General features: G+C 43.8%; 2 protein-coding genes across 2 annotated transcripts; one reads left to right on the top strand and one right to left on the bottom strand.

The window, feature by feature from the left end:
- Positions 1-27,268: 27,268 nt before the first annotated feature.
- On the top strand, positions 27,269-43,148 carry LOC109749722 (uncharacterized). The gene is made up of 18 exons (XM_020308680.4): positions 27,269-27,501; positions 29,709-29,892; positions 30,321-30,456; positions 30,623-30,774; positions 31,055-31,138; positions 31,207-31,269; positions 31,906-32,043; positions 32,117-32,326; positions 32,602-32,715; positions 34,180-34,229; positions 35,393-35,555; positions 35,640-35,762; positions 39,488-39,616; positions 39,700-39,798; positions 41,141-41,230; positions 41,326-41,410; positions 42,016-42,146; positions 42,693-43,148. Exons 2-18 carry the CDS (start codon positions 29,755-29,757, stop codon positions 42,855-42,857), a joined length of 2,070 nt encoding a protein of 689 aa, XP_020164269.1. The 5' UTR covers positions 27,269-27,501; positions 29,709-29,754; the 3' UTR covers positions 42,858-43,148.
- A 1,079-nt stretch (positions 43,149-44,227) lies between these two features.
- LOC109749728 (methylthioribose-1-phosphate isomerase) lies at positions 44,228-48,270 on the bottom strand. Its single transcript, XM_020308683.3, has 9 exons — positions 47,982-48,270; positions 47,823-47,878; positions 46,821-46,976; positions 46,571-46,670; positions 45,648-45,790; positions 45,463-45,568; positions 44,965-45,103; positions 44,610-44,878; positions 44,228-44,497 (listed from the first exon to the last, which is right to left on the bottom strand). Exons 1-9 carry the CDS (start codon positions 48,045-48,047, stop codon positions 44,429-44,431), a joined length of 1,104 nt encoding a protein of 367 aa, XP_020164272.1. The 5' UTR covers positions 48,048-48,270; the 3' UTR covers positions 44,228-44,428.
- Between the last annotated feature and the right edge of the window lie 23,819 nt (positions 48,271-72,089).

Genomic DNA, 72,089 nt, shown 5'->3' with positions numbered 1-72,089 from the left:
CTATGTTGTTGTAGATCAATGGCCCGTGCTACCGTTCCCTTGAATTTTAATGCGTTCCTAGAGAAAGCTAAGTTGAAAGATGATGGTAGCAACTACATGGACTGGGTCCATAACTTGAGGATTATCCTCATTGCTGCATAGAAGAATTACGTCCTGGAAGCACCGCTAGGTGCAAGACCCGCTGCAGGAGCAACTCCGAACGTTATGAACGTCTGGCAGAGCAAAGCTGATGACTACTCGATAGTTCAGTGTGCCATGCTTTATGGCTTAGAATCGGGACTTCAAAGATGTTTTGAACGTCATGGAGCATATGAGATGTTCCAGGAGTTGAAGTTAATGTTTCAAGCAAATGCCCGAGTTGAGAGATATGAAGTCTCCAACATGTTCTATAGCTGCAAAATGGAGGGGAATAATTCTGTCAGTGAACATATACTCAAAATGTCTGGGTATCACAACCACTTGACTCAACTGGGAGTTAATCTTCCTAATGATAGTGTCATTGACAAAGTTCTTCAATCACCGCCACCAAGCTATAAAGGCTTCGTGATGAACTATAATATGCAAGGGATGGAAAAGACAATTCCCGAGCTCTTTGCAATGCTAAAGGCTGCGGAGGTAGAAATCAAGAAGGAGCATCAAGTGTTGATGGTTAACAAGATCACTAGTTTCAAGAAAAAGGGCAAAGGGAAGAAGGGGAACTTCAAGAAGAACGGCAAGCAAGTTGCTGCTCATGGGAAGAAGCCCAAGTCTGGACCTAAGCCTGAAACTGAGTGCTTCTACTACAAAGGGACTGGTCACTGGAAGCGGAACTGCCCCAAGTATTTGGCGGATAAGAAGGATGGCAAACTGAAAGGTATATTTGATATACATGTTATTGATGTGTACCTTACTAATGCTCGTAGTAGTGCCTGGGTATTTGATACTGGTTTTGTTGCTCATATTTGCAACTCGCAACAGGGGCTATGGATTAAATGAAGATTGGCTAAGGACGAGGTGACGATGCGTGTGGGAAATGGTTCCAAGGTTGATGTGATCGCCGTCGGCACGCTACCTCTACATCTACCATCAGGATTAGTTTTAGACCTGAATAATTGTTATTTGGTGTCAGCGTTGAGCATGAACATTATATCTGGATCTTGTTTGATGCGAGACGGTTATTCATTTAAATCAGAGAATAATGGTTGTTCTATTTATATGAGTAATATCTTTTATGGTCATGCACCCTTGATGAGTGGTCTATTTTTGTTGAATCTCGATTGTAGTGATACACATATTCAAAATATTGAAGCCAAAAGATGCAAAGTTAATAATGATAGTGCAACTTATTTGTGGCACTGCCGTTTAGGTCATATTGGTGTAAAGCGCATGAAGAAACTCCATGCTGATGGGCTTTTGGAATCACTTGATTATGAATCACTTGATGCTTGTGAACCATGCCTCATGGGCAAGATGACTAAGACTCTGTTCTCCGGAACAATGGAGCGAGCAACTGACTTCTTGGAAATAATACATACTGATGTATGCGGTCCGATGAGTGTTGAGGCTCGTGGCGGGTATCGTTATTTTCTGACCTTCATAGATGATTTGAGCAGATATGGGCATGTCTACTTAATAAAACATAAGTCTAAAACATTTGAAAAGTTCAAAGAATTTCAGAGTGAAGTGGAAAATCATCGTAACAAGAAAACAAAGTTTCTACGATGTGATTGTGGAGGTGAATATTTGAGTTATGAGTTTGGTCTTCATTTGAAACAATGTGGAATAGTTTAGCAACTCACGCCACCTGGAACACCACAGCGTAATGGTGTGTCCGAACATCGTAACCGTACTTTATTAGATATGGTGCGATCTATGATGTCTCTTACCGATTTACTGCTATCGTTTTGGGGTTATGCTTTAGAGACGGCTGCATTCACGTTAAATAGGGCATCATCTAAATCCGTTGAGACGACACCATATGAATTGTGGTTTAGCAAGAAACCTAAGCTGTCGTTTCTTAAAGTTTGGGGCTGTGATGCTTATGTGAAAAAGCTTCAACCTGATAAGCTCGAACCCAAATCGGAGAAATGTGTCTTCATAGGATACCCAAAGGAGACTGTTGGGTACACCTTCTATCACAGATCCAAAGGCAAGATATTCATTGCTAAGAATGGATCCTTTCTAGAGAAGGAGTTTCTCTCGAAAGAAGTGAGTGGGAGGAAAGTAGAACTTGATGAGGTAATTGTACCTACTCCTGAATTGGAAAGTAGTTCATCACTGAAATCAGTTCCAGTGATTCCTACACCAATTAGTGAGGAAGCTAATGATGATGATCATGAAACTTCAGATCAAGTTACTACCGAACCTCGTAGGTCAACCAGAGTACGATCCGCACCAGAGTGGCACGGTAATCCTGTTCTAGAGGTCATGTTACTTGACCATGATGAACCTACGAACTATGAGGAAGCGATGATGAGCCCAGATTCCGCGAAATGGCTTGAGGCCATGAAATCTGAGATGGGATCCATGTATGAGAACAAAGTGGGGAGTTTGGTTGACTTGCCCGATGATCGGCAAGCCATAGAGAATAATTGGATCTTCAAGAAGAAGACTGACGCTGACGGTAATGTTACTGTCTACAAAGCTCGACTTGTTGTGAAAGGTTTTTGACAAGTTCAAGGAGTTGACTACGATGAGACTTTCTCACCCGAAGCGATGCTTAAGTCTGTCCGAATCATGTTAGCAATCGCTGCATTTTATGATTATGAAATTTGGCAAATGGATGTCAAAACTGCATTCCTTAATCGATATCTTAAAGAAGAGTTGTATATGATGCAACTAGAAGGTTTTGTTGATCCTAAAGGTGCTAACAAAGTGTGCAAGCTCCAGCGATCCATTTATGGACTGGTGCAAGCCTCTCGGAATTGGAATATACGCTTTGATAGTGTGATCTGATACGTCTACAACGTATCTACTTTTCCTAATGCTTTCCCTCTTGTTTTGGACTCTAATTTGCATGATTTGAATGAAACTAACCCCGGATTGACGTTGTTTTCAGCAGAACTACCATGTTGTTGTTTTTGTGCAGAAATAAAAGTTCTCAGAATGGAACAAAACTTTGCGAGGATTTTTTATACAATAAAAGAGAATTTCTGGAGCCAAGACCTGCCAGAGAGGGGCACCTGGGTGGGCACAATCCACCAGGGCGCGCCCCCCTCCCCTGGCGCGCCCAGGTGGGTTGTCCCCACCTGGTGGTCCCGCTGACCCTGAAACCAACGCTATAAAATCCTATTTTCGAAGAAAAAAATCAAGGAGAAAGAATTATCATGATCCACGAGATGGAGCCGCCGCCAAGACCTGTTCTTCCTCGGGAGGGCAGATCTGGAGTCCGTTTGGGGCTCCGGAGAGGGGGATCTTCGTTATTCGTCGTCACCAACCCTTCTCCATCGCCAATTCCATGATGCTCCCCACCGGGAGTGAGTAATTCCTTCGTAGGCTCGCTGGTCGGTGAGGGGTTGGATGAGATTCATCATGTAATCGAGTTAGTTTTGTTAGGGCTTGATCCCTAGTATCCACTATGTTCTTAGATTGATGTTGCTATGACTTTGCTATGCTTAATGCTTGTCACTTTGGGCCCGGGTGCCATGAACTCAGATCTGAACCGTTTATGTTATCATCATTATATCCATGTTTTAGATCTGATCTTGCAAGTTATAGTCACCTACTACGTGTTATGATCCGACAACCCCGGAGTGACAACAACCGGGCCCACTCCCGGTGATGACCGTAGTTTGAGGAGTTCATGTATTCACTATGTGTTAATGCTTTGTTCCGGTTCTCTATTAAAAGGAGGCCTTAATATCCCTTAGTTTCCAATATGGACCCCGCTGCCACGGGAGGGTAGGACAAAAGATGTCATGCAAGTTCTTTTAATAAATCACGTATGACTATTTACGGAATACATGCTTACATTATATCGATGAACTGGAGCTAGTGCCGAATCGCCCTAGGTTATAACTGTCACATTATGAATATCATCGAACAAGTCACCGATCCAATGACTAAGAACTTTTCCATATTGTTTCTGCTAAGTTACTACTACTATCATCACTGTTACACTTGCTACAAAATTACTGCTATCACTGTTACTATTGCTGCTGTCACTACTATCGAAACTATCAAACTAGTTTGCTACTGATCACTTTGCTGCAGATAATTAATCTCTAGGTGTGGTTGAATTGACAAATCTGCTGCTAATACCTTCAAATATTCTTAGGCTCCCCTTGTGTTGAATCTATAAATTTGGGTTGAATACTCTACCCTCAAAAACTGTTGCGATCCCCTATACTTGTGGGTTATCAAGACCTTTATCTGGCGCTGTTGCCGTGGAGCATAGCTATATTTATTGAGTCACTTGCGATTATTATCAATTTATCACTATGAAGAATCTGAAGGATCCTAAGACTAAGATATTTCCCTCAAGTACGAGGGGAGGTAAGAAACTGCCATCCAGTTCTGCTTTAGATTCACCTTCTGTTATGAGTAAACTTGCAACAACACCACATGCTATTAATTCTGATATGTCGCAAGTTATTGATGATGCTACTTCTACTATGAATGATGCTTATGATGATGCTAGTACCTTGCTTGATAATGATGATGTGCCACTTGGTGAATTTCTTGATGAACAAATTGCTAGAGTAATACAACATGATGTTGTTGAATCTGATGATGAGCTTGAAACTGAAACACCTAATAGAACTAGCCCTTCTAGATATGAATTGCCTAAGGTACCGGAAGGTTATGTTATGAGTGAAGAAACAACTAGAGATATTCTTGCTTGTAATGATTGATATGATCTAGAGAAATTACTACACAAGTATAAAGAAAAATCTCTGAATGCTAGAATGAAATGCGATCCTAAGTTTGCTACTTCGCCTATTTTTATTGATGATAAGGATTATGAATTCTCTGTTGACCCGGAGTTAATTACTTTGGTTGAATCTGGCCCTTTCCATGGTTATGAAACTGAAACTGTCGTGGCACATCTCACTAAGTTGAATGATATAGCCACCCTTTTTACTCATGATGAGAAAACTTGCTACTACTTTATTCTCAAATTATTTACTTTCTCATTAAAGGGTGATGCTAAAGCTTGGTACAATACTCTTGCTCCTGGTTGTGGGCGTAGTCCCCAGGATATGATTTATTACTTCTCTAAAAAAATCCTGCTCATAAGAAACAAGCTGCCTTACAGGAAATATTTAACTTTGTTCAAACTAAATAAGAGAGCCTCCCACAAGCTTGGGTGAGGCTTTGCCAGTTCTTAATGCTTTGTCTGATCATCATCTTAAGAAAAATGAAATACTTGATATCTTCTATAATGGACTAACCGATGCTTCTAGGGACTTCCTAGACAGTTGTGCTGGTTGTGTTTTCAAGGAACGAACTGTTGGACAAGCTGAAGAATTATTGAATAATATATTGAAAAACTATGATGATTGGACTCTTCCTGAACCACCGCCTAAACCCACTCCGAAGAAGAGGGGTATATTATATCTCAGTCCTGAAGATATGCAAGACGCAAAGAAATCTATGAAGGAAAAAGGTATTAAAGCTGAGGATGTTAAAAATTTACCTCCTATTGAAGAAATACATGGGCTTAATACACCACCGCTGCCTAAGGTGGTAGAGGTAAATTCTCTTATGAAGTTCAATGATAATGATAATCCTCACAATATGCATCCTAGTCAATGCCTTTATGAGTTTGAAACCTACATTAGAAAACAAGATCACTTCAATGCAAATGGTATGAAATAGTTGAAATATATTTCTGATATGATTGCTCGCTTGAGTGACTTGTTATTTAGAATATCAAATGATGTTAACGGTGTTGGAAAGCATGATTCTATGGTTCAAACTTAGTTAGAACAAGTTGCTAAATCTCAAAGAGAATTACTTGATGAAATGAATCATAATATGCATGACTTTGCTGTTAGAGTTGCAACTAGAGGAGGTAAAATGACTCAGGAACCACTTTACCCTGAGGGACACCCAAAAAGAATTGAACAAGACTCACAAAGAAATAACACTACTGCACCTAGTCCTTCTAAAAAGAAAAATAAGAAGAAAAATGATAGGACTTTGCATACTTCTAGTGAACCTGAAATAGAAAAACCTCCTGATAATGATAATGAAACTTCTATCTCTGATGCTGAAACTCAATCTGGCAATGAACACTCACCTACTGATAATGAAAAAGATAATGATGAGATTCACGAGGACTCTCAACCCAATGAAAAGGAACCAGATAATGATGTTGAGATAGAACCTCCTGTTGATCTTGATAACCCACAAGCTAAGAATAAAAGATATGACAAAAGAGACTTTGTTGCTAGAAAACACGGTAAAGAAAGAGAACCGTGAAGGAAATATGCCCTAGAAGCAATAATAAAGTCATTATTTATTTCCTTATTTCATGATAAATGTTTATTATTCATGCTAGAATTGTATTAACCGGAAACATAATACATGTGTGAATACATAGACAAACATAGTGTCACTAGTATGCCTCTACTTGACTAGCTCGTTGATCAAAGATGGTTGAGTTTCCCAACCATAGACATGAGTTGTCATTTGATTAACGGGATCACATCATTAGTAGAATGATGTGATTGACTTGACCCATTTCGTTAGCTTAGCACTTGATCGTTTAGTTTACTGCTATTGCTTTCTCCATGACTTATACATGTTCCTATGACTATGAGATTGTGCAACTCCCGAATACCGGAGGAACACTTTGTGTGCTACCAAACGTCACAACGTAACTGGGTGATTATAAAGGTGCTCTACAAGTGTCTCCGATGATGTTCGTTGAGTTGGCATAGATCGAGAATAGGATTTGTCACTCCGATTGTCGGAGAGGTATCTCTGTGCCCTCTCGATAATGCACATCACTATAAGCCTTGCAAGCAATGTGACTAATGAGTTAGTTGCGGGATGATGCATTACGGAACGAGTAAAGAGACTTGCCGGTAACGAGATTGAGCTAGGTATTTGTAACGCCCACGATGCGGCTATATCTCCCACGTGTCGAGGCATGACTTAGAGGCATAACCGCATAGTGGTTTTGTCGCAAGAAGGGCCATCTTCACACAATCCCATGTAATGAACAAGAATGGGATAAAGAGTTGGCTTACAATCGCCACTTCACACAATACATAAATATAATTCATACATCATCCAGAATACACACATATAGACCGACTACGGTCAAAAACCAGATGAAAATAAGACAACCCCAAATGCTAGATCCCCGATTGTCCCAACTGGGCTCCACTACTGATCATCAGGAAAAGACACATAGTAACGACCACGTTCCTCATCGAACTCCCACTTGAGATCGATCCCATCATCTGCACTGGCATCGTCGGCACCTGCAACTGTTTTGGTAGAATCTGTGAGTCACGAGGACTCAGCAATCTCACACCCACGAGATCAAGACTATTTAAGCTTATAGGAAAGAATGGTGTAATGAGGTGGAGCTGCAGCGGCAATAAGCATATATGGTGGCTAACATACGCAAAAGAGAGCGAGAAGAGAAGCAACGGAACGGTCGACAACTAGCAATGACCAAGAAGTGATCCTAAACTCCTACTTACGTCATTCATAAACTCAAACCGTGTTCACTTCCCGGACTCCGCCGAGAACAGACCATCACGGCTACACACACAGTTGATGTATTTTAACTGGGTCAAGTGACAAGTTCTCTACAACCGGACATTAACAAATTCCCATCTGCCTCATAACCGCGGGCACGGCTTTCGAAAGATAATACCCTGCAAGGGTGTCCCAACTTAGCCCATCATAAGCTCTCACGGTCAACGAAGGATAAACCTTCTCCCGGAAAGACCCGGTCAGTCTCGGAATCCCGGTTTACAAGACATTTCGACAATGGTAAAACAAGACCAGCAAAGCCGCCCGATGCGCCGACAAATCCCGATAGGAGCTGCACATATCTCGTTCTCAGGGCACACCGGATAAGTCAAGCTACGAGTAAAACCAGTCCTCGAGTTTCCCCGTGGTGGCCCCGCAGGCTGCTCGGTTTGGACCAACACTCGGAGCACTGGCCCGGGGGAGTTAAAATAAAGATGACCCTCGGGCTCGCGAAAACCCGGGGGAAAAGGCTTAGGTGGCAAATGGTAAAACCAAGGTTGGGCCTTGCTGGAGGAGTTTTATTCAAGGCGAACTGTCAAGGGGGTCCCATAAATCACCCAACCGCGTTAGGAACGCAAACTCAAGGAACATAATCCCGGTATAACAGAAACTAGGGCGGCAAGAGTGGAACAAAACACCAGGCATAAGGCCGAGCCTTCCACCCTTTACCAAAATATATAGATGCATAAATATAATAAGAGATATTGTGATATCCCAACAAATCCATGTTCCGACATGGAACAAACTTCCACTTCACCTGCAACTAGCAACACTATAAGAAGGGTTGAGCAAAAGCGGTAACTTAGCCAAACAACGGTTTGCTAGGAAAGGATGGTTAGAGGCTGACATGGCAAATATGGGAGGCATGATATAGCAAGTGATAGGTAGCGCAGCATGGCAATAGAGCGAACAACTAGCAAAGCAAAGATAGAAGTGATTTCGAGGGGTGGTCATCTTGCCTGCAAGGTTCTCAGAGTTGTCGAGAGCTTGATCCTCGTAAGCGTACTCAACAGGTTCCTCGTTCATGAAATCGTCTCCCGGCTCTACCCAAGACAAGAACACAAGAAACGGAACCACAATCAATCACGAGAAATGCACAAGCAACATGATGCAAAACATGTATGATATGCAAGATATGATATGCGATGCATATGCGTGCTCCGGAAGGAAAATGATGAAAAAGGCAGTAACTTGGAAAACCAAGCATGCCACTGGAAAGATGAGATGATTTCGGTCGAAATCGATATAAAGATCACCGGAAACGGATGCACGGTTTGCAAATGGCAAGCAAAACAAGAATGACACGAATCTGTGATTAACAGCATGATAGCACTTAAAATACAATAAGCGATAATGCTACAGCACTCCAACATAGCAACAAAGCATATGGCAGTAAACTACAGGAGATGCTTGACAAAATATGAACACTGAGCTACGGCTAGATCACAACATAACAAGCTCAAACAAGCATGGCAAAAGTGCAAAAGAGAACAGGTTCACAGACTTAGTGAAATTACTGGACATGGCAGAAAACAGCATCAGGTAGCAATGTTCAGAGTACGAAACCAACATGCTACAGGAACTTAACATGGCAAAACAAAGCATGGCGTTATTATACTAGATGCATATGACAAAATTCCCTTACTGACCATAAGCCAAAAAAGACCAAAAGATATGATGGCAACCATGTAAACATAGCAAGTTTCGTTATCAGGTTTCAGACTTAGCAGAAAACAGAGCATGGCAGAAACAATAATATGAAGGCATCTTGGTGAGCTTGATGCACTCACTACAAAGCAATGCATTAAAAAACAAGCATACCTACAGCAAGATGGCATGTTTATGAAGCTATCCATGGCAAGAGAAAATCCATAGCATGTATGGATCAACTACAATAAGCTTGGCAAAATTGAATAACACGTAAACAATCTGCCAGAAATATTTTATAGCAAAAGTAGAGAACGATTGAGTCATGCTATGGCACTCCATAATTGCAAACAAGGGCATTAATGTATCAATTAAAACTATAGCTACAAAACATCCTTAATGAACATCTCCAAAATATGCATGGATATCTCTGTAGCATCAAGTTTACATGGCAACAAAATAACAGCAGACAAGGACTTAGAGAAATCACTGTCCCTGGAATCAGAAACATTACGGGGCCTAGTTTGCATGCTTGTGCTAGTCACCACAGAGATCACAAAAATACATGGCATACACCACTGGAAAGATGGCATGGCATACAACAAAACACATGTAGAGTTCATGCCCATAAGATGCACAGATTAAATGATACAAAAATGACAATTCTCCAAGTTCTGATAAGAACCAGCAGATAACAGCAGGTAGCACTCTTGCACCAGAGATTTGGGCATCAAGATGGCCTCTAATGAACATGGTGCAATTGAACAAAATGTAGAGCATCATGAGACGAACAATTCTACATATTACACGCGTGAAACGGAGCTATGTGCAGAGAGTTATGCAATGTTGAACAGGGGTACTTGCTGAGAAAAATAATGACTTGGAAGATTTTCAGGGTCTCGGGGAAAGTCAACCTTCGAGCGTTGACCCATATCGGATCGAAGCCGGGCTAGGGTTCCCGAGCGGCGGCGCGGGCGGCCTTCACCGGAGAGAGGAGGGAGAGGCCGGAGGTTGGGCGCCGGAGGAAGGAGAGGTGGCCGGCGGGCGCGGCGTCAGGCGCGGCGGCGGACGCAGTGGCGCGGCGGCGGCGGCGTTGCGCCGGCGGGCGATGGCGAGGCGGCGGGCCGGCCGGCGCGCGGTGGAGGTGCGGGAGCGGCGGAGGGAGGCGCGCAGGCGGCGGCGGCTCGCGGGCGAGGGCGGAGACGGGCGTCGGCGGCTCGGGCTTGCGGGCCCGCGGCGGGCCTGGCGGGCCGCGGGGGTGGGAGATCCGGCGGGCGACGTGGCGGCGTCTGATTCGTCAGGGCGGCAGCGCGATTTCGTCCGGCGGCAGTACGGACACGTCCGCCCGCGGAGAGGGAAGGGGACTAGGGTTGGACTGCGAATGTAAATTCGGGAGAGATGCAATTATATAGGTAGAGGGAGCTAGGAGAGTCCAAATAAGGTGCGGTTTTCGCCCACACGATCGTGATCGAACGACCTAGAGCATGGAAGAGAGTTTGGTGGGTTTTGGGCTGGTTTTTGAGGGGGTTTTGCTGCAACACACAAATGGACTTTGCGGATGCCCAGTTAACCGTTGGAGTACCAAACGACCTCCAAATGGAACGAAACTTGACCGGTGGTCTCCGGGTGGTATACCAAGGCCACTTGACAAGCCTTGGTCCATTCCGAGAACGTTAGACACCCGCTCACGAAAGGAAACAAAAGGGGTGCACCGGAGGAGATGGGAGCGCCGGATTGCAAAACGGACAACGGGGAAAATGCTCGGATGCATGAGACGAACACGTATGCAAATGCAATGCACATGATGACATGATATGAAATGCATGACATGAAGAAAATGCAAAACGAAAGACAAAACCCGACAACGGAGGGAATATCATAACACATAGCCGAAAATGGCAAGAGTCGGAGTTACAAATATGGAAAGTTACATCCGGGGTGTTACAACACTCCACCACTACGAGAGGATCTCGTCCCGAGATCTAGGACTGAAAGAACTCCGGATATTCAGAACGGAGATGGTCCTCGCGTTCCCAGGTGGCTTCCCGGTCGGAATGGTGCGACCACTTCACTTTCAGGAATTTGATTGACTTGTTGCGTGTCTTGTGCTCAGTTTCTTCAAGAATGGCAACGGGGTGCTCATGGTAAGACATATCTTCTTGGAGGTCAATCTCTTTGAAGTTGATAGTGCGCTCGAGCGTCTTGAAGCACTTGCGGAGCTGTGACACGTGGAACACATGGTGCACGTTCGCGAAGTTGGAAGGAAGCTCAAGTTGATAGGCGAGGTCGCCTCTTTTGCCAATGATCTTGAAAGGACCCACGTATCTAGGGGCAAGCTTCCCTTTGATACCGAAGCGACGAGTGCCTTTCATTGGAGAGACGCGGAGGTAGACATGGTCTCCAATCTCGAAAGCCAAATCACGATGCTTACTATCATAGTAACTCTTCTGGCGCGATTGCGCGGCTTTGAGATTATCACGGATGACTTTACACATTTCTTCGGCTTCAGTGATTAAGTCATTGCCAAGAAGTTGGCGTTCACCAGTCTCTAACCAATTGAGAGGAGTACGGCACTTTCTGCCATAGAGAATCTCGAATGGGGCCTTGCCCGAACTTGCTTGGAAGCTGTTGTTGTAGGAGAATTCGGCATATGGAAGACAATCTTCCCATTTCATGCCAAAGGAAATGACACAAGACCTGAGCATATCTTCAAGAATTTGATTGACTCGCTCGACTTGGCCACTAGTTTGAGGATGGAAAGCTGTGCTGAAGCGAATATTTGTGCCCATGGCCTTCTGGAAGGAGTCCCAGAACTTAGAGGTGAAGATGCTTCCACGATCTGAAGAAATCAATTGTGGAATGCCGTGCAAGGAGACAATTCTGGAGGTGTAAAGCTCTGCCAACTGAACTGCTGAGATAGACTCTTTGATAGGAAGGAAATGAGCCACTTTAGAAAGCTTGTCGATGACAACGAAGATAGCATCATTTCCGCGCTTGGACTTGGGAAAACCAGTCACGAAGTCCATTTCGATATGATCAAACTTCCACTCTGGGATAGCAAGAGGTTGAAGGAGACCAGCTGGTCGTTGGTGTTCTGCTTTCACTCTTCGACAGACATCACATTCATTCACGAACTGAGCAATTTCTCGCTTCATTCGAGTCCACCAATACGACTGCTTGAGGTCATGGTACATCTTCGTACTTCCAGGATGAATGGAAAGGAGAGAATTGTGCGCTTCGTTCATTATGACTTTCCTTAGATCACCTTTAGGAACCACAATCCGGTCCTCGAAGAATAAAGTGTCTCTGTCATCAATGCGGTAGCACTTGTATTTGGAAAGACCCTTGTCGATACCACGTTTCACCTTCTTCACCATGGCATCAAGAAGTTGCGCCTCACGAATTTGATCTTCCAAAGTAGGAGAGACTATGAGGTTGGCAAGAAAGCCTTGAGGAACAACTTGGAGATTCAGCTTGTGGAAAGCTTCACAAAGATCCGGTTGGAATGGCTTCAGAATTAAGCTATTGCAATAAGCCTTCCTGCTTAAAGCATCTGCAATGACATTGGCCTTGCCTGGAGTATATTCAATACTCGGATTGTACTCTTGAATCATTTTGACCCATCGAGTCTGCCTGAGATTGAGGTTGGGCTGAGTGAAGATGTACTTGAGACTCTTGTGATTGGTGAATATGTCCACTTGTCTTCCCAACAAGAGATGTCTCCACGTTATTAATGCATGGACAACTGCCGCCAACTCGAGATCGTGAGTGGGGTAGTTCTTTTCGTTGGGCTTCAACTGACGAGAGGTATAGGCCACAACTTTCTTCTCTTGCATTCACACAGCACCGAGACCTTGAAGAGAAGCATCACAGAAAACTTCAAATGGCTTGGATTCGTCAGGAGGAGTCAAGACAGGAGCGGTGACTAGTTTCTCTTTGAGAGTGTTGAAAGCAACGTCACACTCAGGAGACCAGACATACTTCACATGCTTCTGGAGGAGGTTGGAAAGAGGCTTTGCAATCTTAGAGAAATTCTCAACGAATCTTCGGCAATAGCTTGCAAGACCAAGAAAACTGCGAAGCTGCTTGACATTCCGAGGAGGTTCCCAATTCACAATTGCGGACACCTTCTCGGGGTTAACAGCGATGCCCTTGGCAGAGATGATGTGACCAAGGAAAAGAACTTCATCGAGCCAAAACTCACATTTTGAGAACTTCGCATAGAATTGATACTCTCTGAGCTTGTCGAGCACCAATCGCAAATGTTTGGCATGATCCTTCTTATTCTTGGAGAAGACCAAGATATCATCGAGATACACCAGAACGAATTCATTGGTATAGGGGTTGAAGATGAAATTCATCATCCGAGAGAATTCTGGAGGAGCATTGACAAGGCCGAAAGACATGACAGTATATTCATAAGAACCAAAGCTTGTTCTGAATGCTGTCTTGGGAATATCTTCTTCACGAATGCGAATCTGATGATAACCCATACGAAGGTCAAGCTTGGAGAATACTTTAGCACCTTTGAGTTGCTCGAATAGCTCATTGATGTTGGGAAGTGGATACTTGTTCTTGATTGTCTTCTTGTTTAATGGACGGTAGTCGACACAAAGTCGGTCCGTGCCATCCTTCTTCTTGACAAAAAGAACACCACAACCCCATGGAGAAGAACTCGGTCTGATCAAACCCAGACGCTCTTGTTCATCGAGTTGTTTCTTCAATTCCTTCAGCTCGTTGGGTCCAAGCTTGTATGGACGCTTGCAAACAGGTTTAGTGCCTGGCTCAAGTTCGATAACGAACTCAACTGGCCGGTGAGGAGGCATACCCGGAAGCTCTTCTGGAAAGACATCTTGGTACTCACAAACGACTGGAATTTGAGAGATGGCATTCAATTCGCCCTTCTCATTGAGAGAAAATAACCGAATGGTTTCATCGCGAGCGGCATAAATAATCACATCCTCAGAAGAGTGTGTCAATTGAATTTCCCTGGCAGCACAATCAAGTTGAGCCTTGTGCTTAGAAAGCCAGTCCATCCCGAGAATAAGATCAATATCCGAGTCACCAAGAAAAACTGGAGAAGACAGAAATTTATAGTTTCCCATCTTGATGGAAACATCCGGAACCATCATACTAGAACTCAAACGTTTACCCGGAGAAACGACATCCATGGGTTTACCCAGATGTGAACAAGTGAATTCATGCTTGGCAAAAATGGTCTTGACATGAAACAGAGCGAAGCACCAGTATCAAATAAGACTTTTGCAGGAATATCGTTAACAGGAAGATTACCCATTATCACATTAGTAGATTCCTCCGCTTGAGCCGCATTCATCATGTTCACCTTTGCAGACTTTGGATTATGCTTGACCACTGCATTGCTGGAAGATCTGACAGGAGGAGGAAGCGGAAGGCGCCTTTGGTTGAAGCACTTGTTAGCATAGTGACCTTTCTGCTGACACTTGTTGCAAGTCACCTCTGAGAGTGGACGATGATAAGGAGCATTGGACTTTGGAGCTTGATTCTGAGACTTGTTCTGATAGCTAGAGTTGGAAGAGTTGGAAGAACCATGGCCACCTTTGTTCTTCTGCTGGTAAGGCTGGCGAAACGGAGGAGGAGGAGGCAACCAGAACTTCTGTTGCTTAGCTGTCACAAGTGAGGAAGAAGAAGACTGAACTGCGTCTCTGACTCTCTTCTTAGAAGCCTCACACTTGAGCTGAGCAGCCTCTTGCTTCAGTGCCATATTATAGAATTGATCAAACTGAGTAGGCTCAACAAGAACGAGAGCTAACTGCAGATCCTCTCTAAGGCCACCTTTGAAGTGATAGATCATGCTCTTTTCATCAGGAACGTCTTGTTTAGCGAAGCGAGCAAGTTTCTGAAACTGGATGTTGAATTGATACACAGACATGTTGCCTTGCTTGAGATTGCGGAATTCCTCACGCTTGCTCTCAACAACACTTTGTGGAATGTGGTGCGCTTTGAAGTCCCGACAGAAGTCAGTCCAAGTGATCACACGACCTTCTCTGGAATCTTTGTATTGCTGAAACCAATCAGCAGCTTGGTCCTTGAGCTGAAAAGAAGCGAACTTGACATAGTCCTCAGGCCTGACATTGCTACATTCAAAATGCTTGTTGATGTCCACGAGCCAATCATCGGCATCCGTGGCCTCGGCACAGTAGCTGAAAGACTTGGGCTGATTTGCGAGAAACTGGTTGAGAGTAGCAAAGTGAGGCTGATTGTTGCCTTGACCTTGATTGCCTTGCCCTTGGGTGCGTTCTTGCAAGAGTTGCAGAATCATTTGAGCATTGGCGTTGGTGGCTGCCATGATAGCTTGCCATGCCTCCGGAGGCGGAGGTGGTGGCGGAGGGTTCGCTTGACTCCCTTCATTGCGATCCAGATTCTGACGCGTTGGCGGAGCCATCCTGAAGAGGGTGACATCTGTTAGCATCTTGATAGACAAGTAGATAAGTAGAATCAACGGAAAGAAATTGCAACATATAGTCTTCACAATAAACATTCGCACGAGGATGAACGAATGAATTCCATAGTAAATCATCACACTTCCATTAGGTTGAGAAGCCACTTAGAAAAAGATATGGAATCAACATTTGCTTTCGAAGCAAGTCGAATACCACGATTCAAAACAAAACAAAGTATTGGCTTGCAGAATAATCCGGAACAAACATATGATAGAGATTTCGTCCGAAGTTTTCGTGGTGGGGCCCACACGGGCTCAATCGTACAGCACCATCATGTACAAGGCTGTGCACATGACATACGAAGCGTCCCCGAGTCGGCATAGCCAAGGACTCTTTAAGACACTACGAGACCACTGTAAAACCAACCGTGTACAGGCGGACCACTAGACGTCGAACCCCAATCTCATATCATGCATCTGTCGGAAAGATATCCTAAAGCTACTTGAATTCCCACTTATAAACTCCCGAAACTTTCTGGTTATGCAATCTGGTGTTGGGGATACAGGGGACACAAAATTTATCACCCAAACTAACAATCCCTAGATCCAGCTGTATCCATCCGTCAACACATAACCAAGAAACCTTCGGAAATCGTTTACCTCAACCTTCGAAAAACATCCGTTATACGAGTTATGGCAATACTCCCGAACTCCCGCCCCAGTACTGGGTGGCGTCGAGGTGATCTCACCAACAACTGCATAAAAGAGATTTCGATGTCGGCGAAACTCAGGTATTCCAGAACTGCAACGATAAAATTGTGACGACAACTCGGAGCTCAACTCCCCGGGGCACTGCCACAACCCCTAAATGTCAGGAGGCACCAAGGACAATGTTCTCGTCACAAAACCATCGGAACGATTCCAAGATACTCGCGTGATCCTAAAAAAAAATTAGTGAAATTTGAGGAGAGAATAGTCAAAACTTCTACGTCCGGAGACCTCACCAGAGCGACGAAGGGACTGAGGAGTAAAAAGAATCCTACTCTCCGATATATATAATCCTAAGACTCAAAACATTTTTGTTCTACACTCAACAACGCCAGCGATTCGATCAAGCAGGGGGCTCCTAAGTCGGGGATGGCTCTGATTACCAACTTGTAACGCCCACGATGCGGCTATATCTCCCACGTGCCTCGACACGTGGGAGATATAGCCGCATCGTGGGCGTTACAGTATTGAGATACCGACGATCGAATCTCGGGCAAGTAACATACCGATGACAAAGGGAACAACGTATGTTGTTATGCAGTTTGACCGATAAAGATCTTCGTAGAATATGTAGGAACCAATATGAGCATCCAGGTTCTCCTATTGGTTATTGACCGGAGACGTGTCTCGGTCATGTCTACATAGTTCTCGAACCCGTAGGGTCCGCACGCTTAAAGTTCTATGACGATCGGTATTATGAGTTTTGTGTTTTGATGTACCGAAGGTAGTTCGGAGTCCCGGATGTGATCACGGACATAACGAGGAGTCTCGAAATGGTCGAGACATGAAGATTGATATATTGGACGACTATATTCGGATACCGGAAGTGTTCCGGGTGATTTCGGAGAAAACCGGAGTGCCGGAGAGTTAGCGGAACCCCCCCGGGAGAAGTAATGGGCCACATGGGCCTTAGTGGAGAGAGAGAGGGCAGGGCGCGCGCCCCCTCCCCCTCTGGTCCGAATTGGACTAGGGAAGTGGGGGCGGCGCCCCCCTTTCCTCTCCCTCTCCTCCTTCCTTTCCCCCTCCTAGTAGGAGTAGGAAAGGGGAGTCCTACTCCTACTAGGAGGAGGACTCCTCCTGGCGCACCCTGCAAGGGCCGGCCGGCCTCCCCCTTGCTCCTTTATATACAGGGGCAGGGGGCACCCTAGAACACACAAGTTGATCATTGATCTCTCTTAGCCGTGTGCGGTGCCCCCCTCCACCATAATCCACCTCGGTCATATCGTAGCGGTGCTTAGGCGAAGCCCTGCGTCGGTAGCTTCATCAACACCGTCACCACGCCGTCGTGCTGACGAAGCTCTTCCCCGAAGCTCTACTGGACCGTGAGTTCGCGGGACGTCACCGAGTTGAACGTGTGCTGAACGCGGAGGTGCCGTACGTTCGGTACTGAGGATCGGTCGATCGTGAAGACGTACGACTACATCAACCGTGTTGTCATAACGCTTCTGCTTACGGTCTACGAGGGTATGTAGATGACACTCTCCCCTCTCGCTGCTATGCATCACCATGATCTTGCGTGTGTGTAGGAATTTTTTTGAAATTACTACGTTCCCCAACAAATCATGGGTTCAAAAACCTATGCCTTTTCCACCCAAGTCAACTGAAAAGAAAGATGATGAAGAATTTGAACGCTTTGCTGAAATGTTGAGGCTAGTCTTTTTGCGTACTCGCTTGGCTGGTATCTTGAAGATGCCTCCTTATGCAAAGTATATGAAAGATATCATCACAAATAAGAAAAAAAATACCAAAAGCTGAAATCTCCACTATGCTTGCTAATTACACTTTTAAAGATGGAGTACCTAAAAAATTTGGAGATCCGGGAATACCAACTATACCTTGCTCTATCAAAAAGAATTATGTGAAAACTGCTTTGTGTGACTTAGGAGCTGGTGTTAGTGTTATGCCTTTCTCTTTATATAAAAGACTTGACTTGAATAAACTCACACCTACTGAAATATCTTTGCAAATGGATGACAAATCAACTGGCATACCTATCGGTATCTGTGAGGATGTGTCCGTTGTTGTTGCTAATGTTACTATTTTGACTGACTTTGTTATACTTGAGATGCCCGAGGACGACAACATGTCGATTGTCCTTGGTAGACCCTTCTTGAATAATGCAGGGGCTGTTATTGATTGCAATAAAAGCAAGGTCACTTTTCATATTAATGGCGATGAGCATATGGTGCACTTTCCGAAGAAACAATTCCAAGTGAATGGTATTAATGTTATTGAAAAATCTCCGACAATCACTATTGGAAGTTTACAAATACCTCTACCTACTGTCAAAAAGAAATATGAAATACTTATTGTTGGGAAATGAATATCCCCATTAAGGTAGTGATTTACGAAAGTTCTTCAATTTCATGCTAATCGAAAGTGGTTGTTAATATGACCTGATCAACCTTATTAATGGATCATTTTTGAACGGTATGAAGTTGATGAATTTAGTAAGCACTACCTTCTGTCCTTACCTTTTGTTTTCTGTTTTTATTAGTTAAATAAAATAAAATGCCATGTTTTGTCTGTTTTCTGAATTTCCCGTGCAATATAAAATGGCCCAAAAATAAAAGTTCTCAGAATGCCCTGAAAATTTTATATCATTTTTTCCTGAATATTTCTGAATTTCTGGTGTAAATAATACCAAAGGGAGATGCACCAGGTGGGCACAACCCACCTGGGCACGCCAGGACCCCCAGGCGCACCCAGGTGGGTTGTGGTCCCCACGTGGGCCCCCTCACTTACCTCTTCATCCCACATCATCACTTACCTCCAAAAAAATCTCCATTGCTCTCTCTCCCGTGTTCTTGAGCTCAAACCCGCGGATTTTGATCTCTTTGCTCGAAGCTCCGTTTCTGAAACTAATTCGGGGGATTGCTGCTTGGTATGTGACTCCACCGTTTATCCAATTAGTTTTTGTTTTAGTGGTTTATATTTTGAATAATTAGTTACTCTTGGTGCTGTTGTAGATGTGCTTGCATGTTGAATTCTTAGAGTTCTAAGTAGTTTGAATGCTTGTTATGGCCTCTATGCATCCCTATGAGTAGTTGGTATCAATTTTGTGAAGTTTTGTTGAGAAATTTTTGTGGGCTAATAAATTTCAGAATTTTGTTCATAGGAAAACCATGAATATCTTTAGGAAGTTTGGCTCCAAGATGAACTCCAAAGGTGTTATTGGGGAGTCATCTGATAGTGATCTCCACCCTCGGAGGTTGGCGGAAGTACGGCCATGCGAATGGCCGCACACCCCATTCCTAGAAGAGGCTGGAATCCTTCAGGAGTTCATGCAATATGTTGCAAATGCCGGCCTCACCGACTTCATTGCAGCTGAGTGTGACCAGCACCAAATCCTCACAAATATATTTGTTCAAAGTTTTACTTTCCTGCCTAGAAATAATCCTCCTGAAGTGAGCTTCGACTTATATGCTGAAAACCATCAGATACCACTTACTGAATTTTGTGATATATGCTTCATCCCTTCTGATGGGAGCTTAGCCGAGCCTAGGCCGGCTGGGTTTGAGGACTTTTATCGCACTTTGACAGTGGGAGATGAGAGAGGGGTGTCAGCCACCACGGCTGCTAGCATACACTTTCCTGCCATACATTATTTTTCCTTATTTGTTGCTAAGTGCTTGCTTGCTAGAAAGAAAGTAGGTGCGCTCAGCGCACCAGACTTTGTTGTTTTACGCCGAGCACTAGAGGGCGACAACACTCATAGCTTGGGAGCTATTGTAGCTCGTCGCCTCCATCTTAATAAATCCCAGGGTGAAATACACGGTGGGATTTTTTCTACTCGTTTGGCGGCTCACTTCGAGGTTGAGATACGCCCTCATGATTACCCTCTGACCAAGGTTTACCTAGACCAGGCAGAAATGGAACACCATCATTTTCTTGCACGAGATTATCCTAACATCCCCATTCCTTATAACCTGGTCTTTAGCGTTAAAACTCGTGATATTATTCCCTTGCCTACACCTGCTTTGTTTGATTCTGCTGCCAGGGCAGATATAGGATTATGCCTGAGGATATCATCGCCTACCGGAACGCTCAGGCTGCTGCGGAAAGCGGGACAGGAGGAGCCTCAGCAGTGGGACGAGTGGATGCCTGCTCCTCAGCACCCCTACTACCCTCCAGGCTACTGATCGACTACCAAGTTAGGCCAAAAGCCTAAGCTTGGGGCAGTACGTGTTTCCACCGACTTTACATTCATGTTCACTTATTCCATTTGTCGGTGTCCACACTTTTTCATTGTATCATCCATGCTTAGATTTATTTTCTTGCTTTCTTCTTGTGTGTTTGGAAAACTTTAGAAAAACAAAAGAAATTAGTTGTAGTCAACTTACTTTCTATGCATGCTTATTAGTAATATTAAAAAGAAAACCCAAAAAGATTTCCTTGTTCTTCTTTTGCTTGTTGGGAGCTTTCCCGTATAAATAGTTTTTCTCGTTTTTGCTTTCTCCTTTTATTTGCTTGTTCAAGAAAACCAAAAACTCCAAAAATATTTCAGTGTGTTTCTCTGAATTTCTTTTCTTTTTATTCGAGTTGTACCAAGGAGAAGACCACGATGAAAATGTTGAGTGGCTCTCATATGAATAATTGTTGAACTAATATAGAGCACATTTTACCTTGTCTTCTCCTGTTGAATAAACTGTTTGCAGATTCCAGCTTAGTCCACGACACTCTTGCACTATTATTATTTTCTTATCATTCGGTCGTGCAAGTGAAAGGCAATAATGACGAAATTCGGTGAACTGGCCGTGGCAGAGAGAAACTGGTATGAACTCGACTTGTTCTGTCTGTGTAAATATGTTTAACCTAGTATCCATGATTCAACCCATTATGATTAAACATGTTTGCAATGACAATTAGATATTATAGTTTCTCATGCCATGCATAAGTAGGTGGGAGTTGATAATGATTTACCTTGTATATCAACATTGCGTTAAAATGATTGTGATGTAGTATGATGATATGGTATCCTCCTCTGAATGTTCGAGTGGCTTGAATTGGCACATGTTCATGCATGTAGTTGAATCAAAACCAACATAGCCTCTATGATATTTATGTTCATGGTGTTCATATCCTACTCATGCTAGTGTCCAATGTTACTTATGCATAATGCATGGTTATGATCGTTGTTGCTCTCTAGCTGGCCGCTTCTCAATCTAATTGCTAGCCTTCGCCTGTACTAAGTGAGAATTCTGCTTGTACATCAAAAACCTTGAACCCAAAAGTTATTCCAGATGAGTCCACCATACCTACCTATATGCGGTATTACCATGTCGTCCTAAGTAAATTTGCGTGTGCCACCTCTAAAAACTTCTAAAAATATCCGTTTTGTGTGCCTGGATCGTTCATGGAACGACAGGAGGTAGTCGGTATCTTCCATGCTAAGCGGGTTATTCTCAGGTCGAGTGTTTATTCACTCGCCATCGCACGAGAAAAGGGCGGTAATAGGGATGCCCAGTCCCAAACTGCAAAATACAAAAAGAGTTAATCGCTCGAATAATCAAACGTAAACTCCCAATGGAGTCAAAACCTTTACTTTTTATCGCTTGGGAACCGCCACTAGCTTGTTTAGCATGGGAGATATTGATAACTGATGGTCGTGAAGTAAATGAGAAGGGTGCATGTCTCAAAATATCATTTACCTCTGTTTTAAAAATTGAGCTTTGGCACCTCTGCAAATCACTACTTCCCTCTGCGAAGGGACTATCTATTTGCTTTTATGTTGTGTCACCACCTTCTAAAACAAGCGCCAGAAACTGAGGTAGCACAACTGTCAAGATTTATGCATTGTGTAGCTAATGTTGGGTGCATCATGACTTGATCTTTTCTACCATGAATTACAATGTTTAGTTGCTGCTTGAACTTTGGAGGTGCTCTGCATTTATGTTTTGCGGTCTCAGAAAGGGCTAGCGAAATACCACTATTGTCATATTATATCATGGTTGTTTTGACAACGTGTTGCCATTTGAGATATCTTATTATTGCTCGCTAGCTGATTATGTCATTGATATGAGCCATTATAATCTTTAAGAGTTATTGACGACATGGTTAGTTATAATGTTGGCTGAAAACCTGGGTGATGTTTAAGCTTATTTATGCAAACAAGAGCAAAAGAGTTCGTAATTTTTTTTTCGCTTTCAGTTTACCAACTGAATTGCTTGAGGACAAGCAAAGGTTTAAGCTTGGGGAGTTGATACGCCTCCAACGTATCTACTTTTCATAACGCTTTTCCTCTTGTTTCAGACTCTAATTTGCATGATTTGAATGAAACTAACCCCGGACTGACGCTGTTTTCAGCAGAACTACCATGGTGTTGTTTTGTGCAGAAATAAAAGTTCTCGGAATGGAACAAAACTTTGCAAGGAATTTTTATACAATAAAAGAGAATTTCTGGAGCCAAGACCTGACAGAGACGGGCACCTGGGGTGGGCACAACCCACCAGGGCGCGCCCCCTCTCCTGGCGCGCCCAGGTGGGTTGTCCCCACCTGATGGCCCCGCTGACCCTGAAACCAACGCTATAAAATCCTATTTTCGGAGAAAAAAATCAGGGAGGAAGAATTATCATGATCCACGAGACGGAGCCGCCGCCAAGCCCTGTTCTTCCTCGGGAGGGCAGATCTGGAGTCCGTTTGGGGCTCCGGAGAGGGGGATCTTCGTTCTTCGTCATCACCAACCCCTCTCCATCACCAATTCCATGATGCTCCCCACCGGGAGTGAGTAATTCCTTCGTAGGCTCGCTGGTCGGTGAGGAGTTGGATGAGATTCGTCATGTAATCGAGTTAGTTTTGTTAGGGCTTGATCCCTAGTATCCACTATGTTCTTAGATTGATGTTGCTATGGCTTTGATATGCTTAATGCTTGTCACTTGGGGCCCGGGTGCCATGAACTCAGATCTGAACCGTTTATGTTATCATCATTATATCCATGTTTAGATACGATCTTGCAAGTTATAGTCACCTAGTACGTGTTATGATCCGGCAACCCAGGAGTGACAACAACCGGGCCCACTCCCGGTGATGACCGTAGTTTGAGGAGTTCATGTATTCACTATGTGTTAATGCTTTGTTCCGGTTATCTATTAAAAGGAGGCCTTAATATCCCTTAGTTTCCAATATGGACCCCGCTGCCACAGGAGGGTAGGACAAAAGATGTCATGCAAGATCTTTTAATAAAGCACATATGACTATTTACGGAATACATGCCTACATTATATCGATGAACTGGAGCTAGTGCCGAATCGCCATAGGTTATAACTGTCACATGATGAATATCATCCAACAAGTCACCGGTCCAATGCCTACAAACTTTTCCATATTGTTTCTGCTAAGTTACTACTACCATCATCACTGTTACACTTGCTACAAAATTACTGCTATCACTGTTACTGTTACTATTGCTACTGTCACTACTATCAAAACTACCAAACTACTTTGCTACTGATCACTTTGCTGCAGATAATTAATCTCCAGGTGTGGTTGAATTGACAACTCAGCTGCTAATGCCTTCAATTATTCTTTGGCTCCCCTTGTGTCGAATCTATAAATTTGGGTTGAATACTCTACCCTCGAAAACTGTTGTGATCCCCTATACTTGTGGGTTATCATGATCAAAGCATATGGTTTTATACATACTTTTGGAGAAGCCTGTATTTACAAGAAAGTGAGTGGGAGCTCTGTAGAATTTCTAATATTATATGTGGATGACATATTGTTGATTGGAAATAATATAGAATTTCTGGATAGCATAAAAGGATACTTGAATAAGAATTTTTCAATGAAAGACCTCGGTGAAGCTGCTTATATATTGGGTATCAAGATCTATAGAGATTGATCAAGACGCTTAATTGGACTTTCACAAAGCACATACCTTGATAAAGTTATGGGCCTTAATGGGCCATAAGGGAGTAGGAGAGGGCAGCCCGCAGGGTGGCACCCCCCCAAGGGAGTCCGAATTGGACTAGGGGGAGGGGGCGCGGCCCCCTCTTTCCTCTCCTTCCCTCTTTCCCCCTCTTGGAATAGGAAAGGGATTCCAACTAGGATTGGGAATCCTAGTTGGACTCCCCCTTGGCGCGCCCCCTCTAGGCCGCCGGCCTCCTCCTCCCCTCCCTTATACACGGTGGCGGGGGGCACCCCAAAGACACATCAGATATTCTCTTAGCCGTGTGTGGTGCCCCCCTCCACAGTTTACTCCTCCGGTCATAGCGTCGTAGTGCTTAGGCGAAGCCCTGCGCGGATCACATCACCAATACCGTCGCCACGCCGTCGTGCTGACGGAACTCTCCCTCGACCCTCTACTGGATCAAGAGCTCGAGGGACGTCATCGAGCTGAACATGTGCTGAACACGGAGGTGCCGTACGTTCGGTACTTGGATCGGTTGGATCGTGAAAACGTTCGACTGCATCAACCGCGTTAACATAACGCTTCCTCTTTCGGTCTACGAGGGTACGTGGACACACTCTCCCGTCTAGTTGCTATGCTTCTCCTAGATAGATCTTGCGTGATCGTAGGAATTTTTTTGGATTACTACGTTCCCCAACAGTTGTGCCCCCCCCCTCGGTGACCTCCCGCACCGCCTCTTCGCCCTATAAATCCCAAATATTCCAAAAATCCTAGGGGAGTCGACGAAACACAATTCCAGCCGCCGCAAGTTCCAGAACCACGAGATCCAATCTAGACACCATCGTGGAGTGGTTCATCATCCTCATTGGCGCCTCTCCGATGACGCGTGAGTAGTTCATCATAGACCTACGGGTCCGTAGGCAGTAGCTAGATGGCTTCCTCTCTCTCTTTTGATTCTCAATACAATGGTCTCTTGAAGATCTATTTGATGTAACTCTTTTTTTTGCGGTGTGTTTGTTGGGATCCGATGAACTTTGAGTTTATGATCAGATCTATATCTATGAATATTATTTGAGTCTTCTTTTGATCTCTTATATGCATGATTATTTATAGCGTCGTATTTCTTTTTCGAATCTTTGGTTTAGTTAGGCCAACTAGATCGATTTTTCTTGTCATGGGAAGAGGTGCTTTGTGATGAGTTCGATCGTGCAGTGTTCTTTCCCAGTGACAGAAGGGTCAGCAAGACACGCATGTATCGTTGCTATTAAGGATAACAAGATGGGGGCTATTCCTACATGAATATATCTGGTCTACATCATGCCATCGTTCTTATTGCATCACTCCGTTTCTCCATGAACTTAATACACTAGATGCATGTCGGATAGCGGTCGATGTGTGGAGTAATAGTAGCAGATGCTGGCAGGAGTCGGTCTACTAATCTTGGACGTGATGCCTATATATTGATCATTGCCTTGGATATCGTCATAATTATTCGATCTTCTATCAACTGCCAACAGTAATTTGTTTACCCGCAGGTCAGTTACATCAAGGGATAAAAATGCCGATGATTCAAAAGTGTCCTGGAGTATGCGCCAAGTCTTCAAAGGATTTCATCTTGAGTATGTCGTGGAGATGACAAACACGACTCACTTGTAGGTTGTCTAGGGGTCCTCGGCCCAACCCATGATTGGGGCCCGACGTGGTTAGGACCCCTATCCAGAACACCATCACCCGGGTGCGTCCACGAGCAGCATCCAAGCAGCCCTCAAATTTGCCTATCTACATCTAACACCTCGTACTTTAATCATTTAAACCATACAAAGAATGCAAAAGAAACATCTACGTACTACATAGATCAACTGGTACATGGGCAGCAGCGGCAACTCCGGCTCCTCCAGCTCCTCCGTGTCGGCACCCGCCTCCTCCTCAACCTCCAGTTCGGCAAAAGGCGCGTTGGTCACCGCCCATTCTTGCCGGATGAACCATCGATTCGCCTCGACATAGGCCTCATTCAGGTTGGACTCCAAGATGGCGGTCTGCTATACATTTCCGTCGCCTGGGCGACCTCGTACTTCGCCATGACGAAGCCAGCAACCGACATCGGCTCCTCCTCCTCCATGGGCTCCGGCTGCTGCTCCGGTTTCGGCTCCTCCTCCTCCTGCTGCTCCTCCATCTCTGACGAATCTGGAGACAGGCCCGCTGCCAGCGGGGCGGTGCGCCTAGCCCGGATCTCCCCGAGCAGTTGGACACACCGCTCGGGCGTAAGCATAGCGTAGGCCGTCATCTTCTGCTGGGCCATAATGGAGATGGGCGGCGAGAGGGAGAGCGGAAGTGAATGTGGAGGGCGGGGAGAAGTTGATGGATGAGATCGGGCTGGCGGCGTGGAGAGGGAGTGAGCAGATGTGGCTAGGGCTCAGACATGTCGTCCGGATTAAATAGCCGGACCCTGGCCCTCTGGCGGCGAGCCGAAGCGGCGCCGCGACTTTCACACCCCCACCGGACCATTGGGTTACCGAGCGCTTACGTGTTGGACCGGACTGTCAGCACGACGCGACCGATCACGCTCGGCCGCCTCATATCCGCCCTACATTTATAATAGATATGAGGGGTGCCGATACGTCAGTTTGAGGCGTACGGATGGATCAGATTTTTAACAGGTGACCGTCCGTGCTTGTTTGAGACCCGATTTTATAAGGCCGCCGGGGTAGATGATGTGAGTGCTTGAATTCAGCGGCTTGGCTGTACACCGCTCGTGAGCCCGCCGTGCGCCACACGGCTCTACCAGTGCAAAGCGCCCGGGTGGCAGCGCCCGGATGGCCGCGTGCACGTGAGCACGTGGTACGCCGAGCTCACGCTCATAAAGGTCACCCCCACGCCCCACCTCGGCCGCAACTCACTTCCGCGTTCCCCTTCCTCTCGACTCGGTTCGAACCGGTTTGGGGCCCTCTTCGCATGGTGGCTCCCAAACCCTAACCCGCAGATCCTTTGCCCCCTAAACCCTTCCCCCAATCCCCCTTCTCCTCCGCCCCCGCGGTGCTCGCCGGTGCGGGCACCGCCCTCCGCTGCTCTGCCCGGCGGGACGCTCGGCGTCTCGTCCCCCGCCTCAGCCGTCGCGCGTGAGGTACGCTTAGCCCATTTCTCTCCTCTCCTGGGTCAGCGTTCGCTCGACGCGGCGCGCCTCCATGGTTAGCTTGTGGTGCGGTTGTTAGCTGGCGGTGTGGCGCTGGTGCGGTTCCGTGTTCGGGGCGTGGGCAATTTGCTGATTCGGCCAGGCCTCCCGAGTCGCGAACCCTACAGGCTGGCCGTGCACTCGCTGCCGCCTCGCACGGGGAGGGCGTGGGGCCTGGATGGTGGGTTCGGAACGGTGTGGTTTTGTTCTTGTGTTTTTCCATGCGTGTTCGCCACCTGTAGCCATGAGCCCCAGTTAGCTTCCCAATTCGAGAACATAATATTGCCTCGAAGAAGCAATGGCGTCGAAAAACACTCGATTGTTGGGTGTTTGATTTGATGGTTGTTTCAATTTGATGGATTGCGTGGTAGAAGATGTGAGAGGGGTCGGAGTAATTCGCTGATATGCACTCTTGCCGTTATACTGCTGCGAGTATCAGCATGCTCTGATTTGACTTGGATCGTCTTCTTTTCTTGTCTATGCATATTGCTTGTTCGTGCATGCATTACAAGTCCCTTCTATACATATCCTGATGGATATTTTCTTAGTAATGTGGGGTTTCACATCCGAAAACATGGTATTGGATTCATTCTGCTTCTTAAATGTGTGATGCAATGCTAACCTGATAGTTATTTCGTTTTTTTTCTGGCAGAAATGATTAATTCATCTTCACTCCTAACGACTAGTAGCCTTTAATAGTTTGTTTCCTCTATTTTCTGCGGAGACTCTGAGCTAATAAGTAGTCAATGGCATTCATTCAATGGTACTCCTGTCTCTTTTTATTAGCCGTTATCCCCTTCTGCACAGTAATTAACGCCATATAAAAACCTACCAACCCCTCGCTCGCTGAACCATTGTGCCATCACTAATTTCCTTAATAATTGGGTGATCACATCCTCTGCCAATAACTGAATTGCTAGCCTCACTGCACGCCTCTTGCATGCGGTTTGTGGCCCTCTGGGATCTGGCTCTTCAGCATGCAGGCTCCTCTAGCGCTCCTATGATTAGTGATTGGAAATTAGAACATTAGCGATAAGTCACTTGGTACGTCAGGGGTAAAAAGGAAAGAAAACACCCACACTGAGTACCAGAGGCAAATCCTGTCAAACAATATGGGAAAGATTAGAAAAAATTTCATGCCTTACAAAATGAGATGGTGGAGTTCTGGTTAGGATTTTTGACTGACTTTAAGATTGTCAGCATTTCTGAGCTCCGTAAATCAGAATTCTCTTATGAGAGAGGTTAGACTTAAGGGAGACATTTGGCCCATCAGCCAATGGGAAGAGGATAAGGGGAGGAGGGAGAGAAGTACGAGAGATGGGCTTTGGCCCAGGCTGTCTAAGGGTAGGTGAGAGTGATGAATGGGCCATGAAATATTTGTCACCATTCAAATTTTAAGAAAAAATAAATGATATTCAAATTTGGAAAACATTAAGCATTCAAATAAGCAAGGGAAAATACCAAATGAACTAATAATCCAGAAAGAAGATCAACGTTTCATATTGTAATAATTGAATCCTATATTTATGTTACAACTAGGTTAATTGTTGTTGTGGCAGGAAAAATGTTTAATGCTCGAACGAGAACTATCTCCTCATCTTTTTTTCCTAAAAGAAGAATTTATGAACTATGTTTGTGGCTTTATGCATGTTCTAAGTGGTTTGCGTTGCGACAAATATTTTATTATGTTCCATATCCTGCACTATCTATAGTCGTATTCCTGTATCTGGGGTTCCCGTTTTTGTTTATGCATCATGTTAATTATAAACAGAAACATCACCTGTCTTACGTGGGAGATATAGTAGCTTAAAATTTACTGGGACCAGGCAGTCGTTATGGTAATAGCCATGTGATGCGTATTCGTATCTGTGTTTTTTATAAGAAATTAAGAATGGAACCCTTCCGTAGGATTCATTGTGTTTCTAAGAATGCATTATCTGTGAATGAAGCTCTAGTAAACTGTTTCTTCTCCCTTAGTCTTTCAGCTTGCACGTAGTTCCGAACTACCCGTTTTATTTTCTTGTTTTCTTATTTTAGCTTGCTGTGGCTGTCATATCTCAAAGTTGATTATCTTTCCACTAGTGATTTGAATGCCTTTTACTGTATCTATTCCTAATTAACTAATGACTTCCGAAAATCTGTAATGTGTTTGTTATTAGGTGCATGTCTCAACTCGATCTGAAGGATATATGTAGTGGATGTTGAATGACATTCTCTATGGATTTGAACGCATCACCATTGCCTGAAGAAGAGGATGAGCAGCCTTATGAAGAACCACCTGGTGAGGCTGATTATGCGCATGAGGAGGAACATGTTGAGTCTGCTGTTGCAACATTGCGAAGGGTATGTAGTACTCATTCTGGTTATAGTTTTCCATTTGCTGTGGATTGCTCATTGTGTAAGTTATAATTGAAAAATAAACTATGTCTTATTAGACATGTGTGCTAGGTTAGCATTGTTAGCTGAAGAAAATTACTGACAGAGAGATGGTTATCATTGATAATTTGATATGTATGTGTACATTGCGGCTTTCAAGATAAAAATTGTAGATGTACTCTGCATCAGGATCATAATGAAATATCCATTTTTGTGGGGATCGTGTTTTTACAGCAAAGTTGGTTCATATGTGTAACTTCATTTTCCACTTAAATTTGCACCATACAAAAACAATAACCACCCCATTTTGTTTTCTTACCAGAAAGCATGCAAACTGGTTTTATTTGGTGTTGCTAGCTCTATCATTTTTATGCAAATTCTGCTGTTGTTACTAGGAGCGTGAAGAGAGGCGGGAGAAATTGAAGAGAGAGCACCAGGATGAAGGCTCAGTGCAACACCCTCAGGAGATAAGGAATGATTATGCACCTCCAATCAAAGTTGGTAGAGGCCGGATTAAAGAGGCACCTGAGGGTATGAATAAGTCAAATTGTTTTCTAACGAGCTCTTCTAATTGTTGATAATATAAAATATATATTTTATACCTTATATTCTCTCTTTCACTTCGGCAATTTCTATTTATGGTATTTTTTTAAAATAAATGGATTTTTAGTATTTGTATTTTCATGGTTTGATTCAGGTTGGTTGGATTGTCCTGCATTTGGTGAGCCAATAGATAAAATCATACCCTCCAAAGTTCCTCTTGATGAAACATTCAATGAATCAGTTCCTCCTGGCAAAAGATATTCTTCCAAACAAGTAGTAAACAAGCAAAGAAAAGCTGGCCGTGAAGTAAGTATTGTTTGGTTGATAATTTCTAGTGTTTACCATATGTGTTATGTCTGGGCATGTTGTACCTATTTATATCCAAAATGGGTTATTCACACAGAAAAAATGCCAATTTGAAGTGCTCTTACAACATGTTTAGTTTACTTAACTAGCTCTTATTCGTATCAAGGGTGTATACTTTGATACCATTGGCACCCCTTCCTTCCGTATGAATGTATTCCTAGTTAGCCACTTGTTACCGATAGATAATTTTACTTCTGTATTAATTTTCTTCTTTTTTCAGATAGGGCTGGTGATTGATCTGACTAATACTTCTCGATATTACTCACCAGCAGAGTGGACAAAGCAAGGTACTAAGCATATCAAGGTGAGAGAGCTTAGCTTAAACACATCTTTTATTTTGAAGTACTCCTTCCTAAACATTTCCATTTTTAGATTCCTTGCAAGGGAAGAGATGCTGTACCAGATAATGAATCTGTTAACACATTTGTCTATGAGGTAACAACAACAATATTTTTGATACAGATATTTACATTATCAGTATATATTATTCTGGATGGTGTGTATTTATTCAGTCTGATGCTTAATTCTTGATATCTTATTTGGCATCTCCTTTTCACCCCAATTGTTTCCCACTTTGTATCTTTCACATGATGCTTTAAACCACGATGTAGTTATCAATGGCACCTTAGCTTGAGTGACAAGCCACTTATTTGTGGATTGGTCGATAATTATCATGGTGTGTGCTATGTGAACACATAGCAGTTTTTTCGTGTGCTAATTTACACCACGTTGCTCATTCGAGTATCTAGCCCTTTTCCATTTATCATATTTATTGATTTGTTTTTTCAGTTCATTGGTATGGTGCATAGTACCTGCAAACTCACCTCTTTTTTTTTGTAAAACAATACGCCGGGGCACGAGTTTGATGATATAAACATGCATATGGACCTTCACCTTTTTTTGTGGCTGTGGTGACTTTCTTGTTTTCTTGTTAGGCACTCTTCATTCCATGTGGTTAGTTTTTTCTACTGTAGAGTTAATTGATGTGCTTGCAGGTCATTAATTAACGACCATATATCTATATAAAAAGCTCATCAGAAGCTATTTATGCAATTATTTTGCTATTTTCAGGTGATGATGTATCTTGAACGACAAAAGCATACCAAGACTCCCAAGTATATTCTAGTTCACTGTACCCATGGTCATAATCGTACAGGTTTCATGATTATTCATTACCTCATGCGTACACGCATCTCTTGTGTTGCTGAGGTAGGGCAACTAGGCACTGAGTGTTTTTTCAATGTAGTTCTACTATTTGTCTTGACATCAATTTTCCCCCTAGGCAATACGTATTTTTGCTCAAAGGCGACCTCCTGGTATATATAAGAGGGACTACATTGAAGCATTGTATTCATTTTATCACGAGGTTCCTGAGAATATAATTGTAACATGCCCTTCAACACCAGAATGGAAGAGGCCTTCTGATCTTGATCTAAATGGTGAAGCTAAGCCAGATGACGATGATGACAACGGTGATGTTTCACCAGTACATGTATGTATTTTCCCCTTTTATTTAGGTAAAATTATTCCAAGTAATTGTAGGCTGCTTCCTTGTACCTGTTGATCCTTTTTCAATTGTTGGAATACAAACTGCTATGTAACTTCTATTTCTTGGCGCCTTCTACTTGAGTATTTGAATTTTACTTTTGAACATTACAGATGGAGTCAACCATATCATGGATCATGTTTGTTCATTTTCAAGCAACATTATTTGTCTGATAACTGATTTATTGTTTTGTTCTTGAAACATCCTCTTGTATCTTGCAGAATGATGTAGAGGAGAAAGTCATCACTAATGATGATGTGCTGGGAGACGCTGTACCTTTTGATCAGCAAGAGGCTCTGCGGATCGTATGCTATCGTTTGCTTGAACTTCCCCCTGTAAGTACACATTTTTTTATTTGTGCTCAACTAGCATTTTTGTGTGGATAACATCAAACACCTGTATTGCTATTTGTAGAATACTCTCCCCATCCCAGAATAGAAGGTGCACATGTTATGCAAATTTAACTTTAACCAACGATTATTCCAACCACACGTGGATTAATACATGATATAAAGTTGACATCTAATTGCTGGGAAAATGCTCGCACCTTATATTTCGGGATGGAGGGGGAATAGCTCAAATGTTACGAATTTTCAAGTGAGCAGAGAGTACATGCATGCAGTGTTGCTGTATGTCAAGTACTGCAGAGCTTATGAATGAAATCTAACGGGAAGTATTTATGCAAGTATTTGCTCATTTCACATGATGTGATGGTTCAACATGGTGTGCACCTACATATTAACTACTTTACTAAGCTGTGTGAAATAATATGCTTTTCTGTCGTCAAACTGGACTCCTGAAATGGGTTATCGCGTTTTCAATATGAACATTCAAAGTGTGTGAATAGCATCTATCTATCTATATATATATCAATGTTTTAAATAGCCGGCTATAGCTCCGCTATAGCCCGCTATATAGCCTTTTCACTAGGGTGCCGCTAAATGGTCCCATGTACAAATAGCCCGCTATAGCTGATTTTGAGGCCCGTGCGCTCTGGTCTAATTAGGTGGGCAGGTCACACCGGGAGTAGGCTTCTCCACCGCTAAAATATTTGAGGGTAAAACTGTTTCTAAGAAAAAGTAATGGATTTAATTTGGTTACCATGCATCGTCTACGACGTCCCGATCCGAAGGTCATTAGTTTTTGGCAGTAATATAGATAGAAGAGATGGTAATGGACGAGAATTCTTTACCAAGCAATGAGATGGTTCGATCCCTCGGCCTCGTAAACCTAGTAAATTCATTCTAATATGTAGTAACCAATTACTACATGCTCACTAATTGTTAGCAGTAAAAAGGATGGAGTGGATGGTAATGAAACAAATTATTTTACCAACGAAGGAATTAGAGATGCTTCCATCATGACGCATGGTAACCGTATTACTGCTGTGTAGTAATGCGTGGATCAGTATGTAGTAATTGTTTTTTCACGAAGGAAGGGGACTAGCGAAGCGCGTGGACCAGTATTGGTCGTAAATCGTTACGATGGAATTTTCCCGACGCGCGCCCCCTCCGGCTAGTTAACGCGTACTGGCTGGTTGGGTCGAACTGGACAGAGCGTACGCTAAGAAATAATGCGCGCAGGCTCAGTTTAGCATGTCTATATATATGGCATGGGTGGAACATGCTATTATAGTGTGTTTTCTGTGTCTTTTGCCTGTTCATAACTAATTATTTTATGTGATACTTCCATTCGACACTTCCATGTTGCAATCTTTGTAAATTATTTTGTTTCTGCAATTTTTATGTATGTGTAGCTTCAAAAGAAGTTTCTTTCTTATATCCTTTCTTTGGTTATAGGCGAGAGGGCATGCACAATTTCCAGGATCACACCCAGTCTCTCTTGACAGGTAACCAACGGTAAACCCTACTGCATATATTGTTTATAATATTAAATAAATTATTCTACCATCTTATGTTTTTCTCTCTTAAATTTCTCTTGTAAGGCATTATCATAAATTGCAAATCAGCACCTGTTGAGTAAATACACGCGTTCGTTTTGTGAAACTATGCACCCTACCTTTTTAAGAATCTCTGATACACGCATGCTGTTCTCATTCTGAAATTGGAGTACTTTCTTCGATGTATCAATTCATATAGCTTGTCCCCCTTTTCATATATTAAAGAGTGATGATTCGTTCGCAGTTAAGTCAAATCTAGCTATACTTATACAGGAGTACTCCCTCTGTTCACTTTTATAAGACGTTAGGCAATTCAGACAGAGCACAAAACAGTTCAATGTCAGCTGTCCAAAACGTCTTATAAAAAAGAACGGAGGGAGTACTAGTTAGTGTCGATGCATACCATCTTAGCGACCCAATCTAATCTGATGTCTCAAAAAAAGTTGATATATCTGAAAATTATGTCATAATTGTACAGTTAATCCCTTAATTACACCATACTAATTAAACTTTGCAACCTCTCTTTTGAAATTATGATGAATCTCACCGCAATCCATTCCTTATTCCTTAGTCATGACGCTATGACTACTGACCTTGTTTGCTGCTCCACATGAAATATTTGTCATAAAGTGTAATGGTTGCCATACCGTTTTATATCATTAAAACTGCACCAAGTTTCAAGAAATTAAAAAAAGGAGTTCTAAATCAGGAGGAGTTATATTTTTATGACTTGTATAGTTGACAAAAAGTGCATTTTTTTGCGTAAGACAAAAAGTGCATTGGGTGTGTATCTTTGCGAGTAATACTAAGATTAGTGATTGGTTTTAACAGCTAACCTTAAGGTGTTCATGAAGCAAGGCACTGTAAATGTTCGTGAAGCTTGTCCTAGTGTTAACATTAAAAGATGTTGGTTTGTTCTGATCCTACAAGCTAATACTTAGTGGGTGGTGGCAACAGCTAGCTTTAAGAAAACAATAGTTACTTAGATGGTAGGTGAACAGGCAAGGTTCTGCAAAATTCCATTGTTCTGAATGGACCATTATCGATTTTGGTTTATCTCCTTCTCCCTTATGTGGCCTTTTCTCTAATGCATTCTCTTTTGCTGATTGCAGTGATAATCTGCAGCTACTTAGACAGCGATACTATTATGCTACTTGGAAAGCTGATGGAACCCGATATATGATGCTTATAATGAGGGATGGTTGTTTCTTGATTGATCGGAATTTTTGCTTTAGAAGAGTTCAGATGCGCTTTCCCCATAGGAACCTGAATGAAGTAATGTTCTCCTCCTGATGCAGGAGAATCCATCGTAGTACATTTCTGTTTACATATCTAACCTTATTTCTTTGCCAATTGAAGGGTCCACATGATATGACATTGATTGACGGGGAAATGATTATAGATACAGTACCTGATTCAGGATTGAAGAGGAGGTACTTGGCGTATGATCTGATGGCACTTGATTCAGTGTCCAAGACAAAGGTATCTATTATAGTTTCCTTCCATTGAAGGAATATTGAGCACCCTTTGATTTATTACCTCGAAGTCAGCCTCTTTGTCTATTATTACTGCTTTACTTGGATAACTGCTGTGGTCCATCCTCTGTCATTTTGAGCAACAACAACAACAACAACAAAGCCTTTAGTCCCAAACAAGTTGGGGTAGGCTAGAGGTGAAACCCATAAGATCTCGCAACCAACTCATGGCTCTGGCACATGGATAGCAAGCTTCCACGCACCCCTGTCCATAGCTAGCTCTTTGGTGATACTCCAATCCTTCAGGTCTCTCTTAACGGACTCCTCCCATGTCAAATTCGGTCTACCCCGCCCTCTCTTGACATTCTCCGCACGCTTTAGCCGTCCGCTATGCACTAGAGCTTCTGGAGGCCTGCGCTGAATATGCCCAAACCATCTCAGACGATGTTGGACAAGCTTCTCCTCAATTGGTGCTACCCCAACTCTATCTCGTATATCATCATTCCGGACTCGATCCTTCCTCGTGTGGCCGCACATCCATCTCAACATACGCATCTCCGCCACACCTAACTGTTGAACATGTCGCCTTTTAGTCGGCCAACACTCCGCGCCATACAACATTGCGGGTCGAACCGCCGTCCTGTAGAACTTGCCTTTTAGCTTTTGTGACACTCTCTTGTCACAGAGAATGCCAGAAGCTTGGCGCCACTTCATCCATCCGGCTTTGATTCGATGGTTCACATCTTCATCAATACCCCCATCCTCCTGCAACATTGACCCCAAATACCGAAAGGTGTCCTTCCGAGGTACCACCCGGCCATCAAGGCTAACCTCCTCCTCCTCACACCTAGTAGTACTGAAACCGCACATCATGTACTCGGTTTTAGTTCTACTAAGCCTAAACCCTTTTGATTTCAAGGTTTGTCTCCATAACTCTAACTTCCTATTTACCCCCGTCCGACTATCGTCAACTAGCACCACATCATCTGCAAAGAGCATACACCATGGGATATCTCCTTGTATATCCCTTGTGACCTCATCCATCACCAATGCAAAAAGATAAGGGCTCAAAGCTGACCCCTGATGTAGTCGTATCTTAATCGGGAAGTCATCGGTGTCGACATCACTTGTTCGAACACTTGTCACAACATTATCGTACATGTCCTTGATGAGGGTAATGTACTTTGCTGGGACTTTGTGTTTCTCCAAGGCCCACCACATGACATTCCGCGGTATCTTATCATAGGCCTTCTCCAAGTCAATGAACACCATATGCAAGTCCTTCTTTTGCTCCCTATATCTCTCCGTAAGTTGTCGTACCAAGAAAATGGCTTCCATGGTCGACCTCCCAGGCATGAAACCAAACTGATTTTTGGTCACGCTTGTCATTCTTCTTAAGCGGTGCTCAATGACTCTCTCCCATAGCTTCATTGTATGGCTCATCAGCTTAATTCCACGGTAATTAGTACAACTCTGAACATCCCCCTTGTTCTTGAAGATTGGTACTAATATACTTCGTCTCCATTCTTCTGGCATCTTGTTTGCCCGAAAAATGAGGTTGAAAAGCTTGGTTAGCCATACTATCGCTATGTCCCCGAGACCTTTCCACACCTCAATGAGGATACAATCAGGGCCCATCGCCTTGCCTCCTTTCATCCTTTTTAAAGCCTCCTTCACCTCAGACTCCTGGATTCACCGCACAAAACGCATGCTGGTCTCATCGAAGGAGTCGTCCAGTTCAATGGTAGAACTCTCATTCTCCCCATTGAACAGCTTGTCGAAGTACTCCCGCCATCTATGCTTAATCTCCTCGTCCTTCACCAAGAGTTGGCCTGCTCCGTCCTTGATGCATTTGACTTGGCCAATATCCCTCGTCTTCCTCTCTCGGATCTTGGCCATCTTATAGATGTCCCTTTCACCTTCTTTCGTGCCTAACCGTTGGTAGAGGTCCTCATATGCCCGACCCCTTGCTTCACCAACAGCTCGCTTTGCGGCCTTCTTCGCCATCTTGTACTTCTCTATGTTGTCTGCACTCCTATCCTGGTATAGGCGTCTGAAGCAATCTTTCTTCTCTTTAATCGCCTTCTGGACATCATCATTCCACCACCAGGTATCCTTATCTTCGCTTCTCCTTCCCCTGGACACTCCAAACTCCTCCGAGGCCACCTTACGAATGCAAGTCGCCATCTTCATCCACACATTGTCCGCATCCCCTCCTTCCTCCCAAGGGCCCTCCTTAATGACCCTCTCCTTGAACACCTGAGCTACCTCCCCCTTGAGCTTCCACCACTTCGTTCTAGCAACTTTGGCATGCTTATCCCGCTGGACACGAATCCGAAAGCGGAAGTCAGCAACCACTAGCTTATGCTGGGGTACAACACTCTCTCCAGGTATCACCTTACAGTCTAGGCACGCACGCCTATCTTCTCTTCTCGAGAGGATGAAATCAATCTGGCTAGAGTGTTGGCCACTACTAAAAGTCACCAGATGTGATTCTCTCTTTCTAAAGAGGGTGTTAGCTACAATCATGTTGTAGGCTAGAGCAAAGATTAAGACATCTTCTCCTTGATTCCTGATGCCCATGCCAAAGCCCCCATGCGCCCCTTCAAAACCTGTGTTAGATGTACCCACGTGGCCATTGAGGTCTCCTCCTATGAAGAGCTTCTCACCAATCGGTACACTCCTAACCACGTCTTCCAGGCCTTCCCAGAACTCCCTCTTGGTGTTCTCATTGTGGCCTACTTGCGGGGCATACGCGCTGATAACATTGAGAACCAAGTCCTCAACTACCAGCTTGACCAGGATAATCCGGTCCCCACGTCTCTTGACGTCTACCACTCCATACTTGAGGCTCTTGTTGATCAAGATGCCTACGCCATTTCTGTTTGCAGCCGTCCCCGTGTACCACAGCTTGAAGCCGTTATCGTCCACCTCCTTCGCCTTCTGTCCTCTCCATTTGGTTTCTTGGACGCAAAGGATATCAACCCCTCTCCTCACCGCTGCATCAACTAGCTCCCGAAGCTTCCCTGTCAGAGACCCTACGTTCCAGCTACCTAAGCGAATCCTCCTAGGCTCGGCTAGCTTCCTTACTCTTCGCACTCGTCGAGTCAAATGCGAAGACCCTTGCTCATTTTCCACTACATCCGGGCGCCGATGTAGCGCGCCACTAAGGATGCGACGACCCGATCCTCGCTCACTTGCCACCGTATCCGGATCAAGATACGGCGCGCCACTTGGGGGGTGACGGCCCGGCCCTTGCCCATTTTCCACCACACCCGGGTTCCGATGTGGCGCGTCGCTGAGAGGGTTACGCCCCAACGAAAATCTTTTGGGTTTCATCTCCATAAGAGTGGCTGAGTTTTTACGTTGGCTCGCCAAGCCTATCACAACCCTCCTCCTTTACCCGGGCTTGGGACCGGCTATGTTGAGACAACATAGGCGGAGTTCATCCTCTGTCATTTTGAGCGACTACAAAATTTCTTGTTGCTGCACATGTGTATGGAAGTTATCTAAGTAAATCACAGTATTCCTTTGTGTTACAACTTGCCATCATATTTTATTGATCTATACTTTGTCAAAGTAAATATCAAAGTTTGTATTTACTATGTCTATCATATCATCTTACCAATATGAGTTTACTTTTGTGGTAGGTTTTGTTACAGTTAGACCTTATCGGTGCAATTAGTTCTTGGCCTTAGTATAGTTTTAATTTCATAGTATTTTTGTATGCAGTTGCCTTTCTCTGAGAGGTGGAGATTAATTGAAGATGAAATAATCCGGCCACGCCATAACGAGAGAAAACTGTTTGAGAGTGGTTCTAAGAGCAATCCAATGTACAAATATGATATGGAGCTATTTTCGGTAATTGGATTCGGACCTGCTACATTTTAATGTTCCATTTTGATGAGTTGAAGTACATTTCTTATGTTTGGGTGCTCTACCAGGCCCGGAGAAAGGATTTCTGGCTTCTGCATACAGCAAAAAGGGTACTGAAGGAGTTTATCCCATCACTTTGCCATGATGCTGATGGCCTGATATTTCAGGTATGTTTGTCTTCTTTCGGTGACTACTGGAAACTTGAAAGCTGAAATTCCAGTGCAAGTTGATGCAATGCATAGATGCTTAAGGAAGAAAACAAACTATAATGGTGAACTACACGATTATATTTGTTTTGATAAAACCTCATGAAACTACATTTGTAACATAATCTTGGATTTTCTACTACAAGCAGAAGAGAAAAATGTTAACATTTTAGTCTCCCTGATTTTTGGAAACTACCGGGACTTCTAAGTATTTGAACTGTAGTCTATTGCTTCAATTTTAATCTCCCATTTTATTTTCTGCATTGCAACTCATTATTTGGTTGTGGCACTGCCTTAATTTACATGTCAGTTTGAGTTGCAAGCATGTAGTGGATCCTGGTTGTATACATAGAAGTCATGTGGCCTTCTTGAGAACAATATAGACTCGTAGCATTATGATGCAAACCTGTCTATTGAGCTGTTTATTTCAGTTTGCAGCTGACTATATTAATCATCAGGAACACAAATAGTCTTGTGAGATACTTGAAGGCAGAAAATGTGCTAATCAATCTACAGAGTAAAAGCTTTGTGGTAGCAATATGAATTAATTTTAGCAGTTGAGCTGTTGTGTGCAAATTTCTTTTGTTTGTTTCCATTGGCCATTTAGTTCACCTTGCACCAGGAGTTCATGTTTTTGGTGTTACTCTTGTTACGCTTCTGCCCAAGATATGCTATTCTTCCAAAAAGTTCCCTAGAGATGTTTCCTGTTTTGTGCGTAGTCTGCCATGATGTGTGCTAGCACCACTGGGTAACCACCGTGTTTAGTGTCTCTTTGTGCTTGAGAGCAGTATGAGATCACGCATTGACTTACAAGAAGATCTTAAGTGAGGGAGTGGAGGAAGAGGGACAGATGGAGAGGCAGGGGAAGATAGCTTCAGGAAGACCTTAGATGAGACAGAGAGATGGAGAGGGAGGGGAAGAGGAAGAGGGCCAGAGCTTTCTTCCTTGGAGCCCATTGTCGGTTTCTCCTGTGGGTCCGTTGCTGTAGTACACACGCTCTTCACATGCTCGAGTAGTCCATTTTAGCAATAATTTATCCACATGATGAACAAACAACACCGGCCTTTTTAGGGGAATGCATGTTGACTATCTGTATTTATTGATACAGTTATAGACTTGAATATTTGTAATGACGCTCCTACTTATGTGTGTTCTTGAGCTTCCTCTGACCGTACATGAATAATGTGTCTACACTTCTATCATTGGCGATTCTTATCATGGTTAGGAGTAGTTTATTTCAGGCTTCAAGAAGTGCAATCTGTTTGTCTTGGCTAACACACCTTTATTTGTGCTTGTTCATTAGGGCTGGGATGATCCTTATGTAACTCGCACCCATGAAGGTCTTCTTAAGTGGAAATACCCTGAAATGAATTCAGTTGACTTTTTGTTTGAGGTTTGTGTGGCAATTGTTTCCAGTATTTTTGCTTTAAATGGTTTAGTTGTTTTTTTTATATGGTGGGGTTTATTTTGTCATACCTAATTGTGCAGGTTGGCAATGATAATCGCCAGCTCGTTTTTCTTTACGAGAGAGGCAAAAAGAAACTCATGGATGGTTCTCGGATGGTATTTCCAAGTAAGTAGTGCTGCAATTTTTATGGTCATTTTATTTTTGCACACTTGACAGCGTGTTTCTCATAAACAAGTTTGTATATTTTCTCATGCAATTGTGAATATGAACTTATTTATCTTATTAGGACATCATTGTAGTCTTATTCACTTTTTGTAAGTTCCAAACACAAAATATATATCCAAGACTTACATCTGCTTTTTTGGAATGACTGACTAGCTTAAACATGACCAGGTTTATGCATCTATACTATACCTTTGTCTACCAGAACACTTTATTTGCACATTGATGGGTTTGGAGCCAATTTGTAGGGAGCCTCCAATCTCTAATATTTTTTCCCACGAATTTAAAAATTGCCGAGGATATTATTCTTCCCAATCTCTAATATTTTTTTCCCACGAATTTAAAAATTGCCGAGGATATTATTCTTCAGCTATGTATAGCACTACATCTATAGTTGAATGACCTGCAGACTTAAATCATTGTATTCTAGGAGCATATTTGCTCTTCTTGCTTACTGTTATGCTGGAATTTTAGTTTCCCCTATTCTTGGTCTAGCTGATGAGGTGTATTGGTTGCATATTTATGCTTGTTTTCTGAAACTTATGCAGATGGAGAAGATCCATCATCTATCTCTGGGAGGATTGTTGAGTGCTCTTGGAATAAGGAACAGCAGTGTTGGGTCTGCATGCGCGTTAGATTCGATAAATCGACTCCTAATGATATCAACACATATCGCAAGGTTGATTCTCTAGCCCTTATCTGTGTTGGAATTTACTCCCTCCTTTCCTAAATATAAGACATTTTAGAGATTCCAATACGGACTACAAACGGAGCAAAATGAGTGAATCTACACTCTAAAATATTTTTATATACATCTGTATGTAGTCCGTATTGAAATCTCCAAAATGGCTTATATTTAGAAACGGAGGGAGTACATACTGTGCATCTGGATATAATCATGGTTCTTTTAATACGAAAAGATATATCTTCTTCATTCGAAATCATTGATGTGTGCTAAAATTACAATATTTATTTATACATAGAGGCTAAATAGAATCTGGCCCCTGAAATAATTTGTTATTTTTGTGCCTGCAATAGATGCACTTTCAGATTTATCTCCTCAGCTTTGTTAGCTTTATTGTGATTTAATTTTTTTAATTAGGCAAATTTTCATTTCCTCTTTTGTTTGCTATAACTGTTTCCTTTTTCCATGAAAAAGAAATCATCACCTTGCTAGATTTTGAATTACTATAATCCTCTGACAGCATCATTGTGTTATCTGCAGGTAATGAGGAGCATCACAGACAATATAACCGAAGACAAGCTTCTAGAAGAGATCACTGAGATAATCTCCCTCCCGATGTATGCTGATAGGAAGAAGGCTGATGAAAGGATGGCCCATGCAAAGATGGCACAACATCGGCGGAGAGGGCAGATGCCGCCACAGTAGTGTTAGCCTTGTTGGAATAGTGCTAGAGCGCCGCTGCCCTGTCTGTCTCTGGGCTGGGCATCGGCTGGTTCCATTAGCTTGTGTAATTAGTAGAGGTTTAGGGCCGTATGTTGATGGCCGGCCAGCCAGCTAATTCTTTGCACTTGTTGTGTGCCTACCGCCTGTATATAGTTGTCGCAGCAGAGTAGTCCTGTAAATCTTGTATCATGTTTCTGTATTCTCTCCTATGGTTTAGTTTCATGGGTGTAGAATAGTTAGTCTTTTAACAAGAGAGGGAGCGTGTTCAAGTCTTGTCTTGTAGTATTGCCGAAAGTGTCCTAATCCGGAGGGTGCATTGAGCTCGGGAGTGCCTCTTGTTATCCTAGAATAAGTGTTGCATGTGGCATCTCTCCATCCATTTATTCCATTCCCATTACATATCTAGGTGGATGCCGGTCTTATTTGCAGGTGCTTGTTTTATGTGGCTGTCTCGTATTGTATCCAAACCGTCCTCTAAATCTGTTAATTTAATCATGCAGGGGCCCTAGGGCGTGGGCATAGTGTCGTTTGGCTGGTGGTTTCTAAAATTTGTCGTTGGGATAGTTGTTCTTGGTTAGCCTTTTGTTTTCAGTGTTGGTCGTCTTGTTTGCTTCGAGCTACCTGGTTTTAAACCAAGTTCACAACAAAAGGCACCCCCACCAGGCATCAGATGGAGGGTAAAGACTCACCTCGCGGCCACATTCCGTGGCCCAGGCACACGTTTATCTACGCCAGGCGGAATGGAGGTGGCCCAGGCACAGTTGGAATAGGCTGAACTGAAATGAAATCGGTAAAGAATATAGCCAAAAAGTGTAGTCCAGAAGATTGAAGATGTTCCAAATGAAGAAATGGAAAACTTGAAAATGATCCTTCTGATTCTTGAAGATTGAGGATCCGAGAAAGATTTCTGACGCAAGGGTGGCGAACTAGTGCGGAAATGTTGCATGCTTTAGACACCGGGTAAGATGCATTTGGAGAAATGCTGTAAATGCACATGTCAAGAACACCTTTATCTCAATGTACTTTTCACACGCTGGAATTCCATATGTTATTGGCCGATGCTTTTGATTCAAAGTTCAAACTTACAAACTTTCATAGACTGCATAACGAGGAACAGAGGAGGAAGTGTTTATGCTCCAGTAGTTGTGCATTAAATAATCACAATGCTGAGTGAAACATGTGGATTCTTCCATATAAACAGCATATGAAAATTGGAGCAACCTCAACTAGCAGAAGGTAAAGACCACTGCTGCACGTAAATTTCAGTATTCCCACCTCTGTTCTTCAGATAGCGACTGCTCGTCTTCCATCTCAAACTGAGTTTTGGTTCATTGCTAGAAAAACACATTAAATTTAGCAAAAGATGCATCTTTTTATAAATATACTTTTTGGATAACAAACACTCATCCTCACAATACATCTCGTACGCGACTTTATTTTTCTCTCACTTCGAAAGATCTTATTGCTGGGAGTACAACATGGGCATCCTATCATCAATTGTGTGAGAAGGATGTTCCACCGCATTCATGCCAACCTATGCTCACTGGAGAGCATCACTTGGCACATTCGATGAAACCTTTGATGTCGAAACTTCCATTAGGATCAGACTTTGTGATCACACCCTGTGGGGAAACACGCACAAGAAGTTTACCGACTAATAATGCAGTACAGACCAACACCGAAAGAGCATACGAAAAATGGAACATGCAAGTAGTGTGGTGATATAGAACATACCTTTTCTGTAATGATTGCAGTAATTAGATTTGCTGGAGTAACGTCGAAGGCGGGGTTCCAGACTGATATACCTGACGCGGCAACTTGCTTTCCTAGACCACCTTCAGAGTTCAACAATTCCTTTGGAGATCTTTCTTCTATGACGATTTGCTTCCCAGACGGGAGGGAGAGATCAATCGAAGTTACTGGTGCGGCCACGTAAAACTGCATGCCGTGATGCTTTGCAGAAATCGAGAGGTTGTATGTGCCAATCTTGTTGGCTGTGTCACCTTTAAATTCCATACCCAAAAATACAGTCAGCAACAGGTATATTTGGTGTTCAGTTGATTTAAGAATTATTCTTGTGGGTGGTTACCATTTGCAGCTATACGATCAGCACCCACAATTACAGCTTGAACTTGTCCATTATTCATAAGTGCAGCTGCAGCAGAGTCTGCTATCAGCGTCGCAGGTATTTTGTCATGAACTAACTCGAAAGCTGTAAGCCTGGAACCCTGGAGATTACAAACAAATTGTTGAGAGCTTTGTATGTCTGTGAACACACTGCAAACCTATCCTTCGAGTGAGTGGTAAAGAATAGGTAGCAAACAGTTCTTATCTAAGATTATATTTGACCTGAAATGACTGAGCAAGATGGATGACCTAGACAGTTGGTGAAATTATTTGAAGGATGATTCACTGAACTAATTTTTCTGCGGTATAGCACATAGGATCATGGTATGTCAAAGACGTTAATATGCTATGAAAGAATATGGGGTGTGGCTAATTATACTTAATATGTCTTGGTACAAAACATAACAAGATAACTTGTTCATAAATTACTATGACATGCAAATGTGGAATGAATCTCTACCTGGTTAAATGGACGAGTTTCAGTGCAGAAGGCCTTCTCCAAAACTCCTCCAGAGTGAAGAGCACGAATGACCCCTAGGGCAGTTCCGTAACCAGCGGTTGCAAGGCTAGATTAAAAAAGAAATATACTATAATTGGATAAGGATATTGAGCATCATAAATACAAGAAAAAAATGATGAATTTACCTGCCAGTATTACAATGGGTTAGAACAGAGATGTTTCTCGAACTTCCAAGCTGCCGTTGAAGGAATTCAGCTCCATGCGAGCCAATTGCCTTATTATCGGCCACATCATCAACTAGCATAGCTTCTGCAGCTTCAATAAAGACCTGGATATAGAAAAGATAATTAAGCAGGTGCGCCAACAATTTCATCAACCAGAGAGATAATCAAATTTCACAAATATATACCATTTGAAAATTTATGAGGGCGTAAAATCCGTTAAGGCAACATGGGAAAATGTTTTTTAGAAGGGACAATAGTTTTTCAAATGAGCAAGAGGGAAAACCAGGGTTTTTTCAACTCGTCATCACCTCATAACTTCTAATGGTCATTATTTATGGAATTATTCTATTTATCAGTTTAACCAGTAGTCCATTATGCAAGCATTCAAGACAGTTGCGCACAAAAGACAGTCATTGCTGGTTTCTTGCTGGTCACCTATTGCAACCAGCCTGACAGTAGTCGAGACACTTGTGCAAAAATGGTGGGCCAAACAACCCTAATGAAAACCAACAAAAAGTCACAACCAATTAGTCACATCAGGAGCTAAGAATTCAAAATAAAAATCAAGGAACTGGACAAATATGCAAGCAAGGGCATCACGATTCAGCCTGACAGAGTTTTCACATAAATGCTACAATTGGTAATGTTCTGACAGTAGGCTCGATGCTAGAAGTTTGGGAATTTAGCCTCATGCAACCTACTATCATCAGGTTTGTTAGTTTCCTGTTTAGTTTCAAAAGAAACATAAAGTTTCAAGACATATTAACTCTATGGTCCTGGCAATTAAGCGCATACACAATGGTCACGATGAATGAGTTTGCTCAGGTATTGAAGAACTACTAGTGAGCAGGATGATGGATCGAAACTATAAATCCGCTTGGCACCTGAAAGATAGATTTGGCATCTTTTGCTGTTTCAGCTGTTCTTGACACTAAGTTCTGAAGCTTTGTAGCAGCATCAGACAGGTTCACTGCTGTGGGCCGGCTGACAAAGAAATTGAAGTAAATCATTGATTAGAATAATATGCATGGGCAGAAGTAGAAATTCATTTCAATGTAAAACATGGATATCAGGATCAAAATTATCGCGCATAAGGTCCTGAAGTTCAAACTGCAACAGTTAAATAATTTTTACCTGGATACAAGGTATTCCAACTTCTTGGAAACGAATGAGGCTGCTTCCACAGGTGTACCAGTGAAATCGTGATCATTAACTTCCACAGCCAATGACAGTGCTGCCGCTATGGCTATGGCAGGAGCACCACGGACAACCATGTCTCTGATCGCATTCCTGAATAGTCTTAACGAGTTAAATGCTCAATGCGGACATAAGCACAAATATACTTTTGCTATGTGAGCATACAACAAACTTAGTTATAATTTTTGTATTTAGTATTTACTCTCTTTTACTATTGTTATATATACATATTCTGTTCTATCATTTCATCAGTGCCAAATTAAAATAGTTACGTCTTTACAGATAATAAACTGAGCCTAACAATTCCTTGAGTTTCACAATATCCTTCCGCGGGCACAGGAGTTCAAGGTACTTGAAAGTTTCAAAAACAATTATTCAACTTATCAAAATATTTATATGAAATTTACAGGTTCAAATTGTATTTCCCCAAAGCCTTTCGACTTGTCAGCAACTATTTCAGTAACAAACGGATTTAATTACCGGATTTGTGCTCTAGACCAAGTCTCACTTTGTCAGTTCTGGTTTTGCAATAATTTTTTCTACTGTCAGCAAATTCTTTGTCTGGCTTCTTCGTTTCCCTTGATCTGGCCCGTTTCATCTTCTCCCACTTGTAAGCAGGCCCGAAAAGTCAGCAGAGCCCTAACGCAGAAGCAGCATTATTGCCGCCGCCGCCGCCAGGATTCGCCTCCTATATCTTCTTTATTTAAAATAATCCAGAGTGCCGAATCAATTATCGTTCACCCCCCCCCCCCCCACCCCCCAGAGCACATGGTAAAACCTTTAACGCAAAGGCAGTCACCACGGTCCTTTCTTTTGGCAAATCAAACTACAGGTAATATTAAACCCTGAATTGACCTGTGTCCGCCGCTGACAACATCCGCATATACACTAAAGAAATACTGCCAACTAGAGGTTCAAGAAGAAGAAAAGGGAGCTCACCATCCATCCGCGGAGTCCTTGACATCGATGTAGACCTCCTCGAGGGGCAGCTTCCTCTGCATCACATCGAAACCAGAAACCAAGACCCCAATCAGGAACGGAGGAACTCGCCACCACTTCCACTCGGGAGAAGGCGCATGGAGAAGCAGAGGGCGGGACCTGATCGAGGAGGCGAAGCGCGCCGCGGCCGTAGAGGATGGACTGAAGCGCGCTGGATTCGCCCATTCTGGCCGGGGAAATTCGGAGGGCTCGGACGGCTCAGATGGAAAAAGTGAAGAACAGAGGATGGAGGCCGCACTGCGCAATCTTGCCCTTTATGTTGTCGCGTACACCGCGCCGTAGCAAAGTCCCGATTCCCAAACGGGACCCCTCTGCCGCTTTGCGCTCGAGCCCCTTGGGTTCCTCGTATTCTCGATATTCTCTGTCCTCTAGGAATATTCTGGACTCTGGGCTGGGCGTGCATTGTCATCGGCGTTTGACCTGGCTTTGACGACGCTCCCGCTAACAAGGAAACAAAATCATGTGAGCTGGGCGAAGACTGAAACGTGCGAAATCATGCGGCGCAGCCTTCGCCATCCGCCACCGTCAGCGTCAGGCACGCAGGCGGTGGCAAGAGTCACGCACGCCGGCCAGCCAGCCACCCACCAAGGCCTGCAGCCTTGGCAATAACGCGGGAGTTGAATGGCAGTTCCGCAAGAGATGCAACTACACGGAGTTGAATGACGAATCTTTCTCGCACCATTTCGTTGTTCGATTTTGCAGGAAGACAATAAGATGAAACGTACAAGACTAAACCCTTACGGCTAACACAATATCGGCTCTGGTCAAGCCGAAGAATGGGGGGCACTGGTGGCTCGCGGGCGTCTATGGCCCACAAGCAGATGATGACAAGATTGCGTTCATGGATGAGTTGGTGGACATTCGCGACTTGCATGCGGGCCCATGAGCAAACCTACTTGTCAATCCCGAAGACAAAAACAACGAGGCCATCAACCGGAGAATGATGGCAAGGTTTCGGAGGAAAACCAACTTGCTCGAGGTCAAAGAGATGTACCTCAACGGCCGCAAGTATACTTGGTCGAACGAACGTCGACGTCCCACCTTGGAGAAGATCGACCACGTTTTCACTACCAACTGCTGGGATGATCTACACCGGCAGCTTCGCTAACGGCCCTTGGATCGGCCATATCGGATCACCGCCCTCTGCTCCTGGATCTAAACGCAGACTTTGCATATGGCAAGCGCTTTCGTTTCGAGGCCTTTTGGTCAAAGGATGATGGTTTCTTTCACACGGTGGAGACAACGTGGAGCTCTGGGGGACCCTCGGGCAATGCTTTTGTGAATCTTGACAACAAACTACGAGCTACGACCAAGGCACTCCAAAGGTGGAGTGATAGGTGGATCGGGAATATCAGGCTGCAGATTGCAATTGCGTTGGAGGTCATTGCATGGCTGGACGCAGCGATGGACTCGAGGGCATTGACGGAGAAAGTGCACGGGCTGCGCAAAACCCTTAAGAGGAAGCTCCTTGGGCTGTGCTCACTGCAAAGATCCATTGCTAGACAACGCTCGCGTCTACTCCAGCTTAAGGAAGGAGAGGCCAACACCTCCTTTTTCCACCGCCAGGCCAGCCACCGGCAGAGGAAGAACATCATCCTCTCCATCCACTCGGAAGGCCAAGTCCTCATAGGCCAAAACAACATCGCGCATGCGGTCGACGATTACTACCAGCGCCTCTTAGGCTCGACTGCGGAAATGAGCCACACCCTCAACCTGGAGTTGCTTGGGCTGCCAAGGAGGGACTTGAGGAATCTGGGGGAGCCATTCTCAATGGAAGAGGTGGAAAAAGTGATCAAGGAAATGCCCATGGACAAGGCACCCGGACCGGACGGGTTCACAGGACGCTTCTATGCTACATGCTGGCACATTATAAAGGATGATTTCATGAGGGCAATGGAGATGTTTCACGGTGGAGACATGCGAGGGCAACAGGCCATCAACAGTGCCACCGTCTCGCTACTGCCGAAGAAAGTGGGAGCGGTGGATATCAAAGATTTCCGGCCAGTTAGTCTGAATCATGGCGCAGTCAAGATCTTCGACAAAGTTCTCGCCTCTCGGCTCACTGACGATTTACCGCACCCGGTGGGCAACCATCAAAGCGCGTTCGTGCGCGGACGATCTCTGCATGAAAATTTCATTCTCGTGCAAGGCATGGCACGTAGACTGCACGCTCTAAAGGACTCGACGGTCCTTGTGAAGCTAGACATAAGCAAGGATTTTGATTCTGTGCAATGGCCCTTTCTTCTGGAGGTAATGAGACAGATGGGCTTCGGACCAAGGTGGACCTCATGGATTTGTGGATTGCTTGTGACATCATCTACCAAGATAGCTGTCAATGGAATTCCCGGCGAAACAATCTTCAACTGTCAAGGGCTGCGTCAAGGAAGTCCGCTTTCACCCATGATTTTCATTCTCTGCATGGAACCCCAATACCGACTGTTTGAGTATGCCACCGCAGCTGGACTACTCGCCCCTTTGGCCAGGACAGGACTTCGGCACCGGGTATCCATGTATGCAGATGATGCAATGATCTTTCTGAAACCAAAGGAGTTGGACCTTCAGGCGTGTGCTGCCATCTTGGAACTGTTTGGGCAAGCATCTGGGCTCAAGATCAATCTTCAGAAAAGTTCTGCTCTACCGATCAGATGCACGCAAGAACACATGCAGCTGGTGTCCGGGTTGCTGGGATGTGCAAATACAACTTTCCCATGTCGTTATCTCGGGCTACCACTGTCCATTCGGAAGCAAACAGCTGCGCATTTTCAAGACCTGGTAGATCAAATTGCAGCGCGCCTGCCAACGTGGAAGGCGGCATCCCTATGGAAGAGCAGCCGGCTGTTACTCATCCAGTCGGTCCAGTGTGCAATCCCGGTGCACTCTATGATCGCCATGGGTCTGCCTCCGAAAACGATCAAGGCAATCATCAAGATGTTGGGGAACGTAGTAATTTCAAAAAAATTCCTACGCACACGCAAGATCATGGTGATGCATAGCAACGAGAGGGGAGAGTGTTGTCTATGTACCCTCGTAGACCGTAAGCGGAAGCGTTATGACAACGCGGTTGATGTAGTCGTACGTCTTCACGATTGACCGATCCTAGCACCGAAGGTACGACACCTCCGCGATCTGCACACGTTTGGCTCGGTGACGTCCCACGAACTCACGATCCAGCAGAGTGTCGTGGAAGAGCTTCGTCAGCACGACGACGTGATAACGGTGATGATGAAGCTACCGGCACAGGGCTTCGCCTAAGCACTACGATGATATTACCGAGGTGGATTATGGTGGAGGGGGGCACCGCACACGGCTAAGAGATCAATGATCAACTTGTGTGTCTATGGGGTGCCCCCCTCCCACGTATATAAAGGAGTGGAGGAGGGGGATGGGGCCGGCCTCCTAGGCGCGCCCCAAGGGGAGTCCTACTCCCACCGGGAGTAGGATCCCCCTTCCCTAGTTGGATTAGGAGAGCAGGAAGGGGGAGGAAGGAGGAAGGAAAAGGGGGGGCCGGCCCCCCTCCCAATTCGGATTGGGCTTGGGGGGGGGGCTCCCCCTCCTTTCCTCCCTTCTCCTTTCTCCCACTATGGCCCAATAAGGCCCATATACCTCCCGGGGGGTTCCGGTAACCTCCTGGTACTCCAGTAAATGCCTGATCTCACCCGGAACTATTCCTATGTCCAAATATAGTCGTCCAATATATCGATCTTTATGTCTCGACCATTTCGAGACTCCTCATCATGTCCGTGATCATATCCGGGACTCCGAACTACCTTCGGTACATCAAAACACATAAACTCGTAATACCTGTCGTCACCGAACGTTAAGCGTGCGGACCCTACGGGTTCGAGAACTATGTAGACATGACCGAGACACGTCTCCGATCAATAACCAATAGCGGAACCTGGATGCTCATATTGGCTCCTACATATTCTACGAAGATCTTTATCGGTCAAACCGCATAACAACATACGTTGTTCCCTTTGTCATCGGTATGTTACTTGCCGAGATTCGATCATCGGTATCTCAATACCTAGTTCAATCTCGTTACCGGCAAGTCTCCTTACTCATTCTGTAATTCATCATCCCGCAACTAACTCATTAGTCACATTGCTGGCAAGGCTTATAGTGATGTGCATTACCGAGAGGGCCCGGAGATACCTCTCCGACAATCGGAGTGACAAATCCTAATCTTGATCTATGCCAACTCAACAAGTACCATCGGAGACACCTGTAGAGCACCTTTATAATCACCCAGTTATGTTGTGACGTTTGGTAGCACACAAAGTGTTCCTCCGGTATTCGGGAGTTGCATAATCTCATAGTCATAGGAACATGTATAAGTCATGAAGAAAGCAATAGCAATATACTAAACGATCAAGTGCTAAGCTAACGGAATGGGTCAAGTCAATCACATCATTCTCTAATGATGTGATCCTGTTAATCAAATGACAACTCATGTCTATGGCTAGGAAACTGAACCATCTTTGATTCAACGAGCTAGTCAAGTAGAGGCATACTAGTGACACGCTGTTTGTCTATGTATTCACACATGTACTAAGTTTTCGGTTAATACAATTCTAGCATGAATAATAAACATTTATCATGATATAAGGAAATATAAATAACAACTTTATTATTGCCACTAGGGCATATTTCCTTCAGTCTCCCACTTGCACTAGAGTCAATAATCTAGATTACACAGTAATGATTCTAACACCCATGGAGTCTTGGTGATGATCATGTTTTGCTCGTGAGAGAGGCTTAGTCAACGGGTCTGCAACATTTAGATCTGTATGTATCTTGCAAATCTCTATGTCTCCCTCCTTGACTTGATCGCGGATGGAATTGAAGCGTCTCTTGATGTGCTTGGTTCTCTTGTGAAATCTGGATTCCTTTGCCAAGGCAATTGCACCAGTATTGTCACAAAAGATTTTCATTGGACCCAATGCACTAGGTATGACACCTAGATCGGATATGAACTCCTTCATCCAGACATGACGCTTTGCTTAGAACTGCACCAACTGACAGCTCCACCGTTCAATATAAATACGTATCCGGTTTGTGACTTAGAGTCATCCGGATCAGTGTCATAGCTTGCATCGACGTAACCATTTACGACGAGCTCTTTGTCACCTCCATAAACGAGAAACATATCCTTAGTCCTTTTCAGGTATTCCAGGATGTTCTTGACTACTGTCCAGTGATCCACTCCCGGTTTACTTTGGTACCTCCCTGCTAAACTAATAGCAAGGCACACATCAGGTCTGGTACACAGCATTGAATACATGATAGAGCCTATGGCTGAAGCATAGGGAACACCTTTCATTTTCTCTCTATCTTCTGTAGTGGTCGGGCATTGAGTCTGACTCAACTTCACACCTTGTAACACAGGCAAGAACCCTTTCTTTGCTTGATCCATTTTGAACTTCTTCAAAACTTTATCAAGGTATGTGCTTTGTGAAAGTCCAATTAAGCTTCTTTATCTATCTCTATAGATCTTGATGCCCACTATATAAGCAGCTTCACCGAGGTCTTTTATTGAAAAACACTTATTCAAGTATCCTTTTATGCTATCCAGAAATTCTATATCATTTCCAATGAACAATATGTCATCCACATATAATATTAGAAATGCTACAGAGCTCCCACTCACTTTCTTGTAAATACATGCTTCTTCAAAAGTCTGTATAAAACCATATGCTTTGATCACACTATCAAAACGTTTATTCCAACTCCGAGATGCTTGCACCAGTCCATAAATGGATCGCTGGAGCTTGCACACTTTGTTAGCACCTTTAGGATCAACAAAACCTTCTAGTTGCATCATATACAACTCTTCTTCTAGAAATCCATTGAGGAATGCAGTCTTTACATCCATTTGCCAAATTTCATAATCATAAAATGCGGCAATTGCTAACATGATCCGGACGGACTTAAGCATCGCTACGGGTGAGAAGGTCTCATCGTAGTCAACTCCTTGAACTTGTCAAAAACCTTTCGCAACAAGTCGAGCTTTGTGGACAGTAACATTACCGCCAGCGTCAGTCTTCTTCTTGAAGACCCATTTATTCTCGATGGCTTGCCGATCATTGGGCAAGTCAACCAAAGTCCACACTTTGTTCTCATACATGGATCCCATCTCAGATTTCATGGCCTCAAGCCATTTTGCGGAATCTGGGCTCATCATCGCTTCCTCATAGTTCGTAGGTTCATCATGGTCAAGTAACATGACCTCCGGAACAGGATTACCGTACCACTCTGGTGTGGATCTTACTCTGGTTGACCTACGAGGTTCGGTAGTAACTTGATCTGAAGTTACATGATCATCATCATTAGCTTCCTCACTAATTGGTGTAGGAGTCACAGGAACTGATTTCTGTGATGAACTATTTTCCAATAAGGGAGCGGGTACAATTACCTCATCAAGTTCTACTTTCCTCCCACTCACTTCTTTCGAGAGAAACTCCTTCTCTAGAAAGGATCCATTCTTAGCAACAAATGTCTTGCCTTCGGATCTGTGATAGAAGGTGTACCCAACAGTCTCCTTTGGGTATCCTATGAAGACACATTTCTCCGATTTGGGTTCGAGCTTAGCAGGTTGAAGCTTTTTCACATAAGCATTGCAGCCCCAAACTTTAAGAAACGAGAACTTTGGTTTCTTGCAAAACCATAATTCATAAGGTGTCGTCTCAACGGATTTAGATGGTGCCCTATTTAATGTGAATGCAGCCGTCTCTAAAGCATAACCCCAAAACGATAGCGGTAAATCAGTAAGAGACATCATAGATCGCACCATATCTAGTAAAGTACGATTACGACGTTCGGACACACCATTACGCTGTGGTGTTCCGGGTGGCGTGAGTTGCGAAACTATTCCGCATTGTTTCAAATGAGGACCAAACTCGTAACTCAAATATTCTCCTCCACGATCAGATCGTAGATACTTTATTTTCTTGTTACGATGATTTTCTACTTCACTCTGAAATTCTTTGTACCTTTCAAATGTTTCAGACTTATGTTTCATTAAGTAGATATACCCATATCTGCTCAAATCATCTGTGAAGGTGAGAAAATAACGATACCCGCCGCGAGCCTCAACATTCATGGGACCACATACATCAGTATGTATGATTTCCAACAAATCTGTTGCTCGCTCCATTGTTCCGGAGAACGGCGTTTTAGTCATCTTGCCCATGAGGCATGGTTCGCAAGTACCAAGTGATTCCAAAAGTCCATCAGAATGGAGTTTCTTCATGCGCTTTACACCAATATGACCTAAACGGCAGTGCCACAAATAAGTTGCAGTATCATTATCAACTCTGCATCTTTTGGCTTCAATATTATGAATATGTGTGTCACTACTATCGAGATTCAACATAAATAGACCACTCTTCAAGGGTGCATGACCATAAAAGATATTACTCATATAAATAGAACAACCATTATTCTCTGATTTAAATGAATATCTGTCTCGCATCAAACAAGATCCAGATATAATGTTCATGCTCAACGCTGGCACCAAATAACAATTATTCAGGTCTAAAACTAATCCCGAAGGTAGATGTAGAGGTAGTGTGCCGACCGCGATCACATCGACTTTGGAACCATTTCCCACGGCATCGTCACCTCGTCCTTAGCCAATCTTCGCTTAATCCGTAGTCCCTATTTCGAGTTGCAAATATTAGCAACAGAACCAGTATCAAATACCTAGGCACTACTGCGAGCATTAGTAAGGTACACATCAATGACATGTATATCACATATACCTTTGTTCACCTTGCCATCCTTCTTACCCGCCAAATACTTGGGGCAGTTCCGCTTCCAGTGACCAGTCCCTTTGCAGTAGAAGCACTCAGTCTCAGGCTTAGGTCCAGACTTGGGCTTCTTCACTTGAGCAGCAACTTGCTTGCTGATACGTCCATTTTGCATCATGCTTTTATATCGATATTTATTGCATTATGGGCTGTTATTACACATTGTGTCACAATACTTATGCCTATTCTCTCTTATTTTACAAGGTTTACATAAGGAGGGAGAATGCCGGCAGCTGGAATTCTGGGCTGGAAAAGGAGCAAATATTAGAGACCTATTCTGCGCAACTCCAAAAGTCCTGAAACTCCACGGAAGTTATTTTTGGAAATAATAAAAAATACTGAGCGAAGAAAATACCAGAGGGGACCCACACCCTGGGCACGAGACTTCGCCCAGGGTGTATGAAGTCTTTCGTGGGCCCCTTGTTGGCCCTCCGGTGCCCATCTTCTGCTATATGAAGTCTTTCGTCCGAAGAAAAATCATAAGCAAGCTTTCGGGACGATACTTCGCCGCCACGAGGCGGAACCAATCTAGGGCTCTGGCGGAGCTGTTCTGTCGGGGACACTTCCCTCCGGGCGGGGGAAATCATCGCCATCGTCATCACCAACGCTCCTCTCATCGGGAGGGGGCCAATCTCCATCAACATCTTCACTAGCACCGTCTCCTCTCAAACCCTAGTTCATCTCTTGTATCCAATTCTTGTCTCTAAGTCTGGGATTGGTACTTGTAGGTTGCTAGTAGTGTTGATTACTCCTTGTAGTTGATGCTAGTTGGTTTATTTGGTGGAAGATCATATGTTCAGATCCATCATGCATATTAATACTCCTCTGATTATGAACATGAATATGCTTTGTGAGTAGTTACGTTTGTTCCTGAGGACATGGGGGAAGTCTTGCTATTAGTAGTCATGTGAATTTGGTATTCGTTCGATATTTTGATGAGATGTATGTTGTCTCTCCTCTAGTGGTGTTATGTGAACGTCGACTACATGACACTTCACCATTGTTTGGGCCTAGAGGAAGACATTGGGAAGTAATAAGTAGATGATGGGTTGCTAGAGTGACAGAAGCTTAAACCCTAGTTTATGCGTTGCTTCGTAAGGGGCTGATTTGGATCCATATGTTTCATGCTATGGTTAGGTTTACCTTAATACTTCTTTTGTAGTTGCGGATGCTTGCAATAGGGTTTAATCATAAGTGGGATGCTTGTCTAAGTAAGGACAGCACCCAAGTACCGGTCTACCCACATATCAAATTATCAAAGTATCATATGAACATGATGAAAACTAGCTTGACGATAATTCCCATGTGTCCTCGGGAGCGCTTTTCTCTATATAAGAATTTGTCCAGGCTTGTCCTTTGCTACAAAAAGGATTGGGCCACCTTGCTGCACTTTATTTACTTTTGTTACTTGTTGCTCGTTACAAATTACCTTATCACAAAACTATCTGTTACCAATAATTTCAGTGCTTGCAGAGAATACCTTGCTGAAAACCGCTTATCATTTCCTTCTGCTCCTCGTTGGGTTCGACACTCTTACTTATCGAAAGGACTATGATAGATCCCCTATACTTGTGGGTCATCACTTGCCGTTCTTCTTGAAGTTCCCCTTCTTCCCTTTACCCTTTTTCTTGAAACTGGTGGTCTTGTTGACCATCAACACTTGATGCTCCTTCTTGATTTCTACCTCCGCAGCCTTTAGCATTGCGAAGAGCTCGGGAATTGTCTTATCCATCCCTTGCATGTTATAGTTCATCACGAAGCTCTTGTAGCTTGGTGGTAGTGATTGAAGAATACTGTCAATGACACTATCATTAGGAAGATTAACTCCCAGTTGAATCAAGTGATTGTTATACCCAGACATTTTGAGTATATGCTCACTGACAGAACTATTCTCCTCCATCTTGCAGCTGTAGAACTTATTGGAGACTTCATATCTCTCAATCTAGGCATTTGCTTGAAATATTAACTTCAACTCCTGGAACATCTCATATGCTCCATGACGTTTAAAACGTCGTTGAAGTCTCAGTTCTAAGCCATAAAGCATGGTACACTGAACTATCGAGTAGTCATCAACTTTGCTCTGCCAGACATTCATAACATCTGGCGTTGCTCCTGCAGTAGGTTTGGCACCTAGTGGTGCTTCTAGGACGTAATTCTTCTGTGCAGCAATGAGGATAATCCTCAAGTTATGGACCCAGTCTATGTAGTTGCTACCATCATCTTTCAACTTAGCTTTCTCTAGGAACGCATTAAAATTCAACGGAACAACAGCACGGGCCATCTATCTACAACAACATAGACATGCAAAATACTATCAGGTACTAAGTTCATGATAAATTAAAGTTCAGTTAATCATATTACTAAAGAACTCCCACTTAGATAGACATCCCTCTAATCATCTAAGTGATCACGTGATCCAAATCAACTAAACCATGTCCGATCATCACGTGAGATGGAGTAGTTTTCAATGGTGAACATCACTATGTTGATCATATCTACTATATGATTCACGCTCGACCTTTCGGTCCCAGTGTTCCAAGGCCATATCTGCATATGCTAGGCTCGTCAAGTTTAACCCGAGTATTCTGCGTGTGCAAAACTGGCTTGCACCCGTTGTATGTGAACGTAGAGCTTATCACACCCGATCATCACGTGGTGTCTCGGCACGACGAACTTTCGCAACGGTGCATACTCAGGGAGAACACTTGTACCTTGAAATTTAATGAGAGATCATCTTATAATTCTACCGTCGAACTAAGCAAAATAAGATGCATAAAGGATAAACATCACATGCAATCAATATAAGTGATATGGTATGGCCATCATCATCTTGTGCCTTTGATCTCCATCTCCAAAGCACCATCATGATCACCATCGTCACCGGCTTGACACCTTGATGTCCATCGAAGCATCGTTGTCGTCTCGCCAACTATTGCTTCTACGACTATCGCTACCGCTTAGTGATAAAGTAAAGCAATTACATGGCGATTGCATTTCTTACAATAAAGCGACAACCATATGGCTCATGCCAGTTGCCGGTAACTCCGTTACAAAACATGATCATCTCATACAATAAAATTTAGCATCATGTATTGACCATATCACATCACAACATGCCCTGCAAAAACAAGTTAGACGTCCTCTACTTTGTTGTTGCAAGTTTTACGTGGCCTCTACGGGCTGAGCAAGAACCGTTCTTACCTACGCATAAAAACCACAACGATATTTCATCAAGTATGTGCTGTTTTAACCTTCAACAAGGACTGGGAGTAGCCATACTCGATTCAACTAAAGTTGGAGAAACTGACACCCGCCAGCCACCTGTGTGCGAAGCACGTCGGTAGAACCAGTCTCGCGTAAGCGTACGCGTAATGTCTGTCCGGGCCGCTTCATCCAACAATACCGCTAAATCAAAGTATGACATGCTGGTAAGCAGTATGACTAGTATCGCCCACAAATCACTTGTGTTCTACTCGTGCATATAACATCTACGCATAAACCTGGCTCGGATGCCACTGTTGGGGAGCGTAGTAATTTCAAAAAAAATCCTACGCACACGCAAGATCATGCTGATGCATAGCAACGAGAGGGGAGAGTGTTGTCTACGTACCCTCGTAGACCGTAAGCGGAAGCGTTATGACAACGCGGTTGATGTAGTCGTACGTCTTCATGATCGACCGATCCTAGCACTGAAGGTACGGCACCTCCGCGATCTGCACACGTTCGACTCGGTGACGTCCCACGAACTCACGATCCAACAGAGTGTCGGGGAAGAGCTTCGTCAGCACGACGGCGTGATGACGGCGATGATGAAGCTACCGGCGCAGGGCTTTGCCTAAGCACTACGACAATATGACCGAGGTGGATTATGGTGGAGGGGGGCACCGCACACGGCTAAGAGATCAATGATCAACTTGTGTGTCTATGGGGTGCCCCCTCCCCCGTATATAAAGGAGTGGAGGAGGGGGAGGGGGCCGGCCTCATAGGCGCGCCCCAAGGGGAGTCCTACTCCCACCGGGAGTAGGATTCCCCCCTTCCCTAGTTGGATTAGGAGAGAAGGAAGGGGGAGGAAGGAGGAAGGAAAGGGGGGGCCGACCCCCCTCCCAATTCGGATTGGGCTTGGGGGGGAGGCGCCCCCTCCTTTGCTCCCTTCTCTCCTCTCCCACTATGGCCCAATAAGGCCCATATACCTCCCCGGGGGTTCCGGTAACCCCCCGGCACTCCGGTAAATGCCCGATCTCACCCGGAACTATTCCGATGTCCAAATATAGTCGTCCAATATATCAATCTTTATGTCTCAACCATTTCGAGACTCCTCGTCATGTCCGTGATCATATCCGGGACTCCGAACTACCTTCGGTACATCAAAACACATAAACTCATAATACCGATCATCACCGAACGTTAAGCGTGCGGACCCTACGGGTTCGAGAACTATGTAGACATGACCGAGACACGTCTCCGGTCAATAACCAATAGCGGAACCTAGATGCTCATATTGGCTCCTACATATTCTACGAAGATCTTTATCGGTCAAACCGCATAACAACATACGTTGTTCCCTTTGTCATCGGTATGTTACTTGCCCGAGATTCGATCGTCGGTATATCAATACCTAGTTCAATCTCGTTACCGGCAAGTCTCTTTACTCGTTCCGTAATGCATCATCCCGCAACTAACTCATTAGTCACATTGCTTGCAAGGCTTATAGTGATGTGCATTACCGAGAGGGCCCAGAGATACCTCTCCGACAATCGGAGTGACAAATCCTAATCTTAATCTATGCCAACTCAACAAGTACCATCGGAGACACGTGTAGAGCACCTTTATAATCACCCAGTTACATTGTGATGTTTGGTAGCACACAAAGTGTTCCTCCGGTATTCGGGAGTTGCATAATCACATAGTCATAGGAACATGTATAAGTCATGAAGAAAGCAATAGCAATATACTAAATGATCAAGTGCTAAGCTAACGGAATGGGTCAAGTCAATCAGATCATTCTCTAATGATGTGATCCCGTTAATCAAATGACAACTCATGTCTATGGCTAGGAAACTGAACCATCTTTGATTCAACGAGCTAGTCAAGTAGAGGCATACTAGTGACACTCTGTTTGTCTATGTATTCACACATGTACTAAGTTTCCGGTTAATACAATTCTAGCATGAATAATAAACATTTATCATGATATAAGGAAATATAAATAACAACTTTATTATTGCCTCTAGGGCATATTTCCTTCACAAGATCTGCAGAAGTTTCTTGTGGTGTGGAAAGGAGGAAGCAGGAGGAGGTAAATGTGCTGTTGCTTGGGAGACTCTCTGTCGACCAAAGTGGGCAGGTGGTCTTGGTGTTCCTAACCTAAGGTGGATGAATGTGGCATTGCAAGCCAAATGGCTATGGTTGCAGCGGACAGACCCATCTAGACCTTGGGCAGAATTCAGTTTTTCAATCACCGATGAGGCAAAAGGCCTGTTTCAGGCAGCGACTAGATTGACCCTCGGCGATGGTCGCATAGCTTTGTTCTGGGAGGATAGATGGCTAAATGGTTACCGAATACAAGAGCTGGCCCCAGCAGTATATGAAAAGGTGCCAAAGAAAGTTCAAAGCTCCAGAACCGTGGCTGAAGCTCTAATGGATGCAACGTGGGCCCGTGACATTGGACCAAACATGGACGAGACCAGCCTTCGACAGTTTTTGGAGACCTGGTCGAGGGTGGCAAATGTAGCACTAAACACTCAGGTGCCATATCAGCTCTCATGGTCATGGGAGAAGGATGGCCATTTCTCGGCAAGATCGGCATACGCGGCCAGATTCGCCACGCTCCATGTCTCACCGACGGCAGTTTTCACCTGGGCATCGAACGCACCTTTGCGTTGTCGTTTCTTTGCATGGTTGGCTGATGTCTACTACGCAACCTTCTTCTTGTAGACGTTGTTGGGCCTCCAAGTGCAGAGGTTTGTAGGACAGTAGCAAATTTCCCTCAAGTGGATGACCTAAGGTTTATCAATCCGTAGGAGGCGTAGGTTGAAGATGGTAAACAACCCTGCAACCAAATAACAAAGAGTCTCTTGTGTCCCCAACACACTCGATACAATGGTAAATTGTATAGGTGCACTAGTTCGGCGAAGAGATGGTGATACAAGTGCAATATGGATGATAGATATGAGTATTTGTAATCTGAAAATATAAAAACAGCAAGGTAACTAATGATAAAAGTGAGCGTAAACGGTATTGCAATGCTAGGAAACAAGGCCTAGGGTTCATACTTTCACTAGAGCAAGTTCTCTCAACAATAATAACATAATTGGATCATATAACTATCCCTCAACATGCAACAAAGAGTCACTCCAAAGTCACTAATAGCGGAGAACAAACGAAGAGATTATGGTAGGGTACGAAACCACCTCAAAGTTATCCTTTCTGATCGATCTATTCAAGAGTTCGTAGTAAAATAACACGAAGCTATTCTTTCCGTTCGATCTATCATAGAGTTCGTACTAGAATAACACCTTAAGACACAAATCAACCAAAACCTTAATGTCACCTAGATACTCCAATGTCACCTCAAGTATCCACAGGTATGATTATACGATATGCATCACACAATCTCAGATTCGTCTATTCAAACCAACACAAAGTACTTCAAAGAGTGCCCCCAAAGTTTCTACCGGAGAGCCAAGACGAAAACGTGTGCCAACCCCTATGCATAAGTTCACAAGGTCACTGAACCCGCAAGTTGATCATCAAAACATACATCAAGTGAATCACGTGATATCCCATTGTCATCACAGATAAGCACATGCAAGACATACATCAAGTGTTCTCAAATCCTTAAAGACTCAACCCGATAAGATAACTTCAAATGGAAAACTCAATCCATTAAAAGAGAGTATAGGGGGAGAAACATCATAAGATCCAACTATAATAGCAAAGCTCGCGATACATCAAGATCGTACCACCTCAAGAACACGAGAGAGAGAGATCAAACACATAGCTACTGGTACATACCCTCAGCCCCGAGGGTGAACTACTCCCTCCTCGTCATGGAGAGCACCAGGAAGATGAAGATGGCCACGGGTGATGGATCCCCCTCCGGCAGGGTGCCGGAACAGGGTCCCGATTGGTTCTTGGTGGCTACAGAGGCTTGCGGCGGCGGAACTCCCGATCTATTGTGATCCCCGATGTTTTTAGGGTATATGGACATATATAGGCGAAAAAAGTCGGTCAGGGGAGCCACGAGGGGCCCACGAGGGTGGGGGGTGCGCCCAGGGGGGACAGGCGCGCCTCCCTGCCTCGTGGCCACCTCGAACCTTCCTTGACTTCAACTCCAAGTCTCTTGGATCACGTTCATTCCAAAAATCACGCTCCCGAAGGTTTCATTCCGTTTGGACTCCGTTTGATATTCCTTTTCTGCGAAACACTGAAACAAGGGAAAAAACAGAAACTGGCACTGGGCTCTGGGTTAATAGGTCCCAAAAATAATATAAAAGTGCATAGTAAAGCCCATTAAACATCCAAGATGGATAATATAATAGCATGAATACTTCATAAATTATAGATGCGTTGGAGACGTATCAGCATCCCCAAGCTTAATTCCTGCTCGCCCTCGAGTAGGTAAATGATAAAAGAGATAATTTATGAAGTGTGAATGCTAGCAGGTGCACAAGTTTGATCAACGATAATTTCAATCACCTTTCTAGCATCATTATATATCATAACAGTAGCTCATCTCATAAAGCTTCTCATGATCAAGTAACAAGCTATTCACATGTTAAAGTATAGATCATAAACTTTCTTGAAAACTAACAAACTGTGTTATTAGTCATCAAACAATTACAATTCATCTTATTTTCAGGAAGAGTCTATGTCAGAGCTTTTTATTTAGCAAACTCCACATACTCAACTATCATTTAGTCTTTCACAATTGCTAACACTCACGCGATATTTATGGGTTCAAAGTTTTAATCAGACACAGAGAAAGATAGGGGCTTATAGATTCGCCTCCCAACCTTTTACCTCAAGGGTAATGTCAACAATAATAGCTCATGATGCCTTACATCCAATTGGATATATATATGAGAATCTTTCCAACACAATGTGCTTGCCAAAGGATAAAATGTAAAAAGGAAAGGTGAAGATCACCATGACTCTTGCATAAAAGTGAAAGATAGGCCCTTCGCAGAGGGAAGCAGAGGTTGCCATGTGCTTTTATAGTTGGATGCACAAAATCTTAATGCGAGGGAACATCACTTTATATTGCCACTTGTGATAGGGACCTTTATTATGCAGTCCGTCGCTTTTATTGCTTCCATATCACAAGATCGTATAAAGCTTATTTTCTCCACACTAAAAGATCATACATATTTAGAGAGCAATTTTTATTGCATGCACCGATGACAACTTACTTGAAGGATCTTACTCAATCCATAGGTAGGTATGGTGGACTCTCATGGCAATACTGGTTTAAGGGATGTTTGGAAGCACAAGTAGTATCTCTACTTGGTGCAAATAATTTGGCTAGCATGAGGGGGAAAGGCAAGCTCAACGTGTTGGGCGATCCATGACAATATACTTTATTTCGGATATAAGAAAACATAATCCATTACGTTGTCTTCCTTGTCCAACATTAACCTTTTAGCATGTCATATTTTAATGAGTGCTCACAATTACAAAAGATGTCCAAGATAGTATATTTATATGTGAAATCTCTCTTCCTTCAATATTCTTTCATGAATTGTTCAAGTGACCAATACAATGTTTGCTAACCTTCAATAAATTTACCACCTCTACTTCTTATATGTGAAGTCATCACTCCCCATGGGATAAGCATATGAAACATATATAATTTCAGATTTATGAAATTCAAATCATTCAACCATTTACTCATAGGATATAAGTGAAGCACACGAGTAAATGACAAACTACTCCAAAAAGATATAAGTGAAGATCAATGAGTAGTTAAATAATTATGTAGCTATGTGAAGACTCTCTCTCATTTAAGAATTTCAGATCTTGGTATTTTATTCAAACAGCAAGCAAAGCTAAAGAAAATAAAATGATGCTCCAAGCAAAACACATACCATGTGGTGAATAAAAATATAGCTCCAAGTAAAGTTACCGATGAATGAAGACGAAAGAGGGGATGCCATCCGGGGCATCCCAAGCTTAGGCTTTTGGTTGTCCTTTAATATTACCTTGGGGTGCCTTGGGCATCCCCAAGCTTAGGCTCTTGCCACTCCTTATTCCATAGTCCATCGAATCTTTACCCAAAACTTGAAAACTTCACAACACAAAACTTAACAGAAGATCTCGTGAGCTCCGTTAGCGAAAGAAAACAAAACACCACTTCAAGGTACTGTAATGAACTCATTCTTTATTTGTATTGGTGTTAAATCTACTGTATTACAACTTCTCTATGGTTTATAAACTATTTTACTAGCCATAGATTCATCAAAATAAGCAAACAACACACGAAAAACAGAATCTGTCAAAAATAGAACAGTCTGTAGTAATCTGTAACTAACGCAAACTTATGGAACTCAAAAAATTCTACAAAAATAGGAAGACCTATATAATTTGATTATTGATATGCTGCAATTGGAATCAGTATTTTATCACTTTCTGGTGATTTTTAACAATTATTTTCGTGAGAAGAAAGTTTCTGTCTTTTTCAGCAAGATCAAATAATTATCATCCAAGAAGATCCTATAGGTCTTACTTGGCACAAACACTAATTAAAACATAAAACCACATCTAACCAGAGGCTAGATAAAATATTTATTACTAAACAGAACCAAAAAGCAAGAAACAAAAATAAAATTGGGTTGCCTCCCAACAAGCGCTAACGTTTAACGCCCCTAGCTAGGCATGATGATTTCAATGATGCTCACATAAGAGATAAGAATTGAAACATAAAGAGAGCATCATGAAACACATGGCAAGCACATTTAAGTCTAACCCACTTCCTATGCATAGGGATTTTGTGAGCAAACAACTTATGGGAACAATAATCAACTAGCATAGGAAGGCAAAACAAGCATAACTTCAAAACTTTAAGCACATAGAGAGGAAACTTGATATTATTGCAATTCCTGCACGCATATATTCCTCCCTCATAATAATTTTCAGTAGCATCATGAATGAATTCAACAATATAACCAGCACCTAAAGCATTCTTTTCATGATCTACTTGCATAGAAATTTTACTACTCTCCACATAAGCAAATTTATTCTCATTCGGAATAGTGGGAGTATCATAAGAGACTTGAATACTATAAATTGTTTCCACATTAAAAGAGTAATGTTCAGAAAAAGGGTAATCATAATCATGACAAGTTTTAATACACTCATCACTACTTTTTATAGCATAAGTGTCATCACAAGAATCATCATAAGTAGGAGGCATGCTATCATCATAATAAATTTGCTCATCAAAACTTGGGAGGCTAAAAATATCATCTTCATAAATCATAGCATCCCCAAGCTTGGGACAAACATTAATTGCAGCAAATATATTCTCAAACATAGCATCCCCAAGCTTGGGCCTTTTCATATCATAAGCATAATCACTCTCATCATTAATAGTATGAATAGCACCAATAGTATAGCAATTATCATCATCACAATGAGTAATAGGAGCAACATCATTTGGGAGGGGTACCTTTCTACCTTTGCTTCTCCGTCTTTTCTTTTTCTTCTTCACCTCATGTGTGGGTTTAACCCTCTTTTTTGAGCTCCTTATTGATGAGATTGGTTGAATAGAAGGCTCCTCCTCGTTACCTGATTCATCATAAGAAATAATAGGAGGATATTGGGAAGTCTCTTCCCTTTCATTAGTATTCTCTTCATCCTCTACTTGTTTTCTTTTCTTTATGTAATTGGCAATATAAGGATTTTCAATGCAATTCACCGCACAATACATAAAATTTTCTTCTAGATCAATATCGAGGAATTTCTCAAGGTTATATTTTGGGATATGCTTAGTTCTACGTTTCATTTCTTCATAACCCAAAAGCAAACTAAGTTCATTATGATGTGCAAGGGAAATCAAGTCATCACAATTTTTGGACACGATTCGATCATGAAACAATCTGCATTGGAGATTTAAATGACTACGTTCATTGCAAAGTTCACAAGTAGGGCAAAGAAATTTTAAATTTTCAGCACAAACATCTAGCCTCTCTTGCAACCATTTAGTTTCCAAATACTTATGCCTCTTGCAAAATCTATCTTCCCTGTTTGGTGTGTACTTGCAAACTCTATGCACTCCACAAAAGTTGACATGCTTAAGACATTTTGATCATGACTAGTGCAATCATCATTAGTACTATGGATATTCAAAGAGTTCATACTAACAATGTTGCAATCATGTTCATCATTCAAAGATTTAGTGCCAAACATTCTAATGCATTCTTCCTCTAGCAATTGAGCACAATTATCGGAATCCTTATTTTCATGAAAGATATTAAAAAGGTGAAGCAAATGAGGTACCCTCAATTCCTTTTTTTTGTAGTTTTCTTTTATAAACTAAACTAGTGATAAAACAAGAAACAAAAAGATTCGATTGCAAGATCTAAAGATATACCTTCAAGCAATCACCTCCCCGGCAACGGCGCCAGAAAAGAGCTTGATGTCTACTACGCAACCTTCTTCTTGTAGACATTGTTGGGCCTCCAAGTGCAGAGGTTTGTAGGACAGTAGCAAATTTCCCTCAAGTGGATGACCTAAGGTTTATCAATCCGTGGGAGGCGTAGGTTGAAGATGGTCAATCTCAAACAACACTGCAACCAAATAACAAAGAGTCTCTTGTGTCCCCAACACATTCGATACAATGGTAAATTGTATAGGTGCACTAGTTCGGCGAAGAGATGGTGATACAAGTGCAATATTGATGATAGATATGAGTATTTGTAATCTGAAAATATAAAAACAGCAAGGTAACTAATGATAAAAGTGAGCGTAAACGGTATTGCAATGCTAGGAAACAAGGCCTAGGATTCATACTTTCACTAGAGCAAGTTCTCTCAACAATAATAACATAATTGGATCATATAACTATCCCTCAACATGCAACAAAGAGTCACTCCAAAGTCACTAATAGCGGAGCACAAACGAAGAGATTATGGTAGGGTATGAAACCACCTCAAAGTTATCCTTTCTGATCGATCTATTCAAGAGTTCGTAGTAAAATAACACGAAGTTATTCTTTCTGTTCGATCTATCATAGAGTTCGTACTAGAATAACACCTCAAGACACAAATCAACCAAAACCCTAATGTCACCTAGATACTCCAATGTCACCTCAAGTATCCACGGGTATGATTATACGATATGCATCACACAATCTCAGATTCATCTATTCAAACCAACACAAAGTACTTCAAAGAGTGCCCCAAAGTTTCTAGCGGAGAGTCAAGACGAAAACGTGTGCCAACCCCTATGCATAAGTTCACAAGGTCACTGAACCCGCAAGTTGATCACCAAAACATACATCAAGTGAATCGCGTGATATCCCATTGTCACCACAGATAAGCACATGCAAGACATACATCAAGTGTTCTCAAATCCTTAAAGACTCAACCCGATAAGATAACTTCAAAGGGAAGACTCAATCCATTACAAGAGAGTAGAGGGGGAGAAACATCATAAGATCCAACTATAATAGCAAAGCTCGCGATACGTCAAGATCGTACCACCTCAAGAACACGAGAGAGAGAGAGATCAAACACATAGCTACTGGTACATACCCTCAGCCCCGAGGGTGAACTACTCCATCCTCGTCATGGAGAGCGCCGGGAAGATGAAGATGGCCACCAGTGATGGATCCCCCCTCCGGCAGGGTGCCGGAACAGGGTCCCGATTGGTTTTTTGTGGCTATAGAGGCTTGCGGCGGCGGAACTCCCGATCTATTGTGCTCCCCGATGTTTTTAGGGTATATGGACATATATAGGCGAAAGAAGTTGGTCAGGGGAGCCATGAGGGGCCCACGAGGGTGGGGGTGCGCCCAGGGGGGCAAGCGCGCCTCCCTGCCTCATGGCCACCTCGAAGCTTCCTTGACTTCAACTCCAAGTCTCCTGGATCATGTTCATTCCAAAAATCACGCTCCCGAAGGTTTCATTCCGTTTGGACTCCATTTGATATTCCTTTTATGCGAAACACTGAAACAAGGGAAAAAAACAGAAACTGGCACTAGGCTCTGGGTTAATAGGTTAGTCCCAAAAATAATATAAAAGTGCATAGTAAAGCCCATTAAACATCCAAGATGGATAATATAATAGCATGAATACTTCATAAATTATAGATACGTTGGAGACGTCTCATTGGCCCTGAGGAACAGGGTGTGGACCTTTGACAGGCTTGCAAAATGTGGACTCCCACACCAGAATGCATGCCCACTTTGCGACCAGGTCGACGAAGATATAAATCACCTCCTGCTCCAATGTGTGTTCACGAAAGAGATATGGAACAAGTTAGGCCGAGCTATGGGCATGACAGGCCTGACACCATCAGTGGGCGAGGACCTACAAGCTTGGTGCACAAGAGCCATACCACAAGGAAAGCATGGTAAGACCTATCGAGCCGTTCACTTGCTGACCATGTGGGCGTTGTGGAAGCACAGGAACTCTGTCGTGTTTGACGGAATGAGACCAGATGTGCAACTGGTCATAAGACGGATTGCCTCAGAGTGTGTATCATGGAAGCTGGCTGGCATCCTACATGCAGATTTTCCAATCTCCTTTGTAGAGGTAGATGGGTGGGCGGCCGATGAGTAGTCCTATGTAATGTAAATGTGTCGAGGGGTGGAGTGCGTCCGTATGTGAACGCCTTGTAAATAACTGTGGGTGGGCTTCTCTCCCCCTTTCTTCTCTTAATATATGATACGCACACTCGTGCGTATTCGAGGAAAAAAAGAGATGGATGGAGATTAGAATACATGTATGTGTACGTGTATATAGGGCGCTCAACACTTCAGCGGTCGAAGCATCGGTGCTGATGCACAGACTGGACCGAAACTCATCGAAAACCGACGTCAGCAACCCCTTCATCATGATCCACAAACTGCTGAGAGGTAGGCACATGAGGAAATCAAACATGACCAAGAGCCACCTGCTCGTGAACAAAGTGGATATCCAACTCAATATGTTTGGTGCGGCGATGATGCATGAGGTTGGCGGAGGGGTAGACGGCGGAGATGTTGTTGCAATACACCACGGTGGCCTTGTCAACAGGACAAGAGAGCTCAGAGAGAAGATGCTGAATCGAGAAGCATTCAACAACGACCTTAGCCACTGCTGCCTTTTGATAGTACTTGGGACTATATCTCCAAGTTACCCATGTAATCAGTTATCGTTCTGACCTAAGTATGTAGATCGTTGAACCCTCTCCAAAATTGTCCTTTGTATTTGGCTTCGTATGGAATTCCACAAGCCACTTTCCTTATGATGTTCTATTCTGGTATCAGACGCAATATTTATTTTCATTGCTCCGAACCCATTTCACCTTTTGATTAGGCATCGAACGATTGTCTGCCCACTTGAAACTTCTTATTGTACCTTCTTACTCTGCTCTCGATGTTTTTCTTAAGTCTCAATTCAAGAGATACTGACGGTGATTCCTCATATATCACTCTAGGTGATGACTCTGCCGTGCAGGATATCAAGGTAAACATGTCAAGGGTGATTCCTCCGGTTTCACCTTGATGGTATGGACCTGAACCCCGACTGTTACAATGATAAAGACAGGTCGGCCCCAAGGGTACCCGGGAGGGATAACGTGGCGGAACGACAGGACAGGTGGAGACCACCTAGGAGAGAGGTGGGCCTGGTCCCTGGTCATGGTCCGCGAGTTACCAAGTCGGCACGACAGGAGACCTATTCGTGTCCGCGAGCTACTAATAATACACTAATGGATTTGGGTATTTGATCTAAGTTGCCGCAGGCCTAAACGCACTAACTGCCATGCGGGGTGATGGTATATGGGACCCTCAACATTATATGATTTCTTCCAAAAGCTCTGTCAGACGTCCAGTTCAGCATTGTGGCGTGGTCGAGGAAGCGGATCCTAGAAGAGTTCCGTTTTGTCCCGGTCACCCTCGCAATGACCCGGAGTTCTTAGGGGTGAGTGTCGGATTTTGGGTTCCGGCAAAACCCTTGAGGTTCGAACACTGGGGTGCGCATGAAGATCTCCCCCTACCGAATCATGCCCTCACCCTCACCGCGATCTCAAAGCCTAGCTCGCCGAACCCGCAACACAAGAGACACGAGATTTATACTGGTTCGGGCCACCGTTGTGGTGTAATACCCTACTCCAGTGTGGTGTGGTGGATTGCCTCTGGGGCTGAGGATGAACAGTTACAAGGGAAGAACAACCTCCTAAGGAGAAGGTGTTCTTGTGCTTGGTGAGTGTGAGGATGGAATGGATCCAGTCCAAGATGAGTTGCCTCCTATGGTGGTGGCTAGTCCTATTTATAGGTCCTCTCCCCAAATATTGAGCTGGAAGGGATGCCACAACAGCCAATTTGAAGGGGGACAACTAGTACAAGTTATCTTGACCAAAGGTGGTCTTCGCCTGCGAAAGGCTCTGGTGGTGACACCGTCTTGGGCTCCATGGTGACCTCCGTCCTGCCGTCCTGCTGGTCTTGGTCTCGTTGCACCGATATGGAAACCTTTGCCTGATGCCTCGGGACCCCTCACCTGCGCTTGCCCCTTTAGCACCAAAGAGGAAACGAGGACACTGCGCACGCTGGCGCCCGCCTGGCGCCTGCCTTGCTCCAGTCGTCATGGCTTACATCATAGGAACCTCGCGAGGTTCCCCCTGGCCTTGATCTCTCCGCCCCTCGTGAGCCAGCCTGGCGAGGCTGCCCCCGAGGAGGTCTTGCGTCATCCGCCTCGCGAGGCTAGGCCCTCGCGAGGGTCTTGAGTGTTTCCTGGTGAAGATGGGCCGTACGGGGCCGCTAGTGGAGCCACGCCGTGGGCCGCAGGCAGGCAAGTCTGGGGAACCCCATTCCCAGGACGCCGACAGTAGCCCCCGGGCCCAAGGCGTGCTCGGACTTGGCTTCGAGGCGAAGCCAAAGGGCAAATGCGGAGCGCTGCGGCCCCAATAGCTTGCGGCCTTGGTCGATGCGTGGTGATCGATTGGACGTGGGCGGCCCCGCTTCCCCACGCAGCCTTGATATCCACCTGGCTAGGCGGCCACGGCGTCCTACACAGTTATTTCCCCATTGCTGGCAACGCGCTCCCCAACTCCTCCGCTTCCTCGAACCTCAACTTCCTCTTCGAATCCGACCCGAGCTCAGTCCTCTCCATCGCCATGGCGCCGAACCAAACGAAGAAAGGGAAGAAGCCCCTGTTCCCAGTCGGCCCGCCTCCGGCCGTCGAGCCCGCCGTCGGCC

Source organism: Aegilops tauschii, chromosome 4 (assembly GCF_002575655.3).
Source record: "Aegilops tauschii subsp. strangulata cultivar AL8/78 chromosome 4, Aet v6.0, whole genome shotgun sequence".
Taxonomy (NCBI): Eukaryota; Viridiplantae; Streptophyta; class Magnoliopsida; order Poales; family Poaceae; genus Aegilops; species Aegilops tauschii.
This window is presented reverse-complemented; position numbering and strand designations above follow the sequence as displayed.

What these genes read in the sequence shown, in the direction of transcription:
- LOC109749722 (XM_020308680.4), top strand. Translation starts at nt 29,755, where the DNA reads ATGACATTCTCTATGGATTTGAACGCATCACCATTGCCTGAAGAAGAG. An exon ending in GATTAAAGAGGCACCTGAGG is followed by an intron (nt 30,457 to 30,622) that starts GTATGAATAAGT and finishes GGTTTGATTCAG; the next exon opens with GTTGGTTGGATTGTCCTGCA. An exon ending in CACCCAGTCTCTCTTGACAG is followed by an intron (nt 34,230 to 35,392) that starts GTAACCAACGGT and finishes TGCTGATTGCAG; the next exon opens with TGATAATCTGCAGCTACTTA.
- LOC109749728 (XM_020308683.3), bottom strand. Translation starts at nt 48,047, where the DNA reads ATGGGCGAATCCAGCGCGCTTCAGTCCATCCTCTACGGCCGCGGCGCG. An exon ending in ACCCATTGTAATACTGGCAG is followed by an intron (nt 45,569 to 45,647) that starts GTAAATTCATCA and finishes TTTTTAATCTAG; the next exon opens with CCTTGCAACCGCTGGTTACG. An exon ending in TGATCGTATAGCTGCAAATG is followed by an intron (nt 44,879 to 44,964) that starts GTAACCACCCAC and finishes TGGAATTTAAAG; the next exon opens with GTGACACAGCCAACAAGATT.